Genomic DNA, 72,089 nt, shown 5'->3' on the forward strand with positions numbered 1-72,089 from the left:
TTGATTTATTGTGCCAGTGTCTGTCTTTTGATTAATCAATTTAGTCCATTTAAATTAATGTTCATAGCAGATATATATTGGTTTATCTTTTTTATATTACTTTACTGATGTTGAGTCCCGGTCTTTCCCATTTGTTTGACTGCTTACTCAGGCTAGTGGTTTCTTTCTAGTAGTGTCCTTGTGATTATGATGCCCATTTTCTCTTTCCAATGTATCCTTCAGAGCATTCTGAAGACTTGGGTTCATGCTCATGAATTTCCTCAAGTGTTCTTTGTTATGGAAGTATCTTATTTTTCCAATTTTCTAAGATAGTTTTTCAGGGTACATCAATATGGATTGGAAGTTGTTTTCTTTTAGGACCTGAAATACCTCACTCTGAGATCTTAATTTGAGGATTTGTTTTGAGAAATCTGCTGTGATTCTGATGAGTTCTCCTTTATAGGAGACTTGTTTTGTTTCTTTTCTCTAACTTTTTGTATTGAACTCCTGTTCTAAATCTCTGGAATGTTGATTATTGTATGCCTTTATGTAGATTTATTTTGGTCATAGATGCTTGGGTTTCTGTTGCTTCATTTATTTGAATATCAAATTCTTCATGTTTGGGAAGTTTTAGGACATTATTTCTGTTAAAAGATTTCTTATGGAATTTTCATTGTCTACAGTTTTCTCATTGACCTCAAGCAATCTTCTTTGCTTCATCTTGCAGCTGTTGGATTTATTTTTCATGACCTTTTGCTATTTTTGAGATATCTTTCTTTTTGTGGTTGCTAGCCACAATCTTGTCTTCTAGATGTGATATTCTATCATAGCCTTTTTTATATCTCTTGTGAGTACTTTTAATGGTGATTATAATGTCTTGGATTTCTGTTTGGATCTATTTCACAGATTCCATTTCTTCATTATATTATTTCCTATATTCCATCATTTTCCTATGCTTTTCTATTTTTTTTCCTGTATCTGTTCTAATATATTTCATTTAGATTATCATCTCTTTTTGTATCTAGAGACATTTTCTACATCTTTTTTCACTTTTTTTAACTTCTATTCCTATCATTTCAGAATGTGCTTGTGCTTGACTTCTGCTTTCTTCTATCTCATTGTTCTCTGCACTTGTCCTGGGTGGCCTGGGGGATCTATGGTTTCATTTTGAATCTGTCTTGTTATTTGCTATTTCCTATTTTTTATTCTTTTATTTTGTTTTCTATGTTGATGCTTGCCAGTTTCTTACAGTAGATAGCTTTCCCACTAGTCTCAAAAATCCTGGGGAATGTTAGTTCTTCAGGGATGTAGGTGATCCTTTATGTGTATCCCAAATCATAGCTTCTCAATTTGTTAAGGATAAAAAGTTGCTCTTTGGTTGAGCACCTAATCCTTTGATACTGGCTATAGTGATGGAGCTGATTATAGCATGTATGACATGTAGAGAAAAACTGATTATAACATGTATGACATCTTGACTAAAGTAGTACAGTTATCAATAATAATAGCATCAAGTATAATCTAGTCATTATCAAACTGTCATGACTATTAACCTGATACTTTTAATCATAGGAGCAAATTCTACAGTTATATAACAAAATTCAATATACACAAGAAATTTATATGAAACAATTTTACCCTTAGTGGAGAGATTTTTACCCTATTTGGGAGAGGCACTATAAAGGACAAATAGACAGAGTAATGAAGTCAAATATAGTCAAGATTGGAGGGTGAAGGATCAGCACCCAATTTATGGTAACTGAAGGATGCAGAGAGAAAGAATGAAAGAGAAAGTAAAAGAGTATTGAAGTGAACTAGAAATACAAGTGTTTACTCACATAAAATTTCATGAAATAAACATATATTTGAGGAAAAAAGAAAAAGAAGACAAGTAAAAAGAGAGCTAAGAAATCAAGTAAAAGTAACAAAGAAGAAAAAGGAAATAAATAAATAAAACAAACAAAAACAAAAATAACCACAAAACCAAATCAAACAAATGAAAAGGTCTAACCAGATAGAAAAAGGATAACCAAGCAGACAAATAAAGAGAAATAATAACAAAATTCTTCTGGTATCTACAGTTCTGCGGTAGTGTCCAACTCAGATCCAAGAAATGTGCTGTATACTTCAGCCAAGCTGGTTGTGGGATTTGTGCTAAGTGTGGGGATATTTTGGCTTTTTGATATAAGGGATGGATCTTCTGTTGTTGGAGTTCTCCAGAGTTGTTTGATACAGAATGACAGCCCCTACCACTTATATTCTGCTTGTGTATGGGCTTGAGCACAATGTTGGCCCACCTAACATCAATTTCTGGCTCCTCACTGCTGCTTCAGACTTTTCCACACCACTGGTCCCACCTGGAACTGTGTGCACTTGCACAGAGGCCTGGTCTCAGTGGTTCCATGAGGTACATTTTTTCATATAATTACATCTTTTCAATTACTAAAGATTTTGCTTTCATTTAAACACTCCAAACTTTAGTTACTTCATTTTATCAAGGTTAATTTATGATATTTCTTATATTTATAGATCTAAAGTTATTAGGTTTTTTTGTAGGGATAATTTTCACTTGGTAAATGATCTAGAGAAATTCTTTTTATACATTGTTAACACAAACTTTCTAATATATGTACATTAGCAATATTGCCCAGAGTATTAAGATCTTAGCTAGATCACTATTTTTTCCACTGTTGAAACCTATCAACACATCCACATGGCTTGTGGATTATTCTACAAACATGCTCTGAAGTTATAATCTCTGTTATTGTTAAATATTAAATATTTTTGGAAAATATTTTTTTAATTTTTTTCTGAGTCAGCCTATTCAGAAACATTAAAAAGATTTCAATTACAGTTAGAAATTTTAATCTTTAAAGAAGAAAATGTGAGGGCATTCATAGCTGCCCCCTATTTGCTTTCTTTTCTCTGTGTTTCTCTTTTGAAACTCCTCAAACCCTAGTCTTGAAAACTTTACCTATTTTATGTCCTATAGATTATAGTTTAGATACCTAGTTACCAGTTAAATCTCAAACAGTGAGTGACTTTTGGTCAAATCCTCAAAAGTCTCATCCTTTCCCTTAACTGGGCATAAAAATTATGAGAAGGAAAACATACAGGTTTATCTCAAAGCACCAAACTGCCTGGTGCCCACTTCTGTTTGCCAGTTCACCAAATGTGTAAGCAGGTTTTGTAATGTTCCAAAGCAGTGATAGTGCTGTGAAATAGTGGTATCCATGGAAACTTCCTGAACTTGTGATTATACACTAGAAAGAAATCAAAGCCAGCAGGCCAGTAGCCAGCAGTTTCAATGGCCCAAGATGACTGACCAGTGCAGTTTTGAAATAAACCTCACTTGTTTCTGGTTTCAGTGTTCTGTGGGTAACTTTCTTGAACCCTCCAAAACAAAGGAAATCAATGTGCACTTATAGTCTTAAATATATGAAGTATTACAAATATGCCTTTATTTTTTATTATAAGACAATGACAATGGAATAAATACCAAGTCCTATTTTATGTGAATAAAAATGTATGCAAAACAAAGCAAAAAACATTTATCCATAGAACACTGAGTTTTCAAAACAAAGGCGTTTAATTCAAACTACAGTGGTCAGTCAGCTCACCATTGCTGGTTACTCATTGCTGACTGACCTTGATTCCTTTGTCTGCTTCTATTATAAATCATTGTATGAATTCACAAGTTCAGGAGGTTTCCATGGTTACCATCCTTACAGTATTACCACTGCTTTGGAATATTACAACATCTTCTTACATGTTCATTAATTGAGAAACAGAATGTGGGCACCAAGGAGTTTGGTGCCTTGAGATAAATCCATTTGTTTCCCTCTCTGTAATTTTTTTATGGCCTGTTAGGAAGAGGAAAAGGCTTTTTGGAAATTTGGTCAAATTTCACCCACTGTTTGAGGTCTAACTGCTAACTAGGTATCTAAACTATAATTTATAGGCCACAAAATAAGTGAGATTTTCAAGACTAAGTTTGGAGGGTTACATCTGCCCTCACAAAAGAAGCTACATTTATATTTAGTTTTTTTAAAAAGCCTAACTTAAATTTTGTAGCTAATGGATTATAAAAATAAGCATAAAGACTTAAAATCATTGAACTTTTAAAGATTATTCAGAAATGAATAGTGGAACCTGAAAAATAACTCCCAATCTATTGGATATCAAAGGTGTCAAGTTCTTAGTCTCATGACACTGAGGAATGAAGTTGCAAACCAAAGAAACGAGTTAGAGAGTGTGTATAAATAAGAAAGAGAATAACTTCTGAATTTACAGAAGGGGTTCCAAGTAGATGACCACAAAGGCTCTTTGTCAGGAGTAATTTATGCAGCACAATCACAATGTGGGTACAATTTGAATTAACTGTAATTAACACATAAGTTACAAGTGTAGCCACTTAGGTAACATTGACCTGATAGGGAAATGAGTCATGTAGCATGGACATATGGAAAGAGCAAAGGTGTTTCTGGGAAAGGAAGGGTGCAGATATTTTAGTCTCCTAGCCATGTATTTATTTGCCTATTTTGGCCCAATGCATCTAGTTGTGTTAGTTAAGTAGAATCTCAAGTTGTTTACCTGTAGGAAGCTTTGAGGCCTGGCTCTCACATCCCTGTCTTGCAACTTGGCTCTCTTCTTCTTTCCAGCCACAAGTCTGGTATTTTTATCTTTTGTGCTAACATCCTCAAGTTCCCAATTCCACTCTGACTGTGTATTAATTTCTATCAATTTAGTTGTCTATAATAATAACACATCTGATTAAATTTCCATAAACAATACCTAAAAGGCAAAAAATTTTATTCTAATTTTTTAGATTATAACCAGTTATTTTTCCTGTACACAGGAAAGTGTAAATTTTTAAAGAACTGTTAGAATGTTCTGTGCACAAATTCTGTTCATGTATAAGAGGATTTGTTCTAATACCACCTATGCACCACTTTTAATTGTACCCCTCTGTTTTATATATTATTGTCTTGGGAAAGACTCTAACTTGGAAAGGAGATATTTATAAAGATAAAAATGTTTTGCCAAGATAAAGACCTTAATAAATCTGTTAATTTAGAATAATAAATATAAATTTAAGTAAATAGATATACATAAGTAAGTATATGTATTTACAAATACACACACACACACACACATACATATATATAGTATAAATTAGAGATCTCCTTGAAATACATTTAAAAAACCTAAAACCAAATGAAGATTTCAAAGTGCCAAAAGAATATTAGTCACACAGCAACTTTCTGATCATAGTTCCTATTTTTCTAAACTTACTTATGATATTATAATTGGTATAAATTAAATAAGACTATTGGTAAAATAAGATAAACACTAGTCTGTGATCAAGAAATATAAAGTACTATATTTAGATTAGCATATACCCAAACACCCAATTGTTGTTATTTTTTTTAAAGAATAATATCAGGAACTACAGGACGTTAAAAGAAAAGACTAGTTTAAAGCAAAAGACATTTGATAGTCACATCCAAAGGAGCGAGAAATGAATGAAGACAAGCAAGAGGAAAGAAAAATTTGATTGTGACTGAAAGACTGGGCACAGAAAGTCATGCAGATTAGCCAGCCAAAGTTGTCCACATTCCTTCTGAGCTATAATTTCCAGAGAATAAATAGGCAAAAACTGGCAACTCTCAATTCACAATGCCTACTAATTGTTAGTGACAAAAATAAGTTCCTGCCTTTTATTCCAAAACCCCACTTAGTTCTTTGAATACTATTTGTGATTTTCTCACTCTTTTTCTGTATGATATAGGCACTCCTAGAACTGATAGCTCCCATGTTTAAAAATAGACAAATTTAATCAAAACAAAGAATATGCTTTAGGAATCTTGTATAAGTGTAAAGTCATATTTACTTTATAGAATGTTGGCCAGGCATTTAAAATTAAGCACCTGGGGAGAGACCTATCTTTGTTTTAAATAAAAGCTATATGATTAAATTTCTTATAAAATACTAGTATGTAAGAATAAAGAAATGCTTAACATGTTGGAAAACAAAGTTATCTAACAGATTCCATGACATTGGAAAATAACTAAATTAGGGAGAGGAATTAAATTTTCATATAAAGCTGTTCAAGCATGTTTAAGAATCTGGAGTTACCACTTGTTAATATTATATAAGAGTAAAAATTATCTAAGTTAATCAATATATTTTCGTTGGCTAAGAAAATCTGAATGTATGTTAAATAATAACCAACAATAATAATATTTAATGCCTTAGTATATATTCAAAAATTCTTTTTGTGGGTACTAATGGAAATGTCACTGAATTGAATCCAAAGTGGTCCCTAAAGCAAGGATGAGGAAACTTGGTGCAACCCATCTATGAAACAATTTTCATGTTCATTGACTTCTGTTACAGAAAAGCAACTTTCAGGATATTTCAGTAAGAAGTGTAGAGGGATTTATTCAGGAAACAAAAATACACACTGAATAGTGCAGTTCAGGTGTTCAGAGAATGATGTGTATTATTTCCTGAAACTGAGAACATTTATGTTTCTCTCAAGGATTGAAAACTTATGGAATCTCTAGGTTTACACAAAATTCTGTCTTAATCTTAGGTTATGGGGAAAAAAATGAATGGCCCAAACCCCAGAGGGATAGTGGTCCATTTTATAGATTAAAATTATGAGCCCAGATATTTTTTAAATAAGAGATAAAACTTTGAATTCTATCACTTTATCTTAAGATTAGGTTCCTCCTCGTTACTTTTTTCAACTAAGCTAATTTGTGAATTTACATCATCATCCTTAAGGGACTTTAGATGTAAAGGAAGGGAAAAGGCATATACTTACTTTGGGAATGCCAAGGGGATAGTCGTGTTGGATTTCATGACCACCTTACCATGCAAGGGATGAATGTTTACTTGGAGCTTATGTCCAGTTTTACCTCTAACCAGGTTTAAAGGGGTGCCTTAGCCAAGATGTCTCAGTATGAGAAAACCTCAGGAAAAAATAGACTCAAGCTAACGTTTCTGAGACATTTTATTGATGGAAAAAGAAAGCAAAGATAAATGATAAGGGAAGGATGTCTGTTCAGAAATTCATGTAGAAGACAGGGAAAGGATAGGGTGGATTGCAAGACTATCTTTAGGACCTTTCTACGCAATGAATCAGGGTAAGAAGACAAAACTAGAGCATTAGGCAGTGTGCTTTGATCTTTCTTCAACTTGTGGTCCTCGAGACTAACTTTCAAATCCTAAGCATGTATACCAGGAGATTTGGGGCATATGGCACCAAAAATCTCTTATATGTCCACTTCATGCAAACTTCTGACCTATGCCATGATAGTCTTGGGTAAATCCTAGAGGTTGCAGTCTTCTTAAAAGTATAATTTTAAAACATAATTCTGCTTAAAAGTGAAATTTTTTTATTACAATTGTCTTTGTTTTATGGTTGGTCTCTAGGTATCCCCCAAAAGCCTCATGAAGCCAGTGATAGAGACTTTTCAGAGTTTCAGAGGCAGCAGGATCTAGAGTATATGTTGCTGGAATTAGGCGGTGTGATCACTACATCAATCCATTGATTGTTTTGACAGCAACCTAGTACTGGTAGTCTAGGTAGAATATAGAAAGGAGAGGAAGAATCTGGTAAGGTGCCTTGCTTGCTTATTTGGATACATTTTGTGTGCTATGAACTGTTTTTCCTTTGCAATACCTTTTTGCCATGCCACCCTGCCTTGGAGCCAGTCAAATATTGACAGAAACTTCTACAAACTGTGAGTTAAATAAACCACTCCTGTAAATCTGGAATCTGGATGTCAGTTATTTTGTCTCAGCAGTAAAAAAAAAAAATAGCTAAAACATTTGTCTTCCTTTTATCTATCTTCATTTCTTCTTTCCTATCTCCAAAAGTGGTTAAATGCTTTACAATAAAGGCTGTAAAATTAGCGGTCTGTAATTCTGTCTGGCGATGTGAAAGACCAATATCCAACCCAAGTTAAGCCTTTTTGGCATGTTTACTTTTGAACTAAAAAATTAAAAAGAAGAAACTGAAAGATAGTTGTCAATTCCATCTCTATTTGTGTAAAATCAAATTAATAGTGAAAAAACAAAATAGGTATTACTTATTCCCTAATCAGTCTTCAATACTGAAGACAATTTTGTATTCTTATTAGCCTGGACTCCGCAGCAAAATCTACATAACAAACTTTACTGGTCCTGTACTTGTCGTTTACTTACACTCACTGAATTTGTGAATCCTAAAGATGCAGTACTTTTTCTTGGGCTTATTATTCAGCAGGGTAAGGCATTGCTAAACCTCACTGGAACAGTAGGCATAACCTGTTAATTACAAAACCCCAGGGCACATATGACAAACAGTTCCAAAATCCATGTAAATAAAGCTCTTGTGAGAATTGAGTAGATTTTTGATACAGTGACACAGCCCAGATGACAACCTCAAGAGTGGAAGACAAAAAAAGGACAATAATTGAGCTCTCACATGTCACTTCACAGCTGACCACCCTCATGCTGGGTGGGATACTTTTTATCTTCCTCCTTTCTTAGTTATATCCTTGTGGGAAAGGTTTGACCCTGCCAGCTTGAAAATGGAACAACTTAGTTGTTACTAAAATATGTTTTGTGTCCGGTGTGAACTAGGGGGTGGTGAGAGATAGGCACAGGATGAAAGTTTAAATTGCACTATTTTTCAGTTAAATTATTTCTGTTTAAAGTACAGAAAGTGGAGAAAAACTCTTCTGTTCATACTTAGAAAAGAAATTAGTATTTAGGGTGACCTCTGAGGAATAAAGGGCGTTTGTCTTTTATCTAGATGTCCCCCAAAATTCTCATGTGGTTATACATGGGACTTTTGGGGGGGTGGCTTGTCTAGGGTGAATGAATGTATTTTAAGGGTGTGATCGTGAAGTTAAAGGAGTGTGGTACTGGAATAGACCACTAACTGGCTTATTGTAAATGGCCTTTTTATAATTTTCAGATTAGTGAATCAATCCTATCCCCTTCAAGTGAAAGGAGAACTTTATTAGAGCAGCCTACTGTTCCATCAAAACCTAATATTCCTCAGACTTATCATTACGCACCTCAGAGAGCTTTAAATTCTGCAGGTTGTACTTGGAATAGTGCTTCATACTGCTTTAACTCACAACTTCTTGTGCCTATGAGAGAGTTTCAGGAGCAAGGATACTACTCAAGGCCAGGTTGCTTTTCCAGTTGCAGATATCCAAAAGTGCAAAGACTGGCTGGCCAACTTTTAGAGGATCCTAGTAAATTTACAGATAGGTTTCAAACTTGGCTTCTGACCTGTCATGGTTAGATGTCCAGCTCATGTTGGCCAATTTTTGTGCCCCCCATGAAAGACAAATAATCCTACAAAAATTGAGAAACTATGCAAATAAACAATACTTTTTATGAATGCAGGGAAATCAGTCTAGAGAGATTATTTTCCTTTCATCAGAAAACTGGGATTAAAATACTAGTAAGGCAATAAAACTGATGTCTGACAGGATAACTGCCCTTAATGGAAATTAAAGTGTGCCTTAAGAAATCATAGACAGAATTTCCAAACATAACTTTCTGCAGTGTTGTAAGCCCCTTGAAATATTCTTCATGTTGCCTATAGTAAAGCCCTCAGGAAAATGTGGACCTCTTCCTCTTCCTTCTCTTCCTCTCAAGCAGGCTATTATCCCAGTCCATCCTCTGGCAGCAGCTCCATATACAATTCCCCCAAATTTCAGGAGACATGAAATGTTTCTAGGTCTTAGACTCAAAGCATGATTTTTTTTTACTGTTTTCACTCATACATATTCCTTTTTCTGTTCATCTTTAATGGGAAAATCTCATTTCAAAGGAAAAATAACACTATACTTGGACAGTGTGAAGTTGACTGGATCTGAAGTATGCAAAAGCAGATAAAGGCTATTATACCGAGATTAAGCATGTGTGATATTGAATGAGTTCACTAATTTGTTTCTCATAGTTTAGAGGCATTCCTCACCTTTTTTGCTTGGGCAGTAGAACAAGACTAAAAAAACTTAAAGTTTAAATATGGAGCAACCTTATGGTATGTAGATGATGGTCTAATCTGCTGCACAATTTGAGCTAATAATATCCAATTATAGCACTATACAAATCCTCAATTTTCTAGATAAGGGATATAAAACCTTTAAAAGTAAAATTTCATATATTCCTCAGAAATTCCTGTATTTGCAATGCATTCTTACACCTGTCAAATGACTGCGGTTTAGGGACCAGTTCCAGGTTACCCTGCTCTCACACCTCCTGTCCATCACTCCTTCCTCCTTCCTGGGAATGGTGATTTCTGCAAGTTTGGATATCTAATTTTGGACTAATGGCAAGGCTTTTCCGTGATTTTTCCCTTATCCTGTGCCCTATAAAGGACCAAAGTGACTAACAACGCCTTTAGAGATATAAAGAATGGCCTTACTCACGCTCCAGCACTGGGAGTACCTGATTTAAAGAAATCATTCTTCCTTTTTAATATCGGAAAAGAGTGCAATTGCTTTGCATATCTTGAGCTAAAGACTGAGACAAGAATTCTTCCCAATGGCATACTTCTCAAAAAAGTTACACAAAGTGATTTCTCAATGGCCACCATGCCTGAGGGCAGTAGCTGTTATAAAAATACTAACAGAAAATGCTCCAAATCTAACTTTGGGACCAAAACCAAAAATCCTGACTCCCCATCATCTCAAGATTCTGGAGACAAATGGTTACTTGTGGTTAAGAGGGCATTGACTTATCAAGTGTTAGACTATGCACATAGGTACCCTTGAGATTACTATAAAGACTTTCATTGCTCTTAATACTGTCTCTTTATTACTGATAGGCACAAAAGCTAGCCAGTTTTGTGGACAAGTGATCTCCCACACTTATGCAAACAAGACGCGGAGGTGAGGCTCACTGATAGAAGTAACTTTGTCAACAAAAAAGAACACAGAGAGTCAGGTTATACAGTTGTTAGTTCACAACAGTCAATGAAGCTGAACCCTTTCTCCAGGGATCTCTGATTAAAACACAGAGCTCATAGCTCTTGCACAAGCATTGAAATAACCTACAAAGACTCAATATATGCTTTCTTTTGCTACCTGACCCTGACCTGGAAAGAAACGGTCTTGATAACTAATATGTAACCATCTATAAAATGCAAACAGAAAATTCTACAGCTCCTAGATATTACCTATCTATCTTCCCAAGCAGGTCACTGTTATACATTGTAGAGACACCAAAGAAACATGTCTAAAGTCTTTTTGGGAATAAAAAAGCTGACAGGGAAGTAAAAAGGATAGCCACACAACCCTTCAAAACCCTAGCATTATTCCCATTTACTTAACAACCATGAAAACCAGTGTATATAGCCCAGAAATAAAAATGAGTCTTAGAAGAAGAAAATTATAAAGGGACTCTGGTGATATTCAGAAAAAAAAACTGGTTCTTCCTTAAAGGAGACAGTGGAAAGCTATAAAAATGCATCATGATTCTTTTCATAAAAAGATAGGACATATTGGAAATAGTCACTTAAATCTTCACAAAAATAGGACTACTGGCAACCACCTGACAGCCTGCAAAGTTTTCCCACTTTATACCTTCAGTAGTTCTGCAAGCACAAACCACCTCCTTTGTTAGAACATGCACAAGAAAAGGGGCATACCCTGGAGATTACTGATAAGTTGTAACTCACATACAACAATGTGAGAGATTTAAACAGATGTTGCCCCTTGAGGTGTCTCCTTGTTCTCAGATCAGCCATGCCCAGGTCTTATAACACTCCTGCCCATGTGTTCAGCTTCAATGATTCCAACAGTCCTCAAAGAATCATTCCTTGTTTTGGACCACCCTAGTCCCTTCAAAGTGACAATAGAATTCCTTTTATCTCTCAAATAACTCCAGGCATGACAAAGACTTTAGGAATAAAGTACCATTTCCATTCTACTTGGAGACCTCAGTCTTCTAGAAAGACTGAGAGCCACCAGACTCTAAAGATAGCTCTAGAAAAAGTTTAGCAAGAGACATCTGAGTACTGACTCTGATTATTTCCAATATCCCTCAGGAAGTAACCCGCAGAAATGTAAAAAATCTGAGTCCATCTGAGAAATGTTACATGGGAGGATTTGTCTGTTTTCTAAAATGGCAGCAGACCAGGAGACCATGAAATTTTTATAGTATTATTAATCCAGGTCAAGGAAAGAGGGTTCCCAAATATATAGGAACAGAGTCTTGACAACTCCTGGCCTAGAAGGACTACCAAGTGTCCACCATGTAGATCAAGTGCTCATTCGAACTTGGAAAAAACGGACTCCTGCAGACCAGTTAAAACCAAAATTGAAGGGCATCCTTTCCTTTCCATACTTACTTCATTAAAGGTGGCAGAGATAGATAAACAGATTAACCTTTCTAGGATAAAGCTAGTCCCACTTGAGCTACCTTAAGTAAAAGACTGAGTAAAATAAAAAAGATACTCCTATAAACATCTGGAAGACATGAAATTTCTCTTTGAAAAACAAGACGCTAGTATTACTCTGAGTAGGGACAGGTAAATGGAATCATGTTATCATCATGGTTTTCCATAATTTATCTGATATTCCTCTTTGCCATACTTTTCCTCCACGTTAACTATGGAATTTTGACCTACTTCTCATACTGGAATTCTGTATCTCCAACCTGTAAAGTTACTTTCTTTATTTCACTGAGCAGAGAGCTCAATTGTCACCAAGTCTTTGGACTGGTTTTCTTTTCTTCAACCCAACCAGTGAGCCATAAAACCCCAAGGCCGTTGGAAAGCACATAATTCCCTGTAAGTTGGACCTACAGCCCCTTCCAGCAGGAAGTAACTGTATCAAGACGGAGACCTCCACTCCCTCACCACACCATAAAGCATTATGGGGATGTATGTCTCTCAAGAGGATTGAGGCAAAAAGGTAGCATATGGTTAAGACTGGCTGGAAAAGTAGACATATGTTAATTACAAAATCCCAGGATACAGGGGCAGAACAATCCTCAAATTCCTGAACATGAACTTCTTGGGAAAATTTAGGTAAGTTTTTGCTAGGTTTCCCCCAAGCCTGACTCCAGAAATAGGCAAACGAGATACGATAAGAGGACAAGTGGCATCATAGTATATAGATGTAACCCAAAGCCTCAGGTGTTCATAGGTGGGGATTTTCAGAGCTAGATCTACAGTATGTGATGCCAAGGTTAAGTGTGTGATGCTGGGTCAAAGGGTGTGTAATTATTAAATTGGTCCACTGATTGGTTTGGTGTAGTTCTGGGTGGGATTAGGGGTGTTCCACTGTGGACGTGTTACCTGCCCCATAGGTGTGGAGTCTGGATGGAATATAAGGGACAGAAAGAGGGTCATCACTTGTTACTCGCTGTTTGCTTCTTCCCTTTCTGTTTGCTACGTCAGTGTTTTGCTGTCTTCTGCCTGCTGTGTACTTTCTCCTCTGTGAGACCACTTTGCCAGGCCAACATGTCCTGGAGCCTCCCAAGTATGAATTTAAACCTCTACAAACTGTGATCCAAACAACATTTTCTCCTTTAAATTTTGGCATTGGGTATTTTGACTCAGCACAAGAAAATTAAGACATCTGTCAGTGAGGTTATTATCACATCCTTTCACAGGAGCCTACTCTTACACTACAGAGATACTCTATTTCTCCCTGCATTTGTTTTGCCCAAACTCACTCTTCAGAGCCTGATTTTCTTTACCTACCTTTAATAAATATAAAATTTGCTACCATTTGCACTTTTCTTCAGTATTTCTTTACTTTGGAGAAAAGGAATCCAGAAATCACAAGGAGATTTCAGCCCGCCCAAACTTGGTAACATTGTCACTTTTTAAAATATCATTGTTCTTTGCTAAACATGCTTCGTAAGCTGGAATACCTATAAAGCCATACACTTCAAAATTTTCCTTGGGAATCCCCAATAATCTTGTTTTTCTCCTACTAATTTGTTTATTACAGAAACTCATTAAAACACAGAGTTAATGAGAAGTGAAGGGAAAATTGTGTTTTTCTTTCTTACAGAGAAAAAGACCCACTTTTCTTTGCTTTTGCCTAAGACGCAGGATAATTTTTTCCTCTGATAACTATTCTATCTTATTGGTTTGTTTCCTAAATTACCAGAGGGTTGCTGAATGCTAGCTCACCAAATATCACCAACATAACCTTCTTGATAAAACAACCCTGAGTTTTGCTTACAAAGCAAAGGGAGAGCACCTCTGAAAACCATGGGAGCACATGAGAGGAAGAAAAGCAAGTCTTACTGTATCTAGAATAAAAAGCTTGAATTAAGGAGGATCTTTCAAGTTGAGGTAGTGGTTGGAACTGATTGACAGTCACTTCTAATCAACAATGAGTTTAGTGGAAACTGCAAGGTAAGAATTTTGAAGTCATGTCCTAAAATCCTTTTAATCTCTTACTTCAAAATCCTCATTTGCATCACTTTAGTTTTCTAAAAGTTTCCAGCCCAAGAAATGAATTAATTGTTTGTTACAAAAATATAGAAAATGCTCCAGTGATTCTTCAGAAGAATGCTAATAAAGACAATAGAACAGCTAAGTCATGCATTACTCTGTACTCCCCTAAGCAGTCAGTAAGCATGGATAGACAGTGTTGTGGCTGTAATTCTTATAGAGATCAACACGTGTGCATACTTTAATTACCTATGTATATATATATATATATATATATATATATATATATATATTATAAATTGTGCAGTCTTCATGAAATAAAATTTCTGAAAGGAGGGATTAGTACGTATGACAATCCAGAATGTTACCAACCCATTAGGTTCACACAGTCAAATAAAATCTTCTGCTGCTCTAATTTGTGAAAGTCAATATATCAATCATGGAGTATGCAGAACATTTACTCTTTTGCTTTTATGTGATATATTCATTATTTGCAGAGCTGAGTAAGTGCCCAATGATGTATATAAATTATTTTATTTAGCATCGGAATTCTTTCCTCTGTTGTATAAATAATTTGATGCAAGGTGAAATATTTTGATTTTAGTTTAAAAAATGAAGTTTAGATTAAATTTATGAGAAAAGATGGCTACTCTGCCTGACAGTTTCGAAAGTAAGGAATTTTAAGAAGATGGCACCAGTATCTGCTCTAATTTTTGATGACGGCCTTTCAAAGAAACTGAAAAATAAACACTATATGGAAAAGTTAGTTATGTATGCAAGAGACAGACAGTGAAGTAATGTTCTGTTTTATAACAATTCCTTCTCAGATTAACTATTCCAATCCTTTTGTGAGACTTAGCCCATTCTCAAGGGAACAGATAGAGTCTTTTGAGAAAGACAATCCCCTCACAGTGATAATATGCTTATGACTTAATAACCTCCCACTATGCCTTATCTCTTATCACTCCTGCCATATTGCAGTGCATTAACACTGCAGAACAAACTTCCAGCAAATGACTTAATAGGAACAATGTCCAAATGAAAGCAAAGTCAACAGTTAAATATGAATAGAGTTATAATTCCAACCAAGTAGTTTGACCTCAGACAAAAACTTTATTCACAATGAAATATGTTTAGACATTTTAGATTTGTACTTAAGACATTTTTCTGTGTAGTTTCATAAATGCTATAGTAACTGACAAGAACTCCTTTGGTGATGAAATTTAGCCAGGTCCCTTTGAACCCTACAGTTCACTTACCTCTCCCTGACCTGTAAAGCCCACTTCAACATGAATCTTGCCAAGCCATTTTAGCAAGGGTTCTTTTTATTTTATCCTAAACATTCTTAGTAATTTCTTATCTGGTGGCTCCCTCATCCTAATAGCTAAAAACCAAACCATTTAATATTTGTTATATGGAATTGAATTCAATCTCTCCTACTTATTAATTTTTTAAAAGTTATTTTTCTTTAATTCCATCTGCTTCATTTTTCCTATCAAAGTGTTTGTGCTGCCTCATCCAGATGAGATTCATCACTGGATGCCTGAAATTCACTGAGGCCATCAGGGGCGGGCCTTTTAACCCTGACTAGCTCTATTAGTGAGTTGGACTCCTGTTCCAGTGCCTCAGACTTTTCCCTACTTTAGTTATGGAAAACAAATTTTGATTCTTATGATTCTAAATATATTCTTGAGGCCGGATTACATACCCAAGCTTCTTTGTTTGAAAGGTACCATTGGTTTAGAAAATTGGAAAATCTCATTGAGACCTCAAATTAGTTCTCTGGCAAAACATGGTTTCTTTGCTTCTCATTTGCAGGGAGCTCAATTAGATTGTCTTTGAATAGATATGTCATTTATAGTGATTTTGACCATAATTTCCTTTTTATGTTGCTAAATTTGTGTTACTTTCTCCATGGGAATTGGCATTCTTCTGATTTTCCTCCTGTGAAGATTTCTGTTGATTATATGTTCCCCTCCTATGTCATTATCTCGGCTTCCTTTTTACTTGGTACAATTTTACTGAAGATAATATAGGACACCAGTGGCTTTTAAATGTTTGAAATTCCCCCAAATGGCAAAGATATTTCCTCATCACCTCCACTTCTTCATCTCGATCTTCACTTTAACTTTCAGTCTTGTCTTAAGCTCTGAAATTCTCTGGTGTGTTCTTCTTCAAATTTACTCTCTTATGTAGAGGCTTCTGGCAGACCTTCTCCTACCTCTCAGTTCTCTACACTAAAGCTGTTACACCCTTGCCCTATCTGGTGCTTTCAAGTAACTTGGGAATACAAAGTCAACCACTTTAGAATGAAAAATGTTTCCATGTAATTACATACTGGTTAATATTCTGCACAAATAGTTATGGGAAGCTTTAAGATTCAAATTAAGCACAACACTTTAACTCATTTCACCTTCTAAAAGTGTAATTTTAGGTTGGTGTGGTCTTTGTCAGATTCCACCATGAGCCAGCAAGTGCAGAAGGTGATGGTGCAGCCAATCAACGTCATATTCAGATACTTGCAGAACAGATCCCAGGTGGCTAAATGAGCAACTGCATATGTACATAGAGAGCTGTGTGATTGGTTTTGAGTACATGAACCTTGTATTAGATGATGCAGAAGAAAATTGTTCTAAAACAAAGTCAACAAAACAACTGGGTCAGATCATGATGAAAGGAGATAATATTAGTCTGCTATAAAGTGTCTCCAACTAGAAATAATCAATAAATTAAGAAAGCAGCGACGTGAGACAATGGCAATTATGATAATATGTTAAAAAGGCAGCTGGTTAAGTGGTTGCCTTAAGTGGGAGTATTTGTAAAACATTTGTCCATATTGTTTTGACTACTTTATGTTATTACTGGAGGCCAATAAATGTAGGGTTTTTATCTAAAACTATATATTTTTTTAAAAATATGAAATAGAGTTAATGCTTGTATTAATTGAAAAGATGTATGCGTACGTGAAACTCATTGATAAAATTTTAGAATGAAAGCTCATGTTGGTACATTTATTTATGCATATGCCGAAGGCTTAGTAGCCAGCCTGCCATGATACTGGAAAGCTGAACTCTTAGGTCAGTGGTGGTGAACCTATGGCATGAATGTTACTGTGTTTTTAAGGCAGAAGACATTGAAAATTGAGGGTTTTTTAAAAATTAAAACCTCAGCATTCAGGTTTTTTCAGTATTAGTGCTTTGTAATAAATAAATGGGTGTTTGGTTGCAGTTTGGGACTCATTCTTTGAGAAGTTCACTATCACTGTTTTAGGTGGTTAAGACTCAGAACGAAGTTACATAATTGAGGGCATCTGATTTATAGTCCTTTCCTCTTCTCTTTGCCTCTTGGTTCTCATAAACCAAGGAAGCTTTGCTCTATCACATTCCCCAATATGATGCTTTACCTTGTCATAAACCCAAGAGAAACACACCCAAGTGAACACTGAATGAAATCATTGAAATTATGAGCCAAACTAACCTTTCTTCCTTCAAGTTGTTTATCTAAAGTATTTTTTTCACAGCAAGGGAAAGTTAACAAAATATAAATAAGTGACAACACATTTTAAAAAGCTATGTTAACTTAAGAGACAAATAAGCTTTATGGTTTCAATATTAAAAAGTACTTTCATAAAAATGTAACATAAATGTTTCAAAAATTTCACACACTGTAAGTTGGATGAATCTGTAGCAAAAATACAATTTTAATTTAATAAAAAGTCATTTTCAAAGTAATCATTATAACACTGTATATTTTTGTCTAAAAAGTTCTACTGTTCAAATAAGTTTATAGCTACTTTATAATTTATATAGAATTAAATATTCAGCTTTGTGCACATTATTTACGGAAGTGTTTTTATTTTTAAGGGAACTGTAAGTGATTTTCTCCTAAAATAAAACAGTTGATCTAGAAGGAGAAAGTATAAGAAAAGCCCGAATGCACATAAATAGTATAAAATAAAATCTTGTATTACAGTCAAAATTGGTTAAGATTGGATGGTTGTTTTATTTGCAATGTTTGTTTTTTAAATTATCTTCAGTATCAATAATACACTCATGCAAAACTAGTTTAATTTCTTTCTGTCAAAATGACAACATTTTCTTGAATTATTGGGTCAACTCTTAACAAGAACATAAGTTTTAATATACTTTCTGAGTAATATACCTAGCAGGAAGATTCTGCATCTTATCAGAATCACTATGTTTGATAATGATAATATCTGTCTTAGTATATTTTCTGCTACTCGAATGGAATACTAAAGAAATAATTTATAAAAATAACAGAAGTTTATTTGGCTTGTCGTTTTGGAAACTGGACAGTCCAAGAGTATGATGCTAGAATTTGGTAGCATCTTTGTGTTGCATTGCAATATGTTGGAAGGTCAAGGAAAGATGCATTTAAAATAGGGCAAAATGGGCAAGGCGGGGACAGAGCTTACATGAAACTTACTCTTGCAGTAAATAGCCAACTCCACAATGAGGGTTTTGGTGTTGTTGTTGTTTTGTTTTTTTGGTTTTATTTTGTTTTGTTTTTGGTACTAGGAATGAACCCAGAACCTTTTAATTTTTTTACATTTTTAATACATATTTTAAATTTACACATAGTAACTGTACTATTATTAGTATTATCCTAGTATACTATAATTATATTTATGGGGTACAAGCAGCATTTCAAAGCATGTGCAGTGTGTAATGATCAGATAAGGGTACTTGGAATATCTGTCCCTCAGACAACATCATTTCTTTACATTTGGAACAATCAAAGTCTTCCTTACTAGTTACCATGAAATATTCAATTACTTGTCACCAACCATAGTTATGTTACTATGCTATAAAACCTTAGAAACTACTTTTCTCATCCAGTTGGTCCCCTGCACCCCTTAACTATTTTCTCTCCACCCCTCCTTCTCATCACTCCTCCCAGACTCAGACAGCCACTTTGCTATTCCCTAATTTCTGAGATCTAAAATTTTAGCTTCCACATATAATGAGAATGTGAAGTATTCTGTGCTTCACATATTTCACTTAATCTCTTTCAGTTCCAATCAGGATCTGCAAATGTTAAAAAAAAAAAAAAACTTTCAAAGAGAAAATACATCCCATAGAAGGAATGGCATTTGCATTCTAAATATTAACCCTACAAGCTAGAAGAAATAGCACAATGTCCTTTAACTTTTATTGAAAAATTATTTCCAATTTAAATTTTGTATTCAACTCAGTGAAACTTCAAAGATAAAAATTAAAAAACATTTCAGTTGGCAAAGCTCACAGGAGAGTGAACTTCCATACAGAGGTAGGTTTACAGAAAAACTGAACAATCTAAAACAAAACCATGGATAATATTACATTTAGGACAAGCAGAGTGAATTTCCATCCACAAATGACTAAACATAAGCATAATTCAAATCAGCACGGAATAAGAGTTTCAGAGTCATAATAATAAAAACAGAATTATTGATTTGGCTAAGCATTCTGATATAATTGTATTCAATTAGAGGAGGGAGGAGACTGTACAGGGCACAGTAAATTGCTTGGTAAGGCAGGGTAAGATAATAAATCTTCATCTTTTACAGAACTCAAAAGATTGAACTGAAAAAGTCACAAGAACTGTTACAGGTCTTTAAAACTTCTATGCTGGATGTCATGGTTTACGTCTGTGGCCCCCAGGCCTCATGAGTTTGCATTGTGCATTTGTGATGGTTTATTGTCTAGTGTTTGGATTGATGGTGTCAGTGCTCCACCACATAGGGGTGGAGCCAGAATGTGATATAATGGCAGGAAGCAGGTGTGTCTCTTTTTGTTGATTTTTGCTTGTTATTTGCAGCCACCATGAACTGCAGCCCAGCCATGTCTGCCTGCCTTGGAGCCAACTTTGTGTAGACTTAAACCTCTAAAAGCCTGTAAAAAATAAACCTTTCCTTTCCCAACTTGGGCTTTAGGTATTTTGTCTCAGTGATAAATAAAAAGTAACATTTGTTACTGAGGAGTGGGGTCGTTTGCTGTGACTATACCTGACCATGTTTTTCGAGAGGCTTTAAAATGGCTTGTGGGTAGAGTTTAAAAAGGTTCAGATATGTCAGCTAGATGCATAGAGCTGGAGCAGCTTAGGCTGTTCTATAGAGGAGATTCTTGTCAGAGCTCAGGAGACCAAAAGGCTGATAAAAAGCCTCATGATAAAGATTAGGCTTGGGAGGTTTCTGCTGGGAAGAAAGACTGCATTGGTTGTTGGACTCCCCATGATTTGTGTTATGGCTTGGCAGAAAGTTTGTCTGCATTTTGTTCATGCCCAGAGACTTTGACTGAGACTGATACAAAAGGCAATGGACTGATTAATCTTAAAAAATAAATTAAAAAACAATCAAACATTGAGGCTGTGGCATGGCTATTGGAGACTTTTATCCAGGTTTATGTTGCAAATCAAGAGCAAAGAGCCCAGCAAGGTAATTTACAATACTGTGAGTTTGACCAAAAGAAAAGTATCAGGAAGGCTGTGGATTGTAAAGACAGAGTTGAGATTTTGATTGCTAAAAAAAAAAACAGAGAGATAAAAAGATGGCCCTGGGTTATCCCAGGAAGCGGGTCCCCACCCTTTACAGCCTCACAGCAAAGGTAAAAGAATTTGCACAGAGGAAAAAGCTGCAGAGCACCAGGTTCCAAAATGGCAACAAAGGCCACGTGAGGTTCCAAAATGGCAACAAAGGCCACGTGAGGTTCCAAAATGGTGGCAACATAGAAAAGCTTTTCCTCACTATGAGGTAAACAAGGCCCTGTGATCCAGGAAACTGACCCCTACAGCCAAGAGAGAAGAAAGCCTGGTGACTGCTCCAGCTACCAACAATCCTTGGCAACATCCACATGGTGCTGATTTTAGGTGCAAGAAAAATACACAAATTCTGAGGGTAAGATGGCTTCCAACTCAATTGCAAAGGGCCTGGGAGGCCAAGCAGTGTGCCCCTGAGAGGACAATTTGTAAAGATGTAAAGGTAAAGCCAAAGGTTCAGTAGAGACCCCAAAAGTTTAAAAAAGCCAAAAACGTAGATGATCCAAGAAAAGCTGCAAAAAGCGAGCAGAGAGGATTTAAGAGAAAAGCTGCAGGAGTTGAAATCGCCAAAAGTGCCATGGGGGTGGAATCACCCAAGCCTTTTGGAGCTTACAACCAGTTTGCTTCAGATGCTGAGCAAAAAACTCGAGGACTTAATGTTTACCCTGCTGGATGTTGGACTTGCTTTGTTTCCAATGCTTTCTATTCCCCTGCTTGTAACTTTTAGAATGATAATATTTATCTTGTGCCTTTGCATTTCAAAAAATGTTTAACCTTATTTCATTTATACAGGGGATTACAGTTAAGTTTGCCATAGATCTTAGAGGAGACTTGAGACTTGGACTATTCAGTAATGCTAAAACTTATGACTTTGAGGTGGACTAAATGTCTTTTATATAAAGGATGTACATGAGTCCTGGGGGCCAGGGGTGAATGTCATGGTTTATGTCTGTGGCCCCAGGCCTCATGAGTTTGTATTGTGTATGTGTGATGGTTCATTGTTTAGTGCTTGGATTGATGGTGTCAGTGCTCCACCACATGGGGTGGGGCCAGGATGTGATGTAATGGCAGGAAGAAGGTGAGTCTCTTTTTGTTGGTTTTTGCTTGTTGTTTGCAGCCATCATGAGCTGAGGCCCAGCCATGTCTGCCTGCCTTGGAGCCAACTGAGTGTAGACTAAAACCTCTAAAAATCTGTAAAAAATAAACCTTTCCTTTCCCAACTTGGGCTTCAGGTATTTTGTCTCAGCAACAAGTAAAAAGTAACAAAGACACTGGGAGAAGGTGATCTGAATTCTGATGGGCCAGGTAAAACCACTGACATAAACAAAGAAAGTGATATTTGGGTGGCTGTAAAAATGAAACTTTCTAGAGAAGAAGCTATCTTTGTATTCCTTAATCTCAGTTTTTGAAACAATAGGCAACTCTTCACCAGCCTCAGTTCCAGCTAAGAAGCTGGCAACCCAGGTGATGTTGAGGCTGAAGTTTTTAGAGGCTTTGATGAACATGTCCCAATCCTTGTTTTGTGCATCAGAAGTAGCCACAAAATTGATGGCTGTGTAATAATAGTCATCTTCCTTGATCAGGCTAAAAGTGAACTGAGAGTCAATAGTAAGAGTATAATAACATGTTCCATTGAGAGGGTCTCCATGGTACTGATTTTCTACGTCATACAGTTGGCACATGTTCCCCTTGACACCCTTGGTGCAAAAGCATCTTCCCGTGTTGGGAGTACACAGTGACGCATGACCATCGCAGCTACATGGGTGGCATTTGCCTCCATTAGTGGGATCTCCATAGTAGCCAGATATGCAGGTCTTGCAGTGCTTCCCAGCAGTCATATTCTCACACTTCTCACAAACACTCTGGTTGATACACTTGCTGTGGCCATTGCACTGGCAAGCTGTAGTGAATGAAAGACCAGTTATATCTGCTGCCCTCTAGACACATGCAGGAATTCAGAAGAGGCTGTGGATAGACAGTTCCTGTAGAGGACTGGGAAGGTATGCTCATTGGTCTTCTGTAGGAGCCCTCTATGAATTTTCCTTTACCTGTATTGTTTGGATCAGTACACCAGCCACCACCTGGCTGCTCTAAGCAATAACTATACATGTAGTACCCAGAACAATTTTCAGGGGGACAACTGTCCAACAAATACCCCTCAGTACACTGTCTGAAAGGGAAGGAGGTCACATAGGCACTGAAGTCCACACACTGCTTTATGTTGCCACACGACAGGCCCTGGGATTTGGTCGAACACTCTCTGCATGTAGTCCACAAGGCACATGATTCCCAGCACTGCTTGGTACCATGATTTATAGGCCTTTCACAGATGCTGCCATTAAGTGGACTGTGGCAGGATGCAGCCTTCAATCCCAGAATACTGAGCTCTGATAAGTACCCACAGATCCCAATATCGCTGGGCTCAGATAGCATCCACTGCAGTAGGCTGTTTGTAAGTGGAGATCCATCATTCCAGGACCAGAGGGACACATTGACCTGCCAAAGGCCAACCCATGGGGTTAAGGTGAGTTTGGATATGTTCTATGATGATTTCATTATTCTTAGTTGCTTAAGAACAAGCTCTACTTTCTTCTGGGTTTTGAGGGAAGCCAAAAAGGCACTGTGATTGTTGCAAAGCAATGTAGCATTTTCATAATTATTCTAGGCAGTAGTAATTTTCAAACATGAGTTTCCAACTAAATGCCAGCCAATGCCACAAGTGTTTTCAGTCGGTGCAGTGCACCTTTGTTTCCTGTGTTGCCACTGGAAGTTTTGGTCCAAGACATGGTTCCTGCAGTTGATCTTGTTCCAGTATTCCACAGAGTTATTCTTAGGGCAATTCTCATACTTGGAAATGGGAACTTGGCCTTCTGTGCAGCTGTGGTCCCTAGGACACAATAGTCATTGCACCAATGGCAGTCTTTGGTGTTGGCTGTGCAGCTGTAACAATCTGTGCTCTGGCTACACCTGTCATGGTCAAGAGTCATTTCAGCAAAACATTCTAATTTTAATTTTTCAGCTTGTTCTTCAGTCTCCAGCTCCCAAGAGACACATTGAGATGTTTTCCCATCCCATACACACCGAATACCTGGTCCTGCTGATATGCAAGCAGCTTCACCTGGTGTGCCTCACACTGTTCTGAGGTGAACACCAAGATGTCACTGAGGAGAAGACGGTTGAAACCACCAAACGCATACATGGCACTATTGTGTAAGACTGCTGAATGGCCAAATCTATTGACATCACGGTGGAGATCAGGTCTGGGAAGTACTGACCAATGGTCACAAGCAATGTCATAAGCCATGAAATCTGAAGAAAAACATTTGCCCCCACGGCTCATAAATGTGTCATTGTGTGTATTTCCTCCAAACACAAGCATGACTCCACTCACTATTACAGCTGTGTGCAAGTTAAGCATAGATTGGCTGCCCTTAAGAATGATCCACCTCTGGGTATTCACATTATACCTGTAGACATCATCTGCCAGCCCATATTTATCAGCTCTGAAAGACTTGTAGTCATGAGGCTGGAGATTTAGCTCAGCGGCATAAGCGCCTGCCTTGCAAGCAGGCAGTTGTGAGTTCGATCCCCGGAACCAATAAAAAGGAAAAAGACAAAACAAACAAACAAACAAAGACTTGTAGTCACCATGAATATAAAGGGCCTTGGTTTTGTGATCATAAACACTGCCGTGCCCATAGCTCCCTCGCACAAGGGCACTCTGAGTGTGTAATACACATCATGTGATCTTATCCAAGTCATATTCCTGCACATTGCTTATATAGCCATAGAGAGGGCAGTGACCAAAGATCACCAGCATGACCGCTCAGCCAGTTTTCAATGTAACAATATGTGCTGAATGCCCAGCCACTGCACGCTGCTCCTTTGTCTTTGGGATCACAATTGTCCATGACTCATTACAAATATGAAACACTCTCAACTCATTGGTCACATTCCTTGTTGCATCAATTTTTCCTCCATACATGTAAATTTTTTCTTATATAATGCTAACAAATGACCGTATCTCACAATAACATCATTTGCAGAGCGGTTTAGTGGAAGCCACTTCCTAGGAACAAGGTCATAGGCTAGAACCATGTTGTAATCTGAGTTGTTTAACATATATCCCCCAACAATCCACATTATGTTTCCATTGACCACAGGTTTGTGAGATGCTCTGGGGAGCTTTCGATTAGAATATTCGTCTAGAGTACAAAATGACTGGTTTGCTGACACAGGAATGGAACACCCAGGACCCTGCCACTCAGAGAAGCAAGAGCATCCTCTGACACTACTTAAATTGCAGATGCCTTGATGAGGAAAGCCACAGTTATCTGACCAGTCAGGCACTTCACACGATTCACCTTTCCAGTTTTCAGAACATTTGCACTCAACAGTGTTGCTGCTGTTATGGAACTCTCCTCAGCCTGAGCAATTATGTGGACACACATCAAAACTGTAAGTGATATTAAACCCAGTCAAATTATAGGCAGCATCACTAAAAAACTGCAGCAGCACATAACCCGATGTGGCAAGGACCTCGGGGACAGTCTCATTACTCTGTCTCTTGGGAACAATGAGACCACTAAAGTCAGCAATTAGAGGTGCATAAATTGAATCACAATCATAAACGTACTGTCCCAACTACACTCTGAAGCGAAATGACCAAAATGAAGTCTCATTATTCTATGTGGCTGTCCTTCAATGAGCCATGTGCATTTTGTTTTATGTTTATAATTCCCGGGTCCATCTGTTACAAACTCAGAAGATCCAGTTAGTTTGAAGCGACCCCCACAGTGCTGGCAATGGATGCCTGTTGTAGTCTGGGGTTGTACACGAGGACAATTCAGGTCAGGACATGGAGTTTATAATATTTTTATAATGGTCACTGAAAGTTAATACAGGAGAATGCAGGAAATCTATCCGCAACACCAACGACATAGATTATTTAAGTCAAGAGCCTAAACCCCACGGCAATGTCCCACATGAATCCAGATAAAAACCCAGAGCTCAGGACAATGCCTCCACGAGTCCAACTGGAAGTCCAGGGCCCACAAGGACACACGCTAGTCTCTTTTACAGATTCATGCCGGGAAGACCCAAGGGTCAGCGGTGGAAGCCAGAAAGTCCATGCCAGCAGGATGAAGGAGCTGTACTAGTGGGATGAGGGTTCTACACTGGAGCTGAGAAGTCACACTCACAACAAAGAACGGGGCTGTCCTGAAAGGCAGCACAGCTGTCCTCAGTGACACGGAGGCCCCTAGCTCCTCCGATGACAAGCACAGTCGGGAACATGCCAGGAAGCAGCGTGAGAAGTTCACCCTGGAGACCAGGCAGCACATGTCTTCCCCTCCGGAGCCAGGAAGCAATGCTCGATGTGAAGACCAAAGACTCCTGTCTTCTCCAGGAGAACCAACAGCTCAGACAGCAACTTGTAGGAGAACTAACAATGCCTCCATAACGCCTCAATCCCTCTCACACCTCTCTTCTTCTCCACCTATTTATCCTGGCAACCCTTCTCAGGTGGAGCATCTTCTCTCAATGCATGCTGATGTAATCCAGCTGGCGTTAAGTTGACCACTAGTTATCAAACCATAACAATGCCCATCCAGCCAGTTGGACAGAGTCACTGTGCCAGGGTCGCAGCGGCCTCCTTTGAGACAGGGCTGTTCTCATTTCTTGACCTCAGCTGCAGCGGAGCTCGACTGGGCCACCTCGGCCCAGGGGTGGGTCTCCCAGTGCAGCAGCAGGAACAGCAGGAGCAGCCTGGGAAGCAGCAACAGAATCCGCAGAGCAGAGGAACGCAGCCCACATCCCCCAGCCCCGGCCCCCCAGAAAGGGCCAAATCCCTGTCCTGGGGCAGCCCAGCCCTCCTGCCAGTGGACGCTGCAGTTTTCTCCATCCTTCTCTGCAGGTTGCTTGCGCAGAGTATATGCGCAGCGCACAGATGCATCCGTGTCTGTGCAAGGGCAGGGCGGGGCTGGGCTGTGCGGACGGTGGCTCCTGAGGTCCACTCTGAACAGTGCACATCCTCCCTGAGCTACAGCCCCAGTAGTCCTCTTACTGATTCACTGGATTGTCCAGGTTGGGCTCAATCTCTGATTGCCATCTCTTAGGCTACCAGAGTGCTGGCATTACATGCAACATATCATCTGTGTTATTTAACATTCTTGAAGACAAAGCGCTCAGAACTTAACTACCTCTTAACGGTCCTACATCTTTATATCATAATGGCAATTAAATTTCAGTAAGAATTTTGGAAGGGACATTCAAACCAGAGAAGTAGCCTAGGTTACACATTAAAAACATGGCTTATACTTTTGAAAGGACTACAGCTCATCTTTTTCAATCATGTTATGTCCTTTATTTACTTTTCACATTTTCTATTATCATTTTTTGCTAAATAGGTTATTTATTGTATTGTTTCTCAGCGACCTATGGCTCTTTTTAGCCAAATGTTGGAACCCCTGGGCATTCTAGCTAACCAATGGGATTTTACTTTTTTAAAACGCAAATCCTAGGTGATAACTTGATTTCAAATTGAATACAAAAATATCGAGGTATTCATTTTTTTACAATGTAGAAACAGTCATTTGATATTCTTAAAAACATGAAAATTGTCAGAGAAAGTGCTGCATAATCAAACTAGTATTTTATTTGTATGGTAAACTGTTACTAATAGAAACGTTTCACAAATTAAATGTTAATGTCTCCTATGTCCATGATGTACTATATTCTGAAGGCTTTACCAATTAGACAAAAAAATTGTTATCAGTTTAATTTCAGTTATATTAAAATGATATATGGCAAACAATCAAATTTTCTTGTCAGCAGTATTATTTATGTAATGAATTCTCATAAGATGCTTAATCACAGCATTTTGAGATTTTGGCATCTGCAGATAGTTTTTTGTTTTGTTTGTTTCATACTCATACCTGATTGTAAGAGCTCTTATAATCAGGCACAGGTCACAGGGCTTGTGTATGCTCTGCTTTTTTGTTCTGTGTTTTGTTTGTTTTTGAGACAAGATCGCATCTCAGTTCTCAGGCTCATCTCAAAATTATGATCTTTCTGTCTTAACATCACAAGTAACTGGATAACCATGATACTTCATTTTTAATAGTTTTAATAGTAAGCATGACCATTTTTAGTAGTTTTTTATTAACATACAATAAATAGTTATGGGGTAGTACTCTGTGATATTTCAATACATGTGTGTATTGTATATTGATCTAATCAGGCTGTAATGGTAAAGATAAGTGATTAACTTGATTGGCTTCTGAGCTGCTTAAAAAATTAGTAAAGCACATTTCTGAGAGTGTCTTGGTAGCACATGAAAGAATGACCTTAGGGACCATGTCTGTTCCCTGACCCCTTACTACTAGTGGTAGTAAACCTATGGCACATGTATTACTGTGAAATTAAAAAAAAAAAAGATGTTAATGCACCACTGTGTTTTTTTTTGTTTGTTTGTTTGTTTTTTTAAGTTAAAAGCATTCAGGTTTAATTGCAGTATTGGCTCTTTCCAATAAGTAAATGAATTTTTGGTTGCAGTTAGGCACTTGGTCTCTGCAGGTTTCATCATCACTATTATTTTAATGTTACTATTGACTTAGTACTGCATTCACTGTTGCTAAATCTTTAAGCACTCTTCTCATCTATTGTGCTTTTTGGCCACTAGGAACTAAAACCTTTTTTCCAACATGCACTTCCTTATGGTTTTGTCAACTGTTGATGAATTCAAACTTTTGAAGCAACAAGTTAATCATATCTCTCTACCTTAAATTCTCACATGTCCAGTATTTTGTCCCAGCAATGATAAATGGAACAATACAGTGGAAATATAAATTAGTGCAGTCTTTATGCAATAGTATGTAAGTTCCTCAAAAATTAAAAATACAACCACTATATGATCCAGCAAACTACTAGTAAATGTAAAGTAATGAAATTGTTATACCTGACAACATCTGTATTTAGCATTTATTGCTGGACTATTACATTAGTCGTAAATGAAACTTGCCTAAAAATCCATCAACTTATGAATAGATTTTAAAAATTATACATTTACATAACGGTATACAACTACACCACAAAAAGAATAGACTCGTGACATGCCCAGCAATGTGGATGAATGGAACTAGAGGCCAGCACATCAAATGAAATAAGCAAGGCAAGAGAGGAAGCTGGGAGATCAGAGAGATGTTCTTCAATGTTCAGAGAAAGAAGCAGTAAATCAAGAGATCTGCTTTACGACTTGTTGAATAAAGTTATGAACAATAAATTGTATATTTGAAAATTATTGAGAATAGATTTTTAAGTGCTTTCAGTAACAAAATGTGGTATGTAAAATAGCAAGATATAATTATTTAAAATGTGCATATTTCAAAATATCACATTGTAAAACAGGCAAATATAAAGTTTTTATTTTTGATTAAAACAGCAAACAAATTCTATCATATAATTAATTAAAATATGGAATATGAATTTAAGAATTTTAAAGGAAATAGAAAACCATGCATCTTTAGGTACAAAGACTGAGAGATCTTATAAACAATTAAAAGATATTATAACAAAGTATTATCTTGTGAATTACATATTCTTGAATGGAGATGTCCTTCAATGAAGAGAATATTTTAATGTTACTATTGACTTAGTACTGCATTCATTGTTGCAAAATCTTTAGATGATGTGAAAGACAATGTTGCTTTTTATAAAATAACAAATTTAACTTTATGTATAAATAAAATACTATGCACATTTTAGAGCAAATAATATATCATAATCATAGATACTGGTAGTATTAAGGAAAAAAGATAATTGTCCGGAGCCGCTTCCATCCCGCGGAATGGAGAGCATGAACACTTAGCCTCTGCAAGCACCTTTATTGACTGGGCAGCAACCTCAATACATGTCCGTCCTCGACGGCTTCTTCCGTGTTGTGCGTCGGGCACTTCCTATACTTGGGCTTATATAGCTAATGTTATCCAATCATGGGATTACACGTGGGGACAGGCGATTGGGTGGCAACAAGGAAGCAATCAATCATTACCATATATGGCGGGGACAGTAAGCCAAGCAAGAACCAGGAAGCAGGATGTGTGCGCCATCTTGGGCACACGATGGGCGGGGGAGCAGCGAGGCGGTAGGCGGACGCCATCTTGTGGCTATATTCTCATGGGTAATACGGCAGGCTCCCAACAGATAGTGTGCCCTTTTTGTGGGAGAAAATCAAGCTCTGTTGAGATGTGTCAAAGAAAGCTTGAGTGTACATAATGATATTTTTATTCAAGTATTATTAATGGCAAAGAATAATTGAACTCAAATACAAAAGTGCAAATGAGGGTTTATAACCAATGATCTAGGATAGATAGCCACTTAGTGGAAAATTTCAAAATGGAATTTGGTCAATTGTAAAGTATGGGCAATCCTCGGTGAATATGTTTGATAAAATTTTGGTTTAATGCAGTTCAACAAGCCAAGCTGTCAGGCAAGAACAAGACTTGGTAAGTAAGGAGAGAATTTAGAACCCTAAAAAAAGTGTGTTTAAGATAAAGGAGACTTATCAATCTCTCTGTCTTAGTTACTTTCTTACTGGGATGAAATACTAAGTACCCAGAGGTTGGAGGAGAAAAGATTTATTTTTAGCTCACAGACTGTAGAAGTTTCAATCCATAGCTGACTGGCTCCAAGGCAGACAGCATGGCAGAGCAGTGTGACAGCAGAGGCTTGTTCTTGCCATGGCAGCAGGAATCAGAGAAAGATCATGTTATGGATTAAGAACTGGTGGTCAATTTAATGCCAGCTGGATTACATGAGCATGACACTGAGCAAAGATGCTCAACCTGCAGAGAGTTGCCAGCATAAATAGAGAGGTGGAGAAGGAGAAGGATGGTGTTAATGTGTTATTGCATTGAGGCATTGTGGGTTCTCCTATGAGTTGCTTTTTGAGCCGTTGGTTCTCCTGGAGAAGCTTTGGTCCTCACATCGAGCATTGCTTCCTGGCTCTGGAGGTAAAGACATGCGCCACTTGGTCTCCAGGATGAACTCGTCATGCTGGCTTCCTGGCATGTACCCAACTGTGCTTGTTGTCTGAGGAGCTCAGGGCCTCCGTGTTGCTAAGGATGGCTGTGAGGACATCCCTGGTCTTTGTTGTGAGTGTGAATTCTTTGCTCCAGCATAAAACCCTCATCCCACTAGCACAGCTCCTTCACCCTGCTGGCATGGACTTCCTGGCTTCCACTGCTGACCTTTGGGACTTCTCAGCACAGATTCATAAAAGAGACTTTTGAGAGTCCTTCTTGTGGGGTCTTGACCATCAGTTGTGGGAGGCATTGTCATGAGCTCTGGGTCTTATCTGGACTCATGTGGGACATTGCTGTGGGATTTAGGCCCTTGACTAAAATATTCTGTCTTTGGTGTTGCAGATAGATTTCCTGCATTTTCTTGTGTTAACTCCCGGTGACCATTATAAACATAATATTATAAACTCCACGTTCTGATTCTAACTGTTCTCTGCAATTAGGGAACAATGTTCCCTAACTACAACAGATTAAGAGAGGAGGAATGATACACGTATACACCCTTCCACGCAACACTCACAAGGGACCCACTGCTCCTCACCATGTTTCACTTCCCCACATCACACCCAGCTACAAATCCATCAGTGGATTAATCTAGTGCCACATAGCCATGATCCAGTCACCTCCCCCAAATCCCACCTATGAGTGTGTGTGGCTTTTGCGATGTCTAGATATAAACCATCATGCTCTCCCTCCACTTGTTCAAGGAAAGTAGAAATATTATTATGTCTAAACACTGTAAGTCCATTTCTTATTCAGTCATATTTTGTTTCCTTAGCCATTTGTTGAAACTTGGTGATAGTGGAAGACACTGCTTTATACTATCAATCAGACACTGAGATCAATTCCTAGAAAAATAAAAAGAAAAGAAAAGAATGATAATCAATCATTTTAAAAGGTTAATTAGTTTTAAAGAGTCATTTGTGAACATTTCTGATATTGAAATAAAATGACTTTTAGATCATGAAGTGAGGAAAATTGAGACTATTTTAAGAATTTTCCAATCCACATTTTGTGTACTTTTGATGATAGATTATAAATCAGAAAGATTTAAGCAAGATTATTAATAGTTATAATTATTTCCTGGAACAGAGTATAGAAAATGCAAGGATATTTGTGAACTTCCTGAGTAGCTTTCCTTGAAGAAACTCAAGGAACAAAAGAACATATATTAATATGACAAAATCTATATGTAATAAACTCATGACCAACATTATAGTTAATAGGAAAAAAAAACTAACAGTATTTTTTTTTGGTAAGGTCTCCTCAAGATGCAGATGTCCACTGTAAGCACTCTTATTCATCATAGCACTGAAGGTCCTAACCAGAGCTTTGGTCAAGAAAAATAAAAAATAAACCTTACAAATGGGAAAGGAAGAGTTCAAATTAGCCTTGTTTTCAAAAGTGAAAGTCTTCTGCAATGAAAGTTAGAAAAATCTGTTGAAAGAGATTATAATTAATTTTCCTAGGTGATCTCCCCAAAAATCTCTACACATTTACACTCCCACCAATATTTTGTGCAAATTATTTCTTACCTTCGTTAATGTCAATAATGGATTCTATTTTATCACTGAAACAACAATGACAACAACAAACTGAAGTTACCAGATTGGTAGCTTGAGAAAATCTTGTTTCTTTTCCATTTTACATTCTGCTTAGTATTTAAGACACTGACATCTTTTTTGTTTGAATTACAATATAATTATAAGAGATGACATCATGATTTTTTAATTAAATCATTTCTTACCAATTTCTAGAATTTCTGCATAGCATGGACATTAGTTCTACTGTTGTTATTATTTTGCTCATTGTTGGGCTTCAACCCAAAAGATAAATGGGCTTCCTCATTTATCTTTTGACTTTTAGTCATCATATTTTGTGTTGTTCAAAAATATTTATATTGCTCCTCACTATTTGTTTCCTTATAAACATACTGCTCACCTAAATTTTGTAATTTAATTTAATTTCTTAGAATTTTTCCAGTTAACCTTTATTTCAATCAGAAATTTTGAATTTGAAATGTGATAAACTTCAGAATTTATCTTTCAGCTGGAGTCCATTGTACCAGTGTTGTTTCTTAAATTCCAGTCAACTTTTACTTTTTGATGAGTAAAATTTCATTTATTTCTCATAATTACTAAAGCTACTTCATCTTTTCTTCCTCTGGAATTTGCATTGTCTATCTATTGCTTATGACCTTCATTCTCTCCAGTATAAATTTATTCTTTATCTTTGCTCTGCATTTTGAACTTTTTTGCATTTTATTTTCCTAGAAATAATTTGTTAACAAATGTCACCATCTTGTTCAATTCTGTATTTAACTTTTTGTTTTATTCCAAAAGCATATATTGTAGTTACAAAGATTTGTTTTTAGTGTGTTCTCAGTTATTGTTTCTTTTTTAAAAATTTATTTTAATATCCTAACTCCCTTAGTGTTTCTGTTTCATTGAAAATACTCCTGTTCTAAATATTCCTCTTTCTGCTAACTGAGACTCTTTATATAAGTCATTGTTACAAGTGGGATTCCTGAATACTTTTTTAGGATCATTATTCAAATCAATTAACTCTTTCCAATGTCTTCAAATCAATTTATAATGGTGCCAAAGGGTATTTCTATTTTGTGCAGTGAAGAGTGTATCTGGATATTTTTTGTGGCTTAGAAGGAAGATTTTTGCTGCCCCTCCCTCAAAGTCTCTCCAGGTATCAGGATTATATTTTCCCAAACTAGAAGCCAGAGATCACATATCAACTTTATTTTCCCCTCTGTGTGCCCAAATGTCCTCACAACCACATGCTTCAGTTCCATGTTAAAATTCAAAAGTCACGGAGCTACTACAGACAGATACTTCACTCCTGGCATACCACAAGCTGATTATTTCGCTTCTATAATAGAAAGGTAAGATATTCCTCTGTTCTGAAACTTCCAATATATTATAGCCATGTTTTCCATTACAGATTGCATTATGCCCCCTACTAGAACAGTGATGCCAAAGTCCCAGACTTCTATTGCTGTTAATGTGAACTTATTTGGAAACACAGTTTCTGTAACTTAATTCTTTTACGGTAAATGGATCTAACTGCTCTGACATATCTGGTATTCTTTTGAGAAGAAAAGAGTGACACCCCCACACACACACACACATGGAGAATGCTGGGTAATGATGGAGGCATTTGAGAGTGTTCCTTTTGAATGCCAATGCACACCTGCGGACAGTCCAGGTGTTAAAAAGAAACAAAAAAAGAACTTCCCTTGCAGCTTCAGAGAGACGATGGCCTTGCAGATATCTTGATTTTAAACTTGTGCCTTTGAAATAATGGAGGACTACATTAATGTTTTTTAATGCAGTCTACTTTGTGGTTTATTTTGCTACTGTCCTAAGAAATTAATACAATTTCTTACCTGTATATTGCATCGCAGTTCTAACCCTCCAGTTTCAGTGATTGAAAATGTCATTTATTATTCTTCAAGTGAGTATCACTGTCGAATGGCTCTCAAGCTACTTATTATGGGGTTTTGTAGTCCAGGTTGAACAAATTTTGGAAATATGGAAGAAGACCCACTTAAAAAACTAGTTAAACATCTGCTTATTTCTACCAGAACTTAATGTCTTTCAAATCTCTTAAGGAAGAGACAGAAATGTTAATATTGAGATTTCATTTGTAACTGTATAGTATTAGTTGTATCTGTGAAATTTATGGAAAAGATTTGTATTATTTGGACTTTCCCTGACATAAATATAAGTAATGTATTCAGATCTCATGTACAAGTATAATTCTGTTAATAATTATTGCAACAGAATATTTGGTTATTTTTGAAAGACAATGTCATTACCAGTACATGTAAAACTTTCATTTGATCTTATATGGTGTAGCATTGTAGTTTGAGACAATTGGAAACCAGACAGTATTTTAATTTGTCAATTCTCTACTCAATCAGTTTCACTCCACTTCTCTGTTTCTTTTGGGTGTTCTATCTTTTTATCTTAAAAAGAAAAAAAATGAAAATAAAAATAGGCATAAAATAGAGTTTCATAACAGGCTAATAGAGAATCAATAAGTAATACACAGCATATTGTTATTTTTATAGTAATTACTCAGCATACAAGATATAGACATTAAATATTGTCCAAGCAATATGAGCACAAACCTTTCTTTTCAATGATCTAAGAGAAACTAGTTGTATAACTGTCTCCTGTATATGCATATGCATCTATTTACCTATAACTCTCAAGTTTATCCTTCTTTATGGAGAGTAGTACTCCATTATATAAAAATAAAACCATGTCTTTTTATCTATTCTTAGGTTGATGGGCTTTTGAGTTGTTTTCAACTTTAGCTACTACAAATTGTGCTGATATAAACATGGGTGCACATTTATCTATGTGATATGATGTTTTTAAATCTTCTGTGGAAATACCCAGAAGGGGAATAGCTGGACTGAATGGGTCCTCTAACTAATCCTAGATTTTTAAGGAATTTCCACACTTATTGCCATGGTGGTTGCACCAGTCTACACTCACACCGACAGTGGAGAAGGGTTCCTATTGCCTCCTTGCTCTTCCAGCATATATTGCTGTTTGAATTCTTTATGATATCCTTTCTTTCTGGAGTGATATGGAATCTCAGTGTTGTTTTACTTTGAATCTATCTAATAAACAGTGCTGTCAAATATTTTTATCCATTTATTTGCTGTTTATATATCTTCATCTGTGTATTCATCTCAGATGCCTAGTTTTGGTTTGGGTCTTTGAATTTTGGGCACTTTATTTTTTTCAGCTCTTTGTATTTTCCGGATATTAGTCCTTTGTCTGAGGGACAACTGACTATAATTTTTTCCTACTGTGTCTTTTCACTCTATTGTGATTTCTTTTGTTGTGAATTTGTTGCTTGTGTACACGAATGCTATTGAGTTTGGATAGCTGATTTTGTATCCAACTATACTACTGAATTTGGTTATTAAATCTACAAGTCTTTTGGTGAAACTTTTGGGGTCTTCTAAGTAGACTACGATGTCATTCACAATCCATGATAATGTAACTTCCTCTCCTATCCTATTCTTTTATTTTCTCTTGTCTAATTGCCCTGGCTAATGGTCTAATGCTTCTAGAATGTGTGTGTGTGTGTGTGTGTGTGTGTGTGTGTGTGTGTGTGTGCTTTAATACTGTAAGTATCAGCTGCTAATCTATCTAAGATTAGCATTTATTATAGTTTAAATATTTACAAATTATAAACCAATGACTACTAATCCTGCACTATAAAAGATCTACTTAAATGTTTGTTATAAGTTATGTACATCTCAACAACACAAATTATTAGACAAAAGAAAGAAAATCCACCCTTTTAGTGCAATACCATCTACTCTCTATGGGTGATGATCTTTAATTTGGTCCTAAAAGAGACAACCTTCCTTTGAAGATTGAAGAAATTATAAATATTCCACTATTTAACTGGTCAATTCTCTACTGCTAGTAAATTCCATATGTGTAAGTCATGTATACATATGCATACATGTCTGTTTCTTGTACATTAAATTTTGCACTCTTTCATTTTGAAACCTTTTTTATTTTTTATTTAAAGAATGCAAGAAAAGAAAACAAACAAAATATAAAAAGGTAGAATAGTACAGATTTCAAAATATTAACAACCTAAAATCACTAGTTGATATATGACATATTGTAATCTTAAAAATAGTTGTTAAAGTTACAAAATCAAACACTCAAACATTGACAGTACAAACCTTTCTGTTCAATGATCTAACAAAAATTTAGTAATATGGTCTCTCTTACACACTATACATGCTGCTATATCCTTTAGAGCATTTTCCTTTCACTCTTAAAAATATCTATTATAGATTTTGGATCTTATTACTCTGTTAGTTTTTATTATTTTTTACACTAGACACGACTATGATACTTACTAACTTGAGTCTTGTGTACTTCACTAATGAGGATATTCTCAACTTGCCTCCATTTACATATAAAGGCCTCAAACATCCTTTTGTACAGCTGAGTAGTATCCCATTGTATAAAACTATCACATCTTTTTCATACACTCTGTGGTAGATGGGCATTTTGATTGTTTCCAAGAGTTAGCTATCATAAATTGTGCTGCTATGAACATGGGTGCACATATAGCCTCTGTGACAGGATCTTTTCAATTTTGGGGGGGGGGGAATACCCAGGAAAGAGATAGCTGGATTGAATGAAACTACCAATCCTAGTTTTTTGAGGAATCTTCATACAGATTTCCACAGTGGCTGCACCAATCTAACATTCTGTTTCCATTATTCACGAAAGTTTTCTTTTAGAGCTTGAAATACTTCACTTCAAGCTTTTCTTAACCTGAAGGTTTGTGCTGAAAAGTCTGCCATGAAACTACCAATCCTAGTTTTTGAGGAATCTTCATACAGATTTCCACAGTGGCTGCACCAATCTAACATTCTGTTTCCATTATTCACGAAAGTTTTCTTTTAGAGCTTGAAATACTTCACTTCAAGCTTTTCTTAACCTGAAGGTTTGTGCTGAAAAGTCTGCCATGATTTTAATCGGTTTTCCTTGAGAGGTGAATTGTGTCTTTTCTCTAACAGCTTATTGTATTCTGCTTTTATCTTGTATGTCTGAGATTCTGATTATTATATGTCTGGGTGTAGATTCATGTTGGTTGTGACTTTTTGGCATTCTATATGCCTCACTTATCTGCATATCAGATTTTTCCTCATGATGGGAAATATTCTGCTATTCCTTCTGTGAATAGTTTACCTATGTCATTTGTGTTGACTCCTGCATCTTCATTGATGCCTATTAGTCTTACATTGTTTCTCTTGGCATCATCTTGAAGCTGCTGGGTTGTCATTTCATCCTGCTTTGTTGTTTTTGTAAGTCCTGCCCTTTCATGATCACTGTCTGTGATCATGTCCTCAAGGCCTGAAATTCTGTCATTTCTGATTCATTTAAAGGTTTTGTCAGATTTCAAAAGAATATTTTCTTTCTTGGATATCTCTTTGAATTTTGTTATGGATTCTGCTTGTTTTCTACATTGTTCGTTCAAAGTTTCATTCAATTTCTCTTGCTCCTGAGCAACTCATTTTCTAAGGTTGTTAGTTCTGTCTTTACATGAGAAATTACTTCCAGTTTGATTTCCTCTATAGCCTCATGGATTTGTTTCCTTACTTTATTTGCTATCTTTTAAGAGATTTCTGGTGTATGACCTTTAAAGTCCTCTATTTTGATGTTGCCTGTTCTTGCTTCTGGTGGACTAGATGTTTGAGATTGCGTTTTGTTTTTTTGTTTTGTCATTTTCACCCTCTGGGCCAATATCTGGTTATTCAATCCCGATTGCCACAACTGTAGGCAGTGTCTCTCTTAGGGTCCTACTGTGTGGTTGATGTCTGTCGGATTGTTGGTTACATAGTGACTGGAACCTACCAAGGTCCTCTGTCTGGTTGAGGAGCCACTGAGTCTCCCTTAAAACTAGCACAGGCAATCCACTGGAGTTCAAGGTTCTGGGAGGGAGAGTGGGAGCCAAACATTCACAGCAGTAATTGGTCTAAGATGAGGAGGGTAGCTGAGAGCAGTGGGCTGAGCAGAGTGGGCACAGCAGTTCACTGGGCTGGTGTGCTGGAAGAGCGTACTGGCCACAGGTGCTGTGGTGGTCTAAGTTGGGGTGGCACAGCAGTCCTCTGGGCTGGCCAATTTTGAAACCTCTTAACTCTAACTCATTTCTTTATTTTTCATTCTAGCCATCTCTTCTTATTACAATCTATAACTGTAAAGTTAACTCTTTTCATAATTTGACATTCATTTATATAAAGAATGAATTCCCCTATATATACCTAATATTACCACTGTTCATGTAAACTTTCTGTAATGTTTTCTTTTATATATTTTAAAGTGTTACACTTTACAATTATTTTTAAAGTCTGCATTTCAGTTCATTTTCAATTTGGACTACTAATGCTTTCAAACACCATTTGTTGAAAAGTCAATACATTTTCCACTGAATTGTGTTACACTTTACTAAAGATCAGTTTACCACACATCAGTGGCTAAATTTCTATGCTCTCTCAGTTTGACTTTAATCTGCATGTATGTTCTTGAATACCATGTCAAAATCAGGAATTTTGCATATACAAACTTTGTTCATTTTTCAATATTATGATGGCTATTCTAGGTTTTGCTTTTCTGTACACAAAAATAATTGATATTTACAAAATACCTTGCTGAGAATTTGACTTGGATTGCATTTAATCTGTATGGATAGATACATGGGGATAAATGATGTTATATGGTACTGAGTGTTCAAATTAATAAATGTTTAATAATTTTATTTGAGTGTTTTCACAAATATTTTGTTAGTTTTAGATATACAAATCTTTAATATACTTTGTATTATACTAAACTACTTCATGTCATTGGGTTGAGATTATTTCAAATGGCATTCTCATTTTTACTTTGTTATATAAAAAAGCATTTGACTTTTATAAATTGACCTTGTATCTTATGATGGCGTTTATTAATTGTAGAATTTTTGTTATGTTTTGATAGATTTGGATTTTTTGTATGATTAACATCAACTAACAATGAAGATAATTTAATTTCTTCCTTTCCTTTATGTATGCCATATGTATATCATTTCCATACTGCTTTAGAAAAGCATTAGAGTCCATTGTTGAACAACAGTAGCAGGAAAATAACTCTTTGCCTTATTCCTAATATTAGGAAGCATTCCATTTCCCATTATTCAGTCTGGTATTAGCTGCAGGCTTTTATATTTAGCCCTTACAAAGCCAAGGAAGTTCCTCCTGTAGTAGTTTCCTAAAGTTAGTATAACATATTACTGAATAGAGTGACAAAAATAAAATAAATTTATTTTCAAAGTTTTGGAGGTTAGATGTCGAAAACCAAACTATCAGAGTAGGGCTATAAACCCTCTGAAGTCTCTAAAATTTTTCCTTACTTCTTTTCTTCTTTTTAGTTCCTGTGTATGTGTTTCTACTCTCACTCAACTTTAAAAGCAATCTAGATCCCTAGAATGGAAGGCATACCACTATGCAACTATGTAATTATCTAAAAGGAAAACTGCAGGCCACTGTAGGTCACTGACCTCCATGTCCTTTCCTGTTGCTGGAGAAGCTGAAGAAATAGGCATTTAAGAAGGCACACAACCTGTAGGACATGCAGTGGTGGAGATATCTACACCCTGGGAGCCTGGCACTAAGAAATTTTCTGTGTGCAAGAGTCAGACATTAGATGGACATGAAGAATGCAGAAAAGGATTGCTGGAAAATTTGCATATGCATAGAAACCATGTGAAAGTGAGCCAGCACAGAACCAAGAAGGGAAACACTTATTTTCATGTCTTCTTGAGGCCCAGTGGCCCCTTTACAGTTATAGATTGTTATAAGAAGAAATGGCTAGAATGGAAAATAAAGAAATGAGTTAGAGTTAAGAGGTTTCAAAAGAAAGAAAAAATACGCTAAAAGGATTATCTTCCTTTTCTCAGAGCAGGCAACAAAATTGAAACTGAACAGCAATATATTAATTGCTGGAATACTGGATTTTGTGTCATTTATATTATAAAATGGGATAAAATACTAAGTAATTTTGTTAAATCTCAAGTTTTTTATATTCCTATTTCAAATAAATGCAGTTTTGCAATAGCAACTTTGATCTGGCCTGCAGATCAATCCATGGGATATATACCTGGAGGGGAAACGGGAATGAATAGAACAGTGGAGAGACAAAGAGAGATTGAAGCAAGTCAAGAGAATCCAATCAAGCCTTGTTTATTCAGGAAGTGATTTCATCCTTTATAGGCCAAGGGTGGGTTGGTGGGACAAGAAGAGGCTATGGGGTGGTTTCTGATGGGTCATCATCATGTCTGGGTATGTGACATAAGCAGGAGAGGATTATGGTTAATGTAGGCAGGTGCATCATATGCTCGTAGGAGAGGGAGGTGGGGAGGCAGCAATGGGGTTGTCGCGCCGCACCCTACATCTTCTCCCTTTCTATATTATTTAATCAGGAGTATGGCAGGCCCTGTGAGGACAGTGCCTGTCTTAGGTCAAGGAACCTCATTACATGAACCCAACCAGGCCTTACCCGTCATGGGCTTGCAGGACAGCAGTTGGTCCTGTGCCTGTCTTAGGCGGCCAGTGGAGTAACATGCATGTCCTAGTTGCCCATCTCTGGCTGCCTGTCCACTGCCCCAGGGCAGTTAGGTCACATTGTCATATAGGCCACTCATGGGAATTCCTTCCCGGTAGGTTTGTTGATCTGCCATCTCCAGCTAGTGATAGTGTACCTGAATGGGCTTTGCAATAAACGCATCAATCCAGTTATTAATGAGCATCATAATCTTCTGAAAAATACAAGGACCCACAGAGAGGAGAAGCAACAAGGCAGCTAGGGGACCCAAAAGGGCTGCTAGGTAAGGGAAAAGTCCCCCCACATCGAGGAGAAGGGGTTAGCGGCCATTTGTTGTTATCGCTGTTGAAGCCATTCTTCTATTTCTTGGAGCTTGCCTCTCACAACACTGGACTGATTGACATAGAAGCAACATTTGTCCTGTAAGGCAAGACAGATTTCCCCCTCCTCTGCCGTGAGCAGGTCTAGCCCTTGTCTGTTTTGTAAGACAACCTCTGCCAGTGAGTCTAATTGGTTTTGGAGAGTTTTTATGGTAAAGGATAAGGCTTGAACATCTTTAGACAACTGATTGGACAGGTCAGTATATTTATCTAAGGCAACGGTGAAGCCAGCAGTACCCGTGGCTACAGTGCCAATGACGCCCATTCCCACCAAAAGCAAGATCAGTGTTACTGCTCGTTTTTGGCGGCCAGCAATGTAATCAAGTGCTAGTACTGGGACAGGTTGGTCACCTGAGACAATATCTATGTCGGGCAGGAGGGAAGCAGTTATGCATGTACCTGTCCAGTTGGCTGGAATATAGGTATAGGCCCTATTATTACCGCAGCAAAAATGTGTCCTGTCAGGGGGCACAGGGGGCCTGTATGATTGACAAATTGAATACAGGCGGTGGACAGGAAATGGCCCATATCTATAAGGGTAGAATCATTTTGGAGAGAGCCCTGTAGGCAGGTCATGGATATGTTGGGTGTTATTAATGGCTGGACTAGAAATGATTGGGAAGGTCTACAGGTAAAATTATATGGATCATGAGAGGGGTCAATTGTTGAGTTGGAGGTGATGGCTAAGGGCATAGGAGTGCCTAAGGCCATGCACAACCAGCAGTCTTGCACTAAAGCAGGGTTAGTGAGGTGTACATGGTGAGTGGCTGAAAGGATATCATAAGTTTGTGAGTCTAAATCCATACCCCGTGATTGGGGAGAGCTAACGGATGGTAATCGATCTTTGGGAATAGACTGTCTTCTAATTCTTTTAGTTTTTTCTCAACATACAGTTCTCTCATTTTGTCTTGAGGACCTCCCCCATCTGAGACATGGATTGGAGCCCTTTTATACCAACAGACCGGCTTGTTGATTTCTCCTTTGCAGGAGGCTTGGGTGTATATGGGGCTTCCCGATACAGAGGGGTTGAGGCCCTAATCACCTCCGGCTGTTGCCATTTTTATTTTTGTAAGTATGGCTGTAAAGTAAGTGGCATTATGTAAGCCAGAACATTCTTGTACAGCATCATAACAGGAGCTATGCATCTCTATCTGATATGACTTATATTCCTGTGGGCAAGGCCCTGGTCAGTTATTTAGTTTGGGTATAATTTGGGGTTTAGTTTTGCATTCCCAATTTTGAGTTGATCCCCCTGTAGGGGAGGGCCTGGCTACGAGAATCGTTAAGGGTTGGCTGCTGGACACAGGCACCATTTTAAGAGCGCCATGAAGCTTGCTGGAGGCAGGCGCCATCTTAGGGGCACTATAAGGCTGTGTAGCTCAGGGGGCCTTGCGCAACCATCTCCTCAATCTGAGGATCTGCATGCCACTGGCCAGCAGCTCAGAGATTAAATTCCAATATGCAAAGGTGGTCACCGAAACCTTTTCCAGACCGAAAACCCTATAATAATCTTTTAGAGCATCTCTTACTCTTTTCCACCTCTTGGTATTTATAGAACTCTCTAGGGGGAACCAAGGGCAAACCTTATGGATAAACTGAAAATACTGCAACAATTCTTTTATTCTAACCCTTAACCCTCTTGTCTTTAAGCCTTGCTAAGGCCTTCCATGAACAATTCATATTCACTCAATGCTTGACCCATGTTGGGGAAAGGGAATGGGGTTGCCGTTCACTCACCATGACTCGAGTGGCATGTCGGGTGGTCATCCGTGCAGGCCTAGGTCCTTGATTCAGTTTGCTTTCACTTTTAGCCTCGGTCCTTGATTCAATTTGTTTCCACTTTTAGCCGGCTTTCTCGAATGGCTCCCTCATTGACTCCCCCATGCTAGGAGCCCCCACGCTGGGCACCACTTGATCTGGCCCGTGGAGCAATCCATGGGGTATATACCTGGAGGGGGAACAGGGATGAATAGAACAGGGGGAGACAAAGAGAGATTGAAGCAAGTCAAGAGAATCCAATCAAGCCTCGTTTATTCAGGAAGTGATTGCATCCTTTATAGGCCAAGGGCAGGCTGATGGGACAGGAAGAGGCTACGGGGTGGTTTCTGATGGGTCATCGTCGCGTCTGGGTATGTGACATAAGCAGGAGAGGATTATGGTTAATGTAGGCAGGTGCATCATATGCCCATAGGAGAGGGAGGCAGGGAGGCAGCAATGGGGCAGTCGCGCCACTCCCTACACAACTTGACAATACAGAGAAGGAAGTATCAAAGTTGGGAAAAACTTTTCAATTTTTTTATTTTGTTTTGTTCTCTCCTTTTTTATTTTTTTCCATTTTCTTCTTTCAAATATACAAGCAATACATGTATAGGATATATATTTTATGTAATCATTTTAATTCTATTTTTCTCTTTTAAAAGGAATATTTCCATTTTGTACTTATAGTTTATTCTTTTTCTGTGGTTAAAATACTATGGTAGTGACTACAATTAAAGTACTGCCAATTGCATATGACTTGGATATATTAATTACATAGCATATGAGATTTATAGTTTATTTAAAGTAGAAATATGATTTTAAACAACTATTTGCTATAATTTATTCTTCTGGCCTATGTGACACCAAATCACCTCTGTTGAACATTTGTGCTTTTGGTAAGTAGACCAAGTAATGAAAATGCAATGCACTCACTTATCTGGCTTTAGTAATATTCTATCTGTTGTCTCTTATCTATAGGCTTAAATTTTCTTCCTACAGTGGTAGCTAGCCATCATGAAGAGTTTTTAAGTAGCAAGAGTTTGACTAACATCTTAGTAGATAAAATTCAAACAATTGTACATTAAAATGGAGTTTCAATGTAGAATATAGACAATAATGTTATTAAACAAGACTTTGTTTGTCCATGGGCTCTATCTATTAAAATACTTTTATACATGAATAATGGAAACACAGTATGTTAGTCCTGGCATGAGCCATTTATATAACTTAATGTAATTATTCATGTTTATGGTTAAACTGAAATCCAGGAAAATATTTTTTAAAGTGAAAAATGTTGGGTATTCGGCATAGGTAATTGAAGATACAGAAATAATTCGTGGTTTAATACCATAGCATTTTATTTAAATCATATGAAATTCAGAATAAATGTTCTTAGTTGGGGACTAATTTTTCATGTTACTATATTAATATATTCATAAATATCATTTCCATCTTGTGATCCACTCATGTCCTACAGCCCAGAAGTTTTTTGCTCCATCTTATATTTTTCTGGCAAATAAGAGAAGAAATCATATATACACAGAAGTTAAATCTATCTGGTATTAGTAAATGCTGTGTACGTATTTTGTTTTGATACATGTAATTATACATGCATTTGTATTTATCATGTATATGCATCTAACCATCTGTACATCCACTCATCAACAGTTCTACTGGTTAATGTAAATGAATATTATTTATTTCAGTTGTAAAGATAAATATAAGACACTATTAGGCTGTACAGAATAGATATTCCAAATACAAATTTTAAAAAATGCATTTTATACTTTCTTATGTTCAAATTCACAAAATGAAAAGAAATGTTCCATAATTATAAATGCCTAGTATGCTAGATTGCTGTAATATACAATATTCCACTGTAAAAGGAGCAGACAGAAATAAAGCCTTAAGACACTATCACAAGAACTCTATTTACCCTGATTCCTCACATGTCTTTTACTACCTTTTTAGAGATGTTTAAAGTGAAATGGAAGAGGTTTTTATCTAACATGGTAAAATATAACATGATTTTATAGTAAGATTTATATATTAAGTCAAATGGAATCATGCTTAAAGTCTTTTATTGCATTCATTGTTTTGTTTTTATTGTTTCTATTCTATTCTGTTGTTTGATTTTTACTCTAGCCAAAAGCATCTGAAGCTTTTTAGAAGACAACAAAAGGCATTATGATAACTATTATTGATTTCATAATGTTTTGAAGTCCTGTATTGCTTATACTGGTTTATTTTTATTGGTTTCATTCTGTTTTTTCCCTCCTTGGTTTTATCCTCTTTAAAATAAAATTTTATTTATTTTTTTCTGGTCCAGTGATTGAATTCATGAACTCGTACTTAGCAGGCAGTCACTTACAAGTACTTATGCCATTGAGCTAAATTCCTGGCCCTAAAGTAAAACTTTAAAAATTGTACAAAATATATCCAAAGATATCATCAAGTATGACTTCATAACTAATTGAAATTCACATAGCCTCATTTTTAAAGTGAACGAAGGGAGGGAGATTTGGATCAGCAGAATCATCTCTGGTTTGGGTAAAAATCAAACAATAAAATGAGTTCTTAAGTGCAATATTTTTCTTTCTTTCTTTCTTTCTTTCTTTCTTTCTTTCTTTCTTTCTTTCTTTCTTTCTTTGTTTCTTTCTTTCTTCCTTCCTTCCTTTCTTTTTTTCTTTCTTTCTTGTTTTGAGGCAGTGTCTCGTTATGTAGCCCAGGCTGAACTCAAACTTACAGTGATTCTCCTGCCTCAGCCTCCCAAATTGCTAGGGTTATGGGTGTGTGCTAACACACCCAGCATTATAAGAGTAATTTTTAAAATTTTAATTGTTACATACTTTGATTTTTGCAATGCCAGTAACAGTTTAGCGTTTTAAACTGTTAGAAGTTTAAAGTTCATTAGACGTATAAGTTAGAAATCAAGTAAAAGAATTTTTCATGTCACTTAGTTTCCAGAGAAATAATTTAAATTCCAAAGATAAAGTGAACAAGCCTCAATGAACATTCTTAATAAAATGTTCATGAAATAAACTCATCCTCACCTAAAGAAAATAATCACATTCCTAAGGAAGTTTGAATTAGCTCTGAGAAAGATTGCATAAAATATAAGCATTTTGATATAAAATATCAAAAACATAGAAAATACCTGCAAGTTGCTTATGCAGATTTCAGATGAGTACTATACAGCACAATTCTAACAAAGAAAAAAGCATTTTTGTCTAACAGTATGTTTAAGTAATATCATCTAAACTTTGTCTTTTTGTGAAAATTTCTTGTCTTGATGTACTCAGAAAATTGCATTAAACTTAAGTTCTAAATAAGAAATGGAGGATGTGGAGAGATCACTTGTAAAATCAGAAAAAATACATTCTAGTTATGAAGTGATTGTCTCATCCTTTGAATTTTCTTCTAATTGTGAAGTAATACTGTTTTGAAATGTATCAGAAGTGGCCCATGAGGCTCAATCCAAAATTTCTTACTGAAAACTTGATCCTAATCAGGGTTATTGCTGATTTGTAAATGTTTCAGGCAACAAAATCAATTGATTACTTATGTATTTGCATTGAGTAAAGACTCATTTTTTTATTTAAAATAAGGCTTTGACTTTTTAACATTTAAACCAACATTTCTTCCACTAATGTTGTACCACATTTAAGCTATTAATACTATCATTGTGGAAATGTTTTAGTTCTATTTTTAATTCAAAAGACAATAGTAACAACAACAGCAGTAACAACAAAACTAGTTGTGCAAACCTCTCTGATTGTTTCCCTTTGACAAATATAATGTAAGCTATCTGTAGCTGCAGAAATTGAAAACAATAATGTTATTTATTAAAAGAGTGAAGTAAAATTTCCTTTCTTTTACACTGATTCCTGATATTTGGTTAGATTTTGAAAAATACAGTGATTTGTCTACTCCCTTATTCCACCTAAAGTTAATTCCTTTGTTCTGACCCCAAATGGAACCCATGCAGAGAAAGTTTCCACATCCTGGCTGAATCAAGAGTATCCTCACAAGGCTGGATGTGTTCTGGTCTTCTGCCTCCCAATTTCTGGATCTGATCATGGTTCTCAGGCATTAAATCTATCCCCTGCAATTTTAAAGATGGAGATCACACATATAATTGATAGCTTGACAACAAATACAGACCTCACAGACAGTTCTGTCAGATGAACAGGAACTTCTACATTTTGGTAAACAAGCATTTTATTGTAGATGTCTCTGCTTACTGATGAAATTCTGAGAACTAGATGCTGTTTAGACTTCTGATATTTATAGCTAAAATTAAATCTATTTAAATTATGAGATACCAAATAAAATACAGGGGTCACGGTTTACTGAACTATCTAGTAAGAGCTAAAATTTACATTTAGAAGGTAATTACAGGCATAATTAAACATAGCTTTATAAAAACTAGCAAGATTTAGATATGTAAATTTTTAACTAAATGAGAGATAACAAAATAGAAATATGATCAAATGATGGGTTTATTTGTACATATCTCAACTAACAATAATTAATCTGGAAATACAAAAACAAATTTGGACAAAAAGAATGTTTTAATTAAATTGATAATTTAATTTAATAATTAATATGATTTTAATATTTAAGAAAGTAGAGAGAAGGAGAACTTTAGTAGTTGGGAAAAGTTATAAATGTTTTTAAAGATAACACACTTTCTAATAAAAGAATAAAATATCAAAGTATTGTGTAACGAAATTGATTCAGTGTATACAACACTTTAATATTCTTCAACAATTATGTTTTCTAATGCAAATGACTATAAACTATTCTTGCTGTAAAGTCACAAAAATGCTACCTATAAAATTAAATTTTAGGATTATAAATAACTACTGGTTTATTTGCTCTCTTCAGATTTCGTTAATGAAGCCTACGGTTATGTATTCTGGTATTCTAAAATGCATTTACTCTTTCCAAAGACATGACAAAATGTCGATATTTTGTAGACTCAAGGTGCAACTTTAGAATTTTCCTTAAAACTTTAGTTTTCCCTAAAGCTTCTGAGAAAATAGAAACAATTGTTTTTTAGTCTGAAAACTAAGCCATTATGGAATATGAACCATCTACAATGTTTTCTTAAAATGACCACCATTTATCTTTCTCTATTTCTTCTATAATTTCAGGGTTAGGCTAACACGAATTTTATTTGTTTTTTCAAAAGTTAAAAAAAAAAAAAACAGAAAAATGATGGGAAACTGAGATGAAATGCAGGAGCAATGATATTTAAACCCTAAGGTGTTGGTCATCACATAGCAATGGAAATTTACAAAAATTCAGGTGGGAAGATGTTTGTAAGTCTCAGTGGTTTCATTTGAGACTAGCAGTAAATTCTACCACAAGATAACAGAAGTACTAGTTTAGAAGCAAACATGCCATATCAAATAGAACATGAAAACTGTAGAACACACGTCAGATTTTCTCAGCTGCAGTGGCATCTGAAAACACGTATGAAAAGTATATTTTTCTTAAATAGGCCTAATTGGATTGAGCCCAAGACACGTCTTTTTAGCCTCTACGTTCTATTACTTGACAGGGCTTTAATGTACCAGTTTAGTGCAGTTGGACTGCACTAAATATATGTTTATATAATATATAAGTTTAATATTTAATATATAAGTTTAATATTTATATAAGTGTATATAAATAAATATATAAACTATAATAATGTAAGTGGATTCGCAGGGAAGGAATTAACAATGAATGTGTAAAAGGAGCTCTATGGCTGAAAACTTCTCATTATATAAATGGTCATATGCAAGTACTAGTGTACAAAAAGGCATCAAAATTATTATAACACTAAAAATCATCTCTAGGGGACTGGATGTTTTATGAAACCAAATCTTTTATCATTTTTTCTTCTGAAATCTACCTTACCTTTCAAACAATATGTATAATTCCCTAAGGAATCTGGAGAAATTATAGAAATACGGAAAACAATTTATGAATAAAACAGTTGCACAGTGAAATTATAAATCATTGAAAAAATCTTTGCATATCATGAAATTTTCTCATGTAGTCTTAGAGAGATTATATTGCACTTAATGATTTGCTCTTAGAAAACTATAGAGATGAGATAGGTTAAAGATTGAAGTAGAAATTAATGAATAAGACTGATACATTTTTAAAAAGAAAATTGTTGACTATCAAAAAACTAAGATGATTCTCTGATCAAAGCTTTAAAATAAATTTTGCAATATTAATATATTTGATATCAACTATAATAATTACAGAAATTAAAGTGCACTGCTTTTATGCAACTGTCATTCAATAATTTGCTCAAAAATGCTTCTGACCATTTTTGACTTATTTTTGAATGAAAGATAAGTGTGCAGTTATAAGTTTACTGACTTCTTACAAACAGGTGTCTTAATTCATAATTCTTGCTTTTTAAATATTAAAGTTCAGAAATTTAAAAATCTGTTTACTTTTCTTTTTGTTGACTTATTCATCTGTTTTACTATTTTGTTGTTTTATATCATTTTGGATTTCTCTTGTGGCCATTTATTCTGATACTATTTACAGAAAAATGAGGAAACAATTTAAATATTTTTCTTCTACCTCTCAAAACTTTACTGAATGAGGACAATATTACAATTGACGTAGGTTCATTTTTACTTATTTTGAACGGGAGTGTGAGGCATCTTGCTGACATATACTTTTCTTAAATAAGATTATTGGAATTATCTAGACCTGCTCCCCTAGATTCTGCAGTGTAACAATGTTATCAGATGATTCTTGCATGTACTTAGGTTTGAATCTCTAAACCAATCATTTCCACCTGGTTTGCATAAAAGGCAACTCAGATTCCTTGCTAGGGATTGGTATCAGTAATTTCTGTAAGTACATCAGGTTATTCTAATGCATAGCTGGAGTGCAAACCTCTTGGAGACATACCTTCTACAGGCAGGATTACGTTTCAGCTAACCTACATTTAACCAGGAGCCTAATAAAAAGCCTTTGCAAAATTAATGTTTTTTTTTTTTTTTTTATCACACCAGAATGGCATCTTCTACACTCATAAAATATGTTCCGCTACAACATGAATTACAAGTGATTAATTGAATTTTAGGATGTCAATTCTGAAATAACTTCCTAAATCACATTCTAAATCAGATATTTAAAATGGAAGCACAACCTTCCATGACCATGAATAACACACACTGACCTTGAGTTAAAGCTGACGGTGGCCTTTTCTTTATGAAAATAATAGCCTTTGTCACTGAACTTGTAAGGGGAAATCAAACAAATAATCAAGAATTCTGAAAATATGAAAGCCTTATATTAAGAACATAACTGCCAACTAACCAATGTTGCTCTGCAGAATAAAGAGTACTCTGATCATAGGAAATATAAACTGAAATCCACAAAACTATAAATTCGCAGGGACTCAGAACTGAAGTCATACATACAATCCAACTTTAGAATATTTGCAGTGCGCACAATAAATGTCCCATGCTGTTCTTTCTCTCCTGCAACCCTTTACTAAGGTAAATAAGTATTATCTTTAACATAACCTGATATAAAAGAGGGTTGGGAGCCATTAAAGCTGAAAGTTTGACCACAGGTGCTGGGCTGGCATGGTCCTCTGAAGAACAAAGAGCACCTGGGACAAGCCACGTGGAGAAGCTGCTTCAGCCCAGAGAACACTTAGCCCCAAGAAAATCCAAACAGTGGGTTGCTGGAACAGCAGGCATCCTGTGATATTGTTGCTAAAATGTATAAATAAACGCCCCTGCAAAGAGGAAGCAATTCCTTTCCTCTCATGAGGAGAGAAAGGACTCCACCTGACCCCAGTTTTGATCTTTCATTATTTTTCTCATCCTCTTACCATCCTTTTCTCCCTCCTCTCCCCCTACCCCCTCCCCGCCCCCAAAAAACATCTGCAGCTGTGCTGGTCACAGCAAGAGTAATATGTCAGATTTGAAAAATTCATTTATAAAAATACTTTGATTTTAATTCACTTAACTCTAATTGTGGAAAATTCTTAGAATAAATCTAGGGAGCTTGAGATTTTCACTGAACTATGATATATACAATTTAATTTATATCACCTATATATCACAAAGCTACCATTTTCTTACTAAAAGACTTATAACAAACTATTTGTAGTAATATTTTCAGTAGTTTTCCTACAAGTTTCTCTTTCCTAAAAATTTGGAAAATGCCTAATCTAGTAATACTTAGGGCTGCCACACAGATATGATTTATCTTTGCAATCATAAAATATTGTATCAGGTCAACTGAATTTTAAGCAGCTGAATGCTAGTCAGAAAATTTTATCCCACTTAGGAATAGGTTCACAGGGATAGAATATATTTCCCTTGTGACTCCAGACAGTCAGCAAGGAAAGGCTTTTAGTTGCTCACAGTCTGAGCTTGAATCTTTAAAGAAAAAGGCACTTACTAAAACTATTATTTGAGTCACTTAAGATATATGGCCCTGACTGGCAGCACTTCCTCCATTTTTCACTTCAAATATGAACAAATAAGAGTTATGCCTTGCCCACAAAAGGTTGGAATGTTTCTTAAAATGAAAAAAAAATCTGAAAGAGGAGGAAAATCAGTGATCTCTCAATGTTTGTGGGAGAAGGGATTCATTTTTTAGCAAATTTTTAAATATTGCTGCCACAACAGCACCAAATTTTCTTCATGCCTTAACTTTCATAAGGAAATCACAAAGTTTGATGGAGAGGAGAGGATGAACACTGTTTCACTTATGTTTCTTTGCAGATAAACACTTTTCCAGTGGTAGAAAGCTGATTTTTCCATCAAGTAGACTCAAAATACCTTAAAAAAATGGAAAACTTAAAATGTATCTCTCAAGACTATAGTTTTTTTTTTCTTCTGTTTTGTTTGTTTTTCTTTTGAGAAGCTCAAGAATGTTTTGTGATTTTATGATTTAATAGCTAGAGAGCAATTCATTTACTGGTGACAGCCAGTTCTCTAACAAGAAACAGGCACAAATGGCACAGTATGGGATGACACTTTATTAAGATTACAAGGATATTGTGTCTTATTTGATTGATACTGGGGAGTTAACTATTTAAATTAATGATTTATAGTAGATTCTCAGGCCAGGGATGTTTATTTTTCAAACATTTCTTAGAGTCTTATGTAATTTGAAACTTAAAAGAGGAAAAAAAAAAGAAAACATACTGAGATTACTAAAATCTTAGGCTCTGGCACTTGGCAGAAGGCAAATGATTCTGAAGAAAGACTGAAAAATATCAACATTATCATCACAATTAGAGAACAGTGCATGCTGAGGTTAATATAAAGCCTAAGAAAATAGCGCTACTGTCATTAGAATGAGAAAAAATACAAATACATCTTGTAACATATTTTGAGGCATGTCAAATTCAGGCAGGCTTAATCAATATACTGTCCGTGCACTTGTGTTTCAACTTACTTCCTTGTATACTGGATAACTCAGAAATTGCTAAGTAGGAAACTCTGAATGAAGATATCTGTTGCACAACAGACCAGGTAAGAGAATATTTTTGAGAAAAAAAAATGAATCAGAATAAAAGTAATTTGATATAATGTTTTTAAAAACATGAAATTTATTGACATATGTTTAGTAGGTATTTTCAAATATTGAATTTAATGGTCTTTATTTTTTTAAAGAAGAGTAATCACTAAAAAGAAAATCTACTCTATTGTCTAACTAGTTTCATGGTAAAATACATACTTTATTATATAAAAAGCTTGGAATTTTTCAAAGAAATTTTTTTTTTCTCAATGGTATCAAAATTCAGTTTAAGATATTGAACACTGCCATTTTCTCCTATAGTGAATTTTTAATTTAAGATTTATGAGCTTAAAAGCAAATAGATCGAAAATACTTAATGTTGAATTCTGGTTTTGTATATAAATGAGCAGTTACTTTAAAATTATTCATTTTGAACAATTTTATCCCTTTGATCTGTACAGTGTACAACACTTATTTCATGGAGTTCTATTGTTTGTTTAGAAAATAGAATTACATAATATATTTAAGGCACCTAATAGAGAACTCTTAATGAGTGGAAAGTTAATTTTTAACTACTGCTAATAGTGCTACTATTGGAAATACGCTTATTTTTATTATCAGATCCTCGTACTAGCACTTAATATGGATCAAGTGCTTGTTTTATATCTAGAGAAGATATGTGTGTCAGTATACATTGACAATATCCTCTGATATATATAAATTGCCTACAAATAAGACTTCTGGGGTTTTAAAAATATAAAATTTTCCAGAAACCTCAAAACTAAAGGATAAAAAAACCGTGACACATACTAAACAACCTGAATATAAGTGCTTTTACCATAGAAACATCACCACTCAAATAGGGCTACCCTCCATAAACGTTTATAATTTTCTAGGGTTCCTTTATTACAATTATTGAAACACTTATTAAATGAAACTTTGCATGTAGTTTTCTCTATCCTGTAACATTTGCTGAGCAAGTATTCCTTTCAAAAAAGTTGTAACAGACTCAACTTCAAACATATGCACTTAAGATAAATGCAAAAATATGAAAATGAGAGATGAGAGCTTTATACTTATTTGATCTCTGCCTCTTTTGAAGACAATGATTACAATTTTTGAACCATTAGTCAATATGAATGAATAGACTATGTGTAACCCAGATTACATATGCTTTGTTTTGTATACATAACTCTGATGGAAAATTTGAAAGTCTTCCTTTTATCTCATTGTATAATTATCTCCATGTAACAAGGTGTGCCCACCATTGAAGAATGTGCATTGCTTCTAGAGTGCCTGCTTCATTATCCACTGGAGAGGACTGTATCTTGTGTGCAGAGATCAAAAGCAACTGCAGACTCCTAATTTTGCAAAACAGATGATTCTAGTGTTATTTTTCTGACAAGGAAATTTTAGAAGAAAGAGTATCTGAGCAGATTTTGAGTTTAAGAAATAGAAATCTTCATCATGAAGCTGAGGCTTGGTACATTCAAACTCTATATTATCTCAAAAATAGCAAACATTTCCTTTTGTAAACTGGAAAGTTATCTGGAGTTAGGGATAGAGAACAACCATGTGTTATTTTGGGGCAACAAAATGATAGCTTTATGTCATTGTTCTACTAAGTGAACTATAAACAAACCAATATAAAGTGATAAAGAATGATACGTTTTTGTAGTGACAACATTTCTAAAAATAATTTGGGAAATTTGTCATTATTTATCACAACAAATGCCAGGATGTGCAAAACTAGACATATCATATACTAAGAATCATCTATGAATCTGTTTTTGCACAACTGCTTTGCAAATTCTTATTTAATTTTGAGATAATATAAGTTCTTATTTTCTAACAGGATATGCCTAGTAGAATATTTGGTATATACAGAAATATATCTAGAAGGTAACAAAAATTCTCATAATTTATAAAATATATAAATAGTGAACATATTGGTCATATATAATCTTTACTTTTTCCTATCACAAGCAATTTCATCTTTATTTTTTATAATATAACACATATTGTGCAAATTATGTGATAAAATAATTTGCAAACACTATGTCACAGAATTTTCAATCATATTAAATATTCATTAGTGATTGTCTGGGAACATATAGCCCAACTGCGTATCTCATGTCCTTTTATATTAATCTTAGCCCTGATTGCCACTGGACATATATTAATATGCACATACACACACGTAAGATGCTGCCATAAATATTTTCAGGTTCATATTTAAGTGCAATGCAAATGATCTTTCTAGATTGAATTTCTAGGAACAGCATTGCAGGAATTATGAATATTGATATGATGAGTTTTCTTTAATTAGAAGCAAATTATCCTGCATAAACTTAAATTCAGATGACTTGGTCCTCATTGTTTGGGTCTAAGGCAGCTTCTCAAATATGCACTTAATTGGAAAAGTCATGGTACTATATCTATTTTTATTTGTCCTAGGTGCATTTGAGTTTAGGAAGAATTCATGATAGAGAAGCAAGTAACCAAGCTGACAGAAGGCTTTTCAATTATTCTTTTTTTATTTTGTTTTCTCCTTACTTCTTTTATTTTTACATTTTCTTAATTTTCTCTTTCGTGACTTTTCATTTTCTCTTTCATGAGTTTTCTGTTTGGTTTTTTTATATATTTACTTTCATAAAATTTTATATTTATTTTAATATATATGTATAAATTTCAGGTCCTTGTAGGTTAAAAAATTATTAATCCCTGCCTTCAAACTTCTACCTGTTTAGTATTTGGGAAATGTAGGCTAGATGTACATTTTTAATAAAGTATATCAAAGGTAGAAGGTGATTAGTGTCCAAGAGTGTGCATCTCCCCCACTTAAACTTTCCTTACCTTTAATACTCAGGCAGCAGTGATAGTTTTAGTGAAAATTTCTTCAAATATCTAATATCCGTGTATAGAGACAATAACAACTTAACAATTATGTCTTATAAAAATATATCCAGGCTATATTTGGTGAACACTTGTTTTCTTATTCCTCACCTGGGCAGTCATCCTCAGTAACTATGCAATGTTTTCAAAGGTACCATAGTTTCCAAATAGAAACCGAGAATTAATTAAAATGTCATTGTGAAATGGTCACTGGTTCTTGTCCATTTTAAACAGAGAATGTTATCAAATAATATAATCCCCTGTGGAATTACAAAAGAAAAGAGTAACACTAAGGTTTAGATCCAAAACATCCCCCCACATTCTCATATATTCAGAGGTAGAGCATTTGATATGTGATTGGCTTAAGGGTTTAGCTGAAGGTGCTGTTAGGAGATAAAGCCTGGTTGGATGAGTCACAAGGTCTGTTACATGGAAGAGTGTGTTCTTGTGTCCAGCTCCTTCCCTGGCTCTGTGTCTTGACTTGAGTAGCTGTCTTCTGCCAAGTCCTTCTATCTTAGCAACAGTGGACGATGGCCAGAACGTACTGGTAACTGTGAACCAAATAAACCTTTTCTCCTTTAGTTCTTAGGTGTTGGATATGTTATTCCAGTTACATGCATATACAAATACAGACTTTTTTTCTGAAACACTATATCCAATCAGGAAGCACACAGTAGGAGAATCAGTACCTTAGCCCAACATAACAGACTGTACAAATTGGTTCCATATTCTACTAATTTGAACTCCCTAGTTCTTAGTATCTAAATCATGTCTCACAATTCAGACAAAAATTAACACTGTCTCACAGGGTAGCATGTGAAATCATTATGTCAAACTTCTAAGATAAATATTGTTCTTGTTTTTAATAGTTAAGAACTGAAATACAGAAAACATTCTCATAGTTCATGCAGTTATTAAATGTGAGAAAATTAAGTTAATACATCACAAGACACAGGCCAGAGTCACTATATTCTGGGGTAACATAAGGACTCATTTCTGAGAAGCTTTAGTAAGTGAGGAATTGAAAAGGAAAAGTTTACTATAAAATATTTTATTAAGTTTAGTCTTAATAAATTCATTTAATTTCTTCTAGATGTTTATAAAATACTGCCAAGCACACAGTGTCTTTATTGGTTACAACAAACACAGAAATAAATATTAGGAATATATTAGAATGTTATAGAGATATACATATTTCTATCTGAAGAATTACTGAACCATTTAGATGTTACTGACTTAGGTATATATGTGCTTACATTTATAATAAAATATTTTACTTTGTAAAACAGTATTCTAAGTACTGCTGCAAACAAATTTAAACTACTCTTGAATTTTCAAGGAACATTAAACAAGGATTTCAATAATTTTAAGTGAAATTGTGATGGTTCTAATTTTAAAAGTTCTATTATGATAAAAAAATGAAGAATTAAACTTCATTCATAACTTCCAAGAAATTTTCTTTAATCTTCAAAATTCTAAAACTAAAAATAGATAAACAAATGAGTAAACAAAAGAATAAAGTTTCGTAGACTTCTCCCCAAAACTGATTTGCATGTTTTAGAAGAGGATTTTGTTTTCATCTTGCAAATGTTTGGAATATTTTAACATTAGAGGTGTTATTTTTAGAGAATAACTACACAGTTTATTATAATTTCTTGTAAATAACATATTGCTTAAGAGATATTTGGTATATACAGTTGAATGTGTTAACCATTCCCTTCCCGAAAGTTCTTGCTTTTGGTATAGTTCTTTAGATCTCACTTATTTTGGAAAAAAAGTCAAAATAGCAAAAACTTTCTTTAAAAACTATTAATCATTGACTTAATCTTGATTTCAGACATAGGACAGCCAGTCAAACAGTCATTAAACACATTGATAAACGGCATGGTTGTGAAGAAAAGTGGTAGAGAGATGTATTTTCAGTCACAAAAAGGCTCAGTGCAGAAACTGAGATTAAGACTAGATATGGAAGCCAGAGTACAAAGCAATAAAAATTATTTTAATGTATTAATCAAAGTGCTTAAACAAACAAAAACAGTACAAGAACAAGTTAGAAAGCAATTCAGGAGTAGACAGTTAAACTAAAAACATTATTAAGGAAATGCATAATTCTATGTTTTAAATTGCTTAGGGTAACACTTCCAGCAAAACAACCACTACCTGTTTTTGAAGCAAAGTAGAAATCATTCAAGTCATTCTCAACAGAAAATATACAAGTGGAATCAGACTATTTTATTAGTAGCTTGACTCTTTTTACAAAAGGTGATTGCATTGATTGCATTGAATAGACAACCTCCTGAGGTAACTTAATCTACCTCATAATGTGTAGTGTTTCTCTTCTTTTGATTTCAACTATCTTGTCCTAAATCTATTGTGTGCCTTGTTCTGTCTCCTAAGATTCAATATAATAATTTTTGGGTTCTAGGTTCTTGCTACACCATCCACATTTGATTGCTTACCTGCACTTTCACCTTTCAATGAATTCTACTGTCTCTTTAAATTCACTTGATTCCTTTTCTTCTTCGATTAACGTCTATAAATTCCATATGATTCTATCTCCAGATGCATTACAATTTTATATTTAAATTTAAATGTAATATATTTTCCTCATGCTACCTAGTACTATTTTATTCACACTTTAAATTGATTATTAGACTAAATAAGCTCATACACAGAAGGGGATGACAAAAGAAAAACAAATGAATAAAAAATGCAATGGGTAAGAAAACTTTCAACACAATGGGGAAAATTTAAGATATTTTAAAGGAGACAAATTCTCTAAAACATCTTTCTTAAAATGCAATTTAAGAAATGGAAGAAGAATAAGTAAGAGTAATAATACATTTCCGAGAGTCTTTAAAATACATAGGAAAAAAAGAAACTAAAAAAAAAAAAAAAAAAAAAAAACTATAAACAGTTGTCAGAATTTAGCTCAGTGGCATCAGCCCCTGCCTGGCAAGGGTGAAGTCATGAGTTCAATCCTTGGTACAAAAACGAATAAACATACAAAAAACACTATGAGCAGCTGCTCTTTTCAAAAATGTATATTGGCGATACTTTGTAACTTCGTGTGTGTGTGTGTGTGTGTGTGTGTGTGTGTGTGTGTGTGAGAGAGAGAGAGAGAGAGAGAGAGAGAGAGAGAGTCTCACTATGCAGGTCAGCTCATTCTGAGCTCATTTTGTAGCCCAGCCTGTTCTCAAACAGCCTCAGCCTCACAAGCGTTGGGATTACAGATGTGTGCCACAACATCTGAAACAGAACTTTGCAACTGTTTCATTGTAGATATTTCTCTAGCTCTGTGAACCAAAGGAAGCAGAATTATACTGACCTTAATTATTGTGCATGGGTACAAACCCAGTGACAGCCATCTACAAGACTAATAACAGTCCTGGAGTGCCACTGCTATAAGCTACAAGAAAACATGAAGCCATCATGCTTTCTCTCTCTTTCTCGTTCTCTGTTTCTGTCTCTCTCTCTCTCTCCCTCCCTCTGCTTTCTTTTTATAACAAAATGCTTTGTATAAAAGCCATCATCCTAGAAATAACTATGTGCCTCAAAAGAAATACATTTTTCTGTCAAACACTTATTATACAATATAGTTATTGCTTCGAATTGTCTGTTCCACTGTTAAATGAAATGCATTAAGAAGTCAAATTGAAGATAAAGTTGGCAATAATACTCTAGGACTTTGATTATGAAATAACCATTTAAAAATGTCTCCACTGATGTTTTAAGATTGGTAGAACAAAACGAGTGAAAGGGGAATTGGGAGAGGAATGGAGAAAGAAAAGAGAAATAAGAATGGGAAATAAATTCTGTAAATAAAATTTTAAAATAAAATGAATGTTATAATTAAACAGGAGAAAATAAAAATAACCAGGTGCTATCCTAAATAAATGTAGGCCCAAGTTCTTCCAAAAAAATAATAATTCCTAGTTTACACATTGTCCACTGTTGGTGGCCACGTGAAACTCATACATTTTACTCTTCAGTAAGCAAACAGTAGCTACTTAACTCATTCTACCTGTGGAAATAAAGCTGCTAGCTCCACTACTTAGTAGTTTATGAATGAATGGTGCACTTTCAAGAGTAACTACACAATTAAACCAAAGGAAATGTTATAACCAATGTTGATTTTATAATCTACTGATAATTCCACAAGAAAAACTGAGAAAAGACATTCTCAGTCATTATGCATTAGGATGATTTAAGGGTGTCATGGTTTATGTCTGTGGCCCCCAGGCATCATGCATTTACATTATGCATCTGTGATTGGTTCATTGTCTAGTGCTTGGATTGGTGGTGTCAGTGCTACACCCACCTAGGGGTGGAGCCAGCATAAAATGTAATGGCGGGAAGAAGGTGTGTCTGTTTTGCCCATTTCTGCCTTGTTGTTTGCAGCCGCCATAAACTGCGGCCCTGCCATGTCACCCTGCCTTGGAGCCAAATGAAACCTCCAAAATCTGTAAGAAATAAACCTTTCCTTCCCAACTTTGGGCATCAGGTATTTTGTCTCAGCAATGAGCAAAAAGTAACTAAGACAAAGGGTGATGAAGAGATGCTATTTATGTCATTCGTGCCTATTGATATTTTTATATTAGAAACTCAAACTGAAGAGTTAAAAATATTTATTTATAATATAATCTTATTACACGCTAGCCTGAGTGATTTTTAAAATAAATGACTTCCAAACAAAAAGCATTAATGATGAGAATATCATTGTTTTACTTACTTTCAAATCATCTATAATGTCTGGCTTAACACAAGACAATTGATTTCTTGTATTACTTTCTACATCAACCTGTAGCAATAAATACACCATTTTGTTTGAGGCAAATTCAGTCTTAAATATTTAATTAGAAATATGATAATTGATAGCACCATCAAAATTGACAAATAATTTTTTAAGGTTTTGTTTTTCAATTTGAAATCTAAAACAATGAGAATCCATTGATTGAGCTTAGATTTTGTGCACATCTTTTACTCATGCATGATTTTTATATTATGAAATAGTTCTTTTTTAAAGATGTATTTGCTAATTTAGGCAGATCTTCAAAGTTTTGACTCCTTTCACTATACAACAGGAAAACGTCATATTTTTATATCAAAACACTTCATCAATAAAGTATTTCAGTATCTGGCTACTTTCATGTGCTCGATGGATGACTAACATAAACATTACAAATTCTAATTTTCACTTGAAGTCCCAAATTTCATCATTAACAAAAATCTTTATATTGTTACCATAGGATTTGCCAACTATTTATGCATTATTGAGTATACAGTATTATGGGCCAAATATTTAAGTATGCATATCCACAGGCTGTTTGTCTTTTTGCCAAATAAAACTGATTTTTTTAATTTAAAAAGCACCTAGATTACTTATTAGTGTATTCAATGGTATGAGCATTTTTCCTTGAGACAGCTCTCTACTTCAGTTCTTTTGTTCTTTTTTTTTTAGAGCAGAATATTTTTATTGAGAGAATGAAAGCTTCTCTCCAAAAGAGAAATAGAAAGGCCTTGAGTGTGTTGCTGAGGATGTACTACTTCATTTCTTTAACCATATTTCTAATTTGACACACAAAATATTATGACAAGCATCAAATATTGTAATAAAATTAGTAAACCTTATTTTCAAAGATACTCATAAGGAAATCAGATTTCTATAACAAATTTATGGGCAAGAAGAAATACAGTAATACCATTGCAATTTGGGGCCACTGTCTTGTTTTGAGTTAATTTGCCAGAAAGATTTATTCACCATTACTGTCAAAATATTAGTGAAAATACCAATATAGTACTTTAGCATAAAAAGAATTTGAATCTCAGAGGTATTCTGAAAGTTAAGAACAACTCTTAGGAGTCTTCAAATAAACTCTTGAAATCTATTTTTTTAGCAAATTAAAAAAAAAAAAAAAATATATATATATATATATATATATATATATATATATATATCAGATGCCAAAGGGCAACCAAATATGCAGTATCCTCAAGTGTTTAAAGAAAATGTAATCAGATAGATATTCTCTCTTGTAACAAATTTGGAATACTGCTATAAGAAAAATAAGTCTAAATTAAAAGCATCCATGCATTTTCTTTGTAGTTTGATGAAAGATAGCACTAAGGGTATTTCAAGAGTCTCTGAAGAATTTCTTTCAACTTCACCAATGCTGTAATTGATACAGTTGTGTAATATATTTGTAATAAGTTTATTAACTAAAAAGTCACACTGATCAACATACATTAATCTCTATCATATTTATAATTTTGTATTCATTATTATAGATTCATATTCTGTATTAATGAAAATGCATGCCATGAATATCATAGATTGAGGTTTTGTTTTCTAACTTTCCAACCACATAGCCTGTAAAACTCCCCATTTTTAGTTCTCAGTATCTATGCGGCTAACCTAAGTTACCATGGATGCCACCGTCAAAGACCATGATAAAGTTTTGTGAGACTCTCACTACCTAGCATGGGAATGTCTTTTATTATTAGATATTAATAGCATTTACTCCACTGCCTACCAAAATCTTTAATTATCTGTAGCATTAGTTTGTTTTTTTTTTTTATTTCTTAAATGTTTTCATGTAAAATAATGTATAATTGTGTAGATGCACTCTAAACGTGCATCTCCCATACTATAATTGAAAAAGAAAAAGGCAGGAAGAAAGAGGAGGCATGAGGAGGAAAAGGGAAGGGGAAAACTCCTTTTAAGAGTTCAGTGCAATTTATTACAAAAGTTTGTTGTAAAAATAATGGGAAAGTAAGTAAACAAACTGAGAAAGCCCAGATATTGTAGATGACAGAAAACAGGTATTACCTTTAATGATGAAAGAAAAAGAAGAAAAGAAAAGAAAAGAAAAGAAAAGAAAAGAAAAGAAAAGAAAAGAAAAGAAAAGAAAAGAAAAGAAAAGAAAAGAAAGAAGGAGGTTTTAAGAGATTGTACATTGGGGCAGTACTATTGTTTTAGGGAGCACTGTGCTTTGAGAGCATCGTGCAAAATTTGTAGTTGCTGCATTTACCTCAGCAGTCTGCTTGTTTCAGGGAATATTTTTGCCTAACATTGTTCAGTTATAAACATTTTATTCTTAAGAAATGTTGCAAAAACATTTATGTGTACCTTTTTGAGCATGTTGCCTTGAAAATGCTTTTTAAAGTCCTCAGGGGCATCATAGTAAATTTTAGAAAGGATCCTTCATGATGGTAACATCCATGTTTATTTTTTAGAAGTAATTCTTTTGATGAATTATTAATTTTAATTTTGTGAGTCTTGTTATATTAAATAACGTGTACTTAACAGGAAAATAATACATCAATGAAATATATAATAAATTTGTAATATGTAATACATATATAGAATAAACAACATTGCAACATCAAATGTTTACTTGCTTCAACAATCTAAAAAGAATAACAGCAGAAAAAATTCCTATATGAACTACAATGAAAATAAAAGAAACAAAACTCTACCACAGACTTAATTTTTTCTTCAATTGTCACACCGAGGACAGTCTTCACACAGGACAGCAGCATACTCCTTACAGCAGTCTCCCTTACACTAACAGCATGTGTGCTTAGGTTTCCAACTGTTTGCCAGACCATATTTGTCACCTCTCTTGTCTTAGTCTTTGTTCAGGAGCTTCCTAATGTTTCAATTATGTTATACAACATGCACTTATCAGGAAAATCAGATATCCATAAAATAAAACATCAAATATATAATACATGTTTAGAGTAAACATCAGCATCTTCTACTTCACTTGCTTGTTTGCTTACTAAATCTAAAATGTAACAGTAGATACAAATTTCTGTGTGAACTACAATGAGAATACAGATAAAACTCTACCACAAAAATAATCCTTACTTCAATTATTATACCTAAGCAAATTTTCCCGGATGAGAACAACATGTTTCATTCACAAGTACTGCTTGCATCAATAGCATCTGTGTTTGAATTCCTGTCTTTATGTTCATTTTTCAATTCCATTCCCAATATGCGAAGAAAAAATTTCCTTGGTAGTTTATGTTTGTATATATATATATATATATATATATATATATATATATGAAACAATTTGTGTCTGACCTGTTTAAGATCCAGTAAAACACAACCATTGGTCAATGCTGGTATTTCAAGTGTGTAACTTGTCAACATCTTATCTTTCTTTCATTTTGATGTACATTGTGATCTTTTCTGGTTTCATTTGTGTTGAGTATTCTTTATCAATCTTACTGTTTGTTTGTTTGATGTTTTGAGACACCCTGTCTTGAAACACCAAACAAAAAAACAGACAAACAATAACTTTCTGAAATCCAAAGGCTATACTATGCTTTTCTTTGATGTGAACTTGAAACATCTTTTTCAGGAATTTCCAATTTATACTTTTAAATAGTTCCTGTGTTGATCAACTGGTGTTTTTTAGCAAATATAAATCAGTGGATAACTCATGAACCAATTGTCAAATATGTCATTTGGGATACTTTTGAAATAACTGCAACAAGTCTGTTTACAATGTCATAAGGTTTATTATTGCACAAAAAAAAAAAAAAAAAAAAAACCCGGTGGCTGAGTTCCAGGAAAAATTTCTAAAGTCAATGCATATTTTAAAAGTGTATATTTTATACCATATTTGGAAGGTTTATTTGGTGTACCTTGCCTGAAACCTCCACCAACCATAAAAATGTAAATTGTCAAATGTAATATATTCAGATGGATTATAAATTGTTTGACAGTTTAAAACAAAGCTTTCAAAAATGAGTGAATAGCAGCAAAATTCAGAACTTTTTTTCTTTCTTGGTGGGTTGTTCTGCTTTCAAGACATAGACAGTTTTGAGAAAAATCAGACATCAGTGACATCATTGTTCTAAAGATCTCTGTGCCATATCTGTCATCTCCTCATAAATCCTTTAGAATCTGACAATTAGAATGATAAAGTCCTGCTATGAAACTTTTTATTTCAGATAGTCAGATGCCATGATAAACATATTTCCAAGTATTACTACTGATTCATATAGAATGTTTTACTTGTATTTCATTATTAGTGTATTTAAAAACATCTTGTACATATCAGCCATTACAAACAATTTTTAACACTAAATCTCAATGTTTGCATTCAATCAGATAGGTTTTGTTCCTGGCCAAAATCTAGTAACATTCTCTGGCTTTCATTCTAATAGTGAATCATTCAGATATATGTGAACATTTTATATCATTTTGAGTCATCAAATATTATTGATAGTACCGTTTTCCTCATCAGAATCAAAGTCTTCATTCTGTACTCTTTCATGTCTTTCTAACTTTGACTTACATGATCCAACTCATATGCAGTAGCTGAATCACCTGATGATTCACTTTCAACCTTCTCCCAAAGTTGTAAAAGTGAATTTTCTGACATTTTACTGAATTGGGTTAATCTATTTAAAAATTAGAAGAAAACTTGTAGTAAAAATTACAAATACACAAAAATGTAATATTGTGCAGAACATGAATAAAGCCCATTTACACTTGCACACACATGTATACACCTTGCTGTTTGCATACTAAATGAATGAATACAAAGATTGCTTCCTGTATCTCCCAGACTACTAAAATGCACCATTATGCTAAAGCACATATTTTCATTAGAAATATATGATCTGGGGGATGGGGATTTAGCTCAGTGGCATAAGCACCTGCCTTGCAAGCAGGCAGTTATGAGTTCAATCCCTGGTACAGACAAAAAGGAAAAAGACAAAAAAAAAAGAAAGAAATATATGATCTGTGTGCATTTTACCCAGCATGATGCCCCTTGTTATTATACAGCAACAAGAAATATAAATATTTATGTGTGTCTTTGGAAGGAAGTTTACTGAGCTGCTTATAATAGTGTACAGCTGATGTACTGACAAGCACATGTACTAGCCTGAGCATAAAAACCCAGTCTGCTCTCCATTCCTATAACTCTCCCTTCATTATTTCTGAAAAATACTAACCTATTTTATTTATGAAGACACAGTAGGCAGGCCTAATATGAGCAACTCCAACCTCCGTGGGATGATGAAAGAAATGACGTTCCTTGCACTGGTCAGACACACCAGCTTTAAGTTAGCAGTGGTCGAGAGGAGAAGACCCAATGACTCGAGTAAGTCAGCTTGTACTTGTCAAAGCTGCTTAGGTCTCCTAGTTCATTGATGGAAATAAATCCAAATGTTGTGCTAACTAAATATGTGTGGATTGTTAGCAATTTTTTATAGTATTGCTATTTCTTGACATATCAAGTCTTAGTTGTTGACATACGCCCTCAGGTAACATTCAGAACAAGTTTCCATGTCACTAATGAAATTCAATGTTTCTGTCAGAATCATCAAAATCCACCTAATGGCTATGTGGACCTTGTGCTAATAACACATCCTAAAATACCATCAGATTTCTAAGTCTAAGTCTCCTGATACTGGGCTTGGTAATCCGTTCCTAATAAAATAAATGCTGAAAGAGAATTACTAGAAAAGATGTGTTTTGTTCTCTCCTTGATTTCAACTTCTTGGAACTGACTTCCATTGGCAGAACATAAATGGAAGGAGGGGAAATGGAGCGTGCAAAGTTCTATGCCTGTAGTAGAGTTGAATCCAGAATAACAAAAACAAAACTGATGACACCGTCAATGTACTGCAAGCCACTGAATTGTATACTTTCAAAAGGTGAATTTGATATTACATTAGTTTTGCTTCAGTAGAAATAAAAAGAGGGGAAAAGTGGTAGTATCAGTTTATGTCTTTTTAGAAATGTCTGTGTGACATATTCCAGTTCTCACAAATTCTAATCTTTTTATTATAATGAAATTAAATACCTTAAAAATTGGAATTAAAATATAAAATAAGATTAAAGATGAAAAGGGACTTGATAAAATTAACATTTATTTATTTGATATATTATTATCAAGAACTTTGTCAATGCCAGGCATTTTCTCTGTTGCTATAAAATACAAGGACAATGTAATGTAATAAGCTATATGTTTTCTAAGAGTCAGAATGCATGCTAAGCCACATTCTCAGATAGCTGTAGTGTAGAGAAATATATTAAAATAGTATGTGAATAAAGTGTTTTGTGGATAAAAGATTAAGTCATTTTTAGTAAGTAAACCTGAGAACAAAATTATAAGGTACAGTTTGAAAATTCAAGGATTATCTGAAAAATAGCATCAAATCAGTTTACTTTTTCTGTAGATAGCTAAAATATTCTAAAGGAAGTCAGCTGTTTTATCTCTGAGGAATATTCCTTTATTTTGTGATACTTTTCTAGGAGCACCAAAATAGACTATGATATTGATTATAATTAGGAGATAATTCTAGTTTTATTAGTTCCCTTTGAATAAAAAGTTATAACTGAAACTGAAAATCGTTAAAATATTTAATACATTTTTCTAATTATAAAAATAGATATTTGCTAATATAGTTTACTGATTTTTCCAGTAGTTCTAATCAAAACATTTTCATTATAAAAATATTGAAATTTTACTGTGGACCATTTAGGCAATGATTCATTGCTATATTTCAAAACAGGTAAAACATGTCTTCATTTAATAATGATTCTTTAACTCAAAGGTTCAGAAGAGGGAAAACTGCATTATAAAGAATAACATCCTTCAGGTTCATGTTACATTTGTCAAATCAATCCGTGGAAGCACTGATGGTGGCTCCTTTGTACCAGATTTGATTTTCATTATTTCTTGAATGTATGCATGTGTGTGTGTGTGTGTGTGTGTGTGTGTGTGTGTGTGTCTGTGCTTGCAAGTTCTATGAAGATTCAGTACACTGATTAGTTTCATAATGTGATATGGGGGTTTTGTTACTTTTGCTATTGGACATTTTATATGGTATGCAAATTAATGTCTGTTGAAAGAAATGACATAAAATTTTCCAGTTGTAAAATTAAGTTCTAAAGATATTTATTTAGACTTACTTTTTATTGTGATGGCAGGTTTTTCCATTTCTAAATGTATCTTTTTCATTACTCTTTTGCTTTATTTTGGAGAATTCACCTCAACCTTAAAAATTTCTCAGCATTTTATTCAAATGATCTGGTAAATGCTTTAACATCTATTTCACAGAATTTCAAAAACATTAGTCCAATTTTGCTACTTCACCTGCTTATGGTTTTATGAATACATATATTTTGATTTTTTTCTTAGATTTGCCTAAGAAAAATCTTATTTAGTGAATTATATCTTAGAATCATGTTCTGTGAGTTAACTAATGAAAATATTCTCACCATTATAGCATTTTAAGTAATATTTATATATTCATTTCCACAAATTTTATATAGCGAATTATTTTATTTTGTTTTCAAAATGAAATAAACTGCCAACACCTCTCTCAGGCAACCTTCACAGATTTTGAGAAAGTTGTTGACATAATTACTTTTGCCCAAATAGTCCATGATTACTGCCCTAATTTCTTATAGATCTGTTTTATTCTATTTAATGATTGCTTTGTTTTAATTAATGCATATAAATGGTTGAGATAAAATCTGCCCTTAAAATTAATCTTAATGATCCAAATACTTTATCAATGAAAAGTGACTACATGTTTGTTAACATTTCAAATATAGACAAATAGGATCCTAATTGATTTTCTCCCAAAACTTGGACAGTTTTGATACTTTCTGGATTCCATAGACTGTAGATACAGTAGTGCTAGATTATTTCCATTATTAGGTCATATAAACTTTTGCTGCTTCCATGTTAGCCTATTAGAATACCGCCTCTCTGAATGCTTTTATTTGGGGTAATTTCTATGACAACTGAGGTACCAGACTGTCAGAGCAACAAGCCATGTGTTGATGCCTTGTGTCAGTGACCTGACTGAAAGTTCAGGAGAGCTCAAGCTGCCATTTAGTTTAGAGTGACAACCGTATGAAAGATCTGTCTTGTACACCCAAATGAGGTACCCACTCCCATAGCTGAAACTCTGCTGACATTTGATTGAAGCCATGTGTGAAATCTCCAAATCCTGTCAACCATGATGAGCCCTGTTGATCTGATAAGTTATTAAACAGTAATAGCTACAACAGAAATTTATTTTCACAAACATATAGATTTACTTTTTATATGGAACATCTTTATTTATTATTATATATAAATGTATTTTCTCTTTCACTCTAACCAAGAAAATATAAGTACAATTAGACTTCACATGGAATTTTTATTGAGAAAAATATTCCTCAAACTTCTGTATCATTGATATTCTGAAGGCATTTAATGTTAATGAGCATGTCAATATCAATTTTTCCTTACAATGTTTAACTTCTTAAAATTCCTGATTATTTGCAGTATTAACCTTCATTCATGATATTTAAAATTATTAATTATGTTGAAGTATTTTATTTGAGTGATCAGTGAAAGAATATGATGTATACAGTGAGAGACTCCTTTAGGTAGCAATGAATTAATGAATATCCCTTAAGCCCTTCTTTTACAAAACTCAATCATTTTTCCTGAGATACTCATTGAAAGTTTTATAGTAAATTTTTTCTTGTTATATTATAGATTATTTTTCTCACTGATAAAGAAAATACATCTCCCTTACTAAACTTCTTATAGATTTTTAATAGTACCATATGTTTTAAAAAGTTGACAGTATTTTATGGAAAATAAGAATAGAACAAATGGAAAATGGAATACAACTGTGTAGTTACTGCATACAGAAACAGAAAATAATTTTCCAACAGCCAATTTCCAGACTCTCAGAAGCTAGATGTAAGAACATTAAAGTACATTCAGTAGCAGTATGGTATTAGATTCTGAACTGTATTATGTTTATAGCAATTGCTATTTTCGCTATTCTCTTTCACTTTATGTTTCAATAGGCATTCATATGTGAATATTTATATTCTGATATTTCATCACAAAGATACTCACAAAAATACTTCCACACTAACTTCCACATAGTATGGTTTATACCAAGATGTCTACCAAAAGTCACCTGGGTTCAGAGGTGCAGTTTCCAGACAGTTGTTTGATCATGATAATGCTATACCCATCAGTGGATTCATGACTTTAGTAACCAAATATGCTGCTAAATTGGAAGTGGGTCACTGGGAGCATGACCTAGAAGGGCATTTCTCCCTTTACCACTCTTCCCTTTACTCTGTTTTTTGGCAACCATGAGGTAAGTAGGTCTCCTCAGTGGTAGAAATTTCCACCATACATTTCTGTCTGAGCCTGTTAACTATGAACTGAAACTTGTAATACTGTGAGTCAAAAAAAAAAACTGTCTTTTAAGTTGCAGATATTGCATATTGTGTCTCAGTGACAGTAAAGTAAATAAGACATTTTGGTATCAGAAGTAAGATCATTTTGTGAATACACCTTGTCAGGTAGTTTAGAAATATTTGGAATTGCATTGTAGAAGAAATTTGGGAATGTTTGGAGCTGTCAACTAGAGAATCCTTAGAATGCTGTAAGCCTAGATTTATGGGAGATTATGGTCACAGCTGAGAAGACTACAATTCTGATAGAAATGTAGCCAGTAGAGAGCAAGTTTAGAAGTTTTCCGCTCAGAACAAGGGATCCACTGGCAGTTGGACTCAAGATAATGCATGTTATTCTCTAACAGAAAATTTACCTCCATTTTATTCATGTTCTAAGACTTTTAGGAGACCAAGATTAAGGAAAAGTAGACTAATTAATATGGGTTGAAATGTTCAAGTAGATCTTATTTCAGATTGTGACATGGGTACCACTATTTAATTTTATCCATATTTACTGTGAGAATCAGGACCAAATACCAGAGGTGAATAATTTTTAAAAATTTTGCTGGAGTTCAGAAGTGGAAAACCTGTAAAATTGAGACCTGTGAAGTCTGGACTGAGGAGAACTTCATTGCTAAAAACATTAGCAACAAAAAGAAGTCAAGAACTTTGTATCAGGACAACAAGAAAAATGCTTTGAGTACATTTTAGTAAGTTCTACCTTGTGCAGGCTCAAAGCCACTAAAGTAAAATACTGCTTTTAGAAGACAGTCCCAGAAAGCTCAGCTCATTGAGAACCAACTGTGAAACAACTTTCCAGAGCTCAGGCGTCCAGGCACTCCGAGGTCTCTGCAGGTGTGATGAAAGGAACCAGGTTACTGCTCAAACTGGAAGCAAACTTTGTCATAATCCCCTTGGTGTAGGTTTTAGAGGTATGCAGAATGTAATAATTGTGAGTTTGGTAATACTTCCAAGCAGATTTCAAGAGGAGGCCTGGGAAGCTAGGCAGTTTGAACCTTAGAGAGCAAGCATGAAGCTGTGAGAGAGAAGCCAAAAGTATAGTGGAGACCCTAACAATCTGGAGGAGCCAGGGACCTGGAATGTCTGAGAAAAGCCACAGGCAATGAGCAAAGCCACTCGCAAGAAAGGGTCCGTGGCAGCTGCAATGGTGATGCTGTGTGTGTAGAGCTGCCAAAGCCCTTTAGATCTCTTGTCTTGCCCCAAATTGTCCAGGGTTCTGGACACAGAACTAAAGTAATTAATATTTTCTTGTGTGCTTCTAATCCTCACTTGGTTCAATTTATTTCTATTGCCCTATTTCTCCCATGGAAAGAGAATGTTTATCCTGAGTCACTTTGTTGACAATTTTGAAATTTCTTCTTGGTTTTTCCAGGGACTCAAAGCTAAGAGTTCTCCTTATACCTCAAAGGACACTTGGACGTTTCAGCACTGTTGAAATGGTCAAAATTGGGTGACTCTTAGAGTCTGAATGTGTTTGCTTTATGAGATGAACATAAATTTTTAAACGTTTCAAGGTCAGAGGAAGAAGGTTATGGTGTAGACCTAGGGTCCCTCAAATGTTTCATAGTCTAGAGACTATGCTTTAGAAAGGTGATGAATCATAAGAGTACTATAGTAATCAGTGGATTCATCCTCTAACGAGCTCAGCAGTTGAATGTTCTGATAACAGGTGGGGCCTGGTTAGAGGTGGATCGCTGAAGACACAGCCTGGAAATGCACTTCTGCTTCTGTGATCTTCCCTGTGCTGCTTTCTGGCTGCCATGAAGGGAGTAGGTTGCCTCCTTAGCAGGCCCTTGTATCTTGTCATTTTTGTGTTTGAGCCTGCCAACCATGGACTGTAAGTTCTAAAACTCTGAGTCAAAATAAACCTGTCTTCATTTTAATGCAGGTGTTGTGTATTATGTCATTGATGAACACACCAAGAAATTCCTTCAAAAGAGATAAAGAAAATACCACAGCTACTTAGATTCTGTGTATGTTACTAACTTTTGGAGTTGAGAATTTGAGAGTAACAAACTGGAAGATGTATATACAAGCCTGGATGGACTATTAATTTTCAGTTATTTGCTTTAAACGCTTTTCATTTTTCTGATCTCCCTAGATTCTTCTTCCATTCCTTAT

General features: G+C 35.0%; 1 protein-coding gene and 1 pseudogene across 1 annotated transcript; one reads left to right on the plus strand and one right to left on the minus strand.

Moving 5' to 3' along the window:
- The first annotated feature begins 13,321 nt into the window (after positions 1-13,321).
- LOC101789365 (small nuclear ribonucleoprotein E-like) lies at positions 13,322-17,125 on the plus strand (annotated as a pseudogene).
- Positions 17,126-21,403: 4,278 nt separating this feature from the next.
- On the minus strand, positions 21,404-43,305 carry LOC100736141 (attractin-like). Its single transcript, XM_063255581.1, is given in 12 exon segments — positions 21,404-21,459; positions 22,218-22,852; positions 22,854-23,841; positions 23,844-24,065; positions 24,068-24,458; positions 24,576-24,943; positions 24,946-25,584; positions 25,587-25,760; positions 26,552-26,574; positions 26,576-26,987; positions 41,549-42,009; positions 43,289-43,305. Coding segments are annotated over 12 exon segments (4,386 nt in total).
- Positions 43,306-72,089: the final 28,784 nt, after the last annotated feature.

The sequence above is a fragment of the Cavia porcellus genome, unplaced genomic scaffold, assembly GCF_034190915.1.
Source record: "Cavia porcellus strain 051 isolate PalLab524CR breed Dunkin Hartley unplaced genomic scaffold, mCavPor4.1 scaffold_8, whole genome shotgun sequence".
Taxonomy (NCBI): domain Eukaryota; kingdom Metazoa; phylum Chordata; class Mammalia; order Rodentia; family Caviidae; genus Cavia; species Cavia porcellus.